Raw genomic sequence first — 72,089 nt, forward strand, 5'->3', positions numbered from 1 at the left:
ACGAAAGCTGATAAAGTATTTTATACATGTCTAAGCATACAGGTTGTTTTGAATGCAATGAAATCATACTATTATGTGTTCATAAAACACAGGCCGTTATGGGCTATTCACAGATTCTTTGCACTAACGAAAGTGGCAGATACGATCCAAAACATTTATCACAGGCAAGTTTTTATATAATTTGTGAGAAATGTGCTGCCATTCATCACATGAAATCTAAAGATGGCGTGTGAGAAACGTGATGCCATTTACATGCGAGTCTGCAAATGGTCATTTGTGAGAAATGTAATCATTCAGTGCCCATTCACTTTCCGTTTCTTAGCTACGCCATGTATGAAGGATTGAATGAGCATGGCGTTAGTCGGTCGGTGCATTTCAATAATACCGTACTATCAGTATTTTTCGGAAGATATTAATTTTCGTTTCTTTTGAGGGTTGACCGATCGATGAATTAAACACAGACACATTGGAATATGACCGACGCAAATTTCTATTTTTTCAAAAAAAAATCAGAAATCCACGAAAAGGTATTGTTTAGACGAAATTTCATGTCATTGAATATAAATGATTGTACAGTATCTGTTCAACACTTAATAAGCTTAGAGTGGGAGAGAAGAGATCTCCACGGACTTTGGCTTGGTGAATAATTAAAGCGGAGCACTTTCTGGTACTGCAGACATTCAGATGTTAGCATATGTGCACATGTAGACGCATAGGGAAGGTTATCAGGAATGAAAATATTGGTTCCTGTTACGGTGCTTGTAATTTCAGTTAGCCAGTGCAGTTGTGGAGAGAATTTTAAAAAACGCATGTGAGTATTTGTTATGTGCGTTTGAATGTGTATTTGTTGTTTTTTATTTTGTCTGTGCAAATTGAAGAGTCAACGAAATATAAAAATAAATTCGATTAGACTGTTAAGATACAATGGTTGTTTTGTCGCACTGAAATATCAATAAAAGAATATGAGAGATACATCACAAAATATTTTTAAAACCTTATGTTCATGCACTTTTTTCACTTAATTGATGATATAAAGTACTTATTTAGTTCTCATAGCAAATATTGCCTTTTGATGATATTGATTGGTTCCCCGATATGTGGCAAAGTCGAAGTTGCTATATTATATGTTTGGAATAATTCAAACGAACCATTTCAAACTCAGATTGTGTAATGCGTTCACGATTCAAAATACACGTTTAAAAAAAACAGTGAGTGTGTACATGTCATAGCATACACTGTAACTTGTATTTTCCGTGTTGTTTTTTTAAATGTTTTTTCAATCGCCGTCTATGAATATTTATTTCAATGTCTACAGTGTACAATTCTAAAAATCTATTTTAAGCATGATTATTCTCCCATAATTATTTTTAAAACAACGTTGCAGGATTCGTTTAATGGACATTTTGCCTACCAAAACTAACAAACAACGCCAAAATCGGTCAAAACAAACGAATTCACAATCATTTAATGTTCTATGTATATCTGCATCATAACATGTGATACCAATTGATTAAAGACAGTCACTATACAACAGTAGAATTGACGTAATTACTTTTTTCGCATCCTCTTTAAACGGGATTTTATGAAGAAACAAACAGAACAAATAGTGTCAGAGTTGCGATACTTTAAAGCATTTCTCACATAGAACGTCAATGGTATATACGTAGGGAGGATACACAAAATAGTTAACATCCGTTTTATGAGTAGTGTCACTGTGTTTGGACTAGTATATACTATACTGATGTTTTCAAGTGTAAACGTCTGTGTACACTAGAGCATAACAAGAGAAATACTGTGGTGATAGTTTATGTTTTAAAAGGTTACTTGTACAAACTTTAATAAATTAAAGACATTTGTAAATTATCAAGAAACTTCTAGTTTGTGTCGAATAAGTACTGCACGATTGTTCTGGCATATACCTGTTCCAGTAAGTTTTTCTAAGTTGTTTGTATTGAATCAATCTGTTTGTCGTTTATTTTCAACCGTTTTTATTTACGTAGATTTATTTTCGCTTATTCTGAAAAAAAAGATCGATTAATAAGTCTTTTTACTTCTAAAAATAATGGTCGCGAAGATGTGTCAACAATATAATTATATATTTATGGTTGCCACATAAACATCGAGCACCTACATTGTGTACTATTCCTTGTGATCAGTAAAAATTATTAATAAAAAAATATAAATCTTCAAAATTCAATTTTATTTTTACAATAATGTGTTATCAAGGCATCAATTAATGAAATAATATTTAATTAAAAGACTCATTGTGAATATGATTAACACATTTATGCCTAGCGTCTAGAACAAGTCCTTGGCAAACAGCGTAGACCCAGATGAGACGCTGTTTGCTTAAAGGAATTTCTGTAAGAAATATTCTAAATATAGAAATAAGTCTACTAGACATCCCTTATTTTGGAAACAAATTGATCCAATTAAGAAGGATGGGAGAGTCCACTAGGCATAAATGAGTTAATTATAAGACTTATTGATAATATAAACTATGATTAAGTCAACCTTTACTTTACGCGGTTATACGAATATCATCACCTTGGTCTCTATTGCAGGTGTGCGTGGCGTACATTTAACTCGTCAAGGCGTTTATATATCATGTAAAAGTGTATTAGTTTAACTATGCATCTTATTATTTTTAGTTTGCGTCCAATGAACAGTTTGATTTTACAAGTCGTGTTATTATCCACAAATGATCAACCATATTAACAGGTACTTCCAAGATCAGTAAAACGATTTCTGTTCGATAATGTTGTGTCACCAATCTGTTTAGGTGAAACGAAAATAACGCCAGCAAAAATGTCGACTGCCACTGAAGGTGCTGTCATGGTTTTAGCGCGCATGCGAGAAAACGAGTCCAAATTAATACGCGTGATGAAGAGACTGATAAAGGAGCGCCGTAGTTTCGCATCTCAGGTGCTCGCAACGGAAGTTGATGGATGGACACCACTTCACGCATGCGCATTACAAGGTTCTTTGAAGTTACTGAAGGTATTTCTTAGTGCTAATGTGGACATGAATATAACTATGGGGAAACCGGAAGGGCTCCCTGGAGGGTGCAGTCCGCTCCACATGGCGTGTCTTAGGGGCGATGTCGCCGTCATAGAATTGCTGTTGTCGAAAGGGTCGAACATGGAGGCAAAGGACGCTTCCGGCAGGACGCCGGTAACGTACGCCGCCCGTAGACGACACTTGAGGGCAGTTCATCTGCTTGAGTCACGTGGAGCAAACATGGCAGTAGTGGAGCTTCCGGTGAATTGGGCAGAGTGCATTACGCCTCAAGTAACTTCCAAAAAATTTTGCTTTTTATAATGTTTTTAACCATTCCTTCATATTGTTAAAGGGGCATTTTCACAGATTTTGGCATGCTTTGAAGTTTGTCATGAAATGCTTTATATTGATAAATTTAAACATTGGATTTAAAAAGCTCCAGTAAAAAATCAAGAATAAAATTTTAAAAAAAAATAGCCCGCATCAGGGCTCGAACCAGTGACCCCCGGAGTCCTGGAGTAAAACCAATTAGATCGCTCGGCCATCCTGCCAAGTATACATGAGAGATGTATTTTATTCTCTATATAAGCAATCTTCGTAGTTTTACAAAATTAAACGACAACAACAGAACTCTCCAAATTATTTAATCGTTTCGCGTTGCAACGCTTTATAATTTTCAGGTTTTTAAATCGTCAAAAGATGCATATAATGGCTATATTAGACCATGTTTAATGTGCAATATTACTGTTTCCTGACAAATATCATAACTAAAACGAAAATTTGCAAATCTGATACAACTTTTTTCAATTTTGTCAATTTACCAAAACGTGAAAAGATCCCTTTAATGTTTCATATTAAAATTACAGTGATTGTCATGTATAGCTAATATTCGAATAGCTGTTGCCATTTCTATTGTTGTTTTCCTATTGCTTCATATTGTTAATGTTTCATAATAAAATTACAGTGGTTGTCATGCATAGCTAATATTCGAATAGCTGTTGCCATTTCTAATGTTTTTAACTATTGCTTCATATTGTTATTGTTTCATATTAAAATTACAGTGATTGTCATGTATAGCTAATATTCGAATAGCTGTTGCCATTTCTAATGTTTTTACTATTGTTTTATAGCGTTAATGTTTCATATTAAAATTACAGTGATTGTCATGTATAGCTAATATTCGAATAGCTGTTGCTTAACTATTTTGTCATGATCCACTTTTGTGTTTTAACTTTGTTTCGTACTTTCGTATTATTATGCGAAAAAATATATAATTATCCTTAAACCTCATTATTATAAGCTACATAACTAGACATGTTGCATGTTGTGATACGACAAATACGTGGACAGAAGATTTTTGATAAAATTTGTGTCGCAAAATTACGGAAGCGTATATGGTACACCTCAATAATATGATCATGCCGGATCAATTTATATCGACTTCCTGTGAACAACGAAAAGACGGTATATTCTGTAATGGAAACCAAACATGTATTATTTACTGAGAAATCACGCAAACAGACGATATTTTTTTTAATAAAGTCCGATGTCAGCGTGTTTCAAATCCTGCGACACGTATTTGATCCCACGAGAATACGGAGTATTAGACATCATACCAGATGGGTTCCAACAAACCGAACTGTCACCCTACTTACAGAGGCGTTGCTTCCATTAGGCAGTATAGGCATGTTTACATTTCGTTTCTTCATAGATGACAATATCATGATACAAAATCAAAACAATCTTGCATCGTAGATAGACTGTTGGCGAGCAAAGAAATTAAGTAAAATGTGCGTGTATTTCTCAATAGTTCAATGAAATTAATCTTAAAATCGTTTACGACATCCCCATGATATGTTTTGTAATTTTATTCGCACGAAGCAATGTGTTCACGTTATTTAAAAAAGAATGCAGTTACATACACAAATGACAATTAGGTACTGATAACATAGACCGATTTACAGGAATTCGAATCGCTTGTTACTAATATATCTTGTAGGAGTTAAAAGACACTTCAATATACAAAGAGGAGTTAAATTAGTTTTTACTTTTGAAAAAAAGTAGATATATTAACAGCCTGATTATGAAGACATTTAAGTTCATTGCGTGTTATACTATAGGACATTTTTACCGATACTGAATATTTTAGCATCTGTGAATAACGTTATCTCGTGGTTGACATGTATTGAAGTCGAGCACGTAATATTCACATATCACAGGAAGGACAAGGGTTGTTTTAAACCAATAAATCAAAGTATTATGAATTCATCAAATGAAGTCCACTGTTGGCAATTACCTTTCTCTAAATTTACGAAAGTGGCACATGGGATCAAATCCATTTATCACACGTGAATCTAAACATGATTGTGTGTGAAATGCGTTTCCATTTATCACATGCGAATCTTAATGATTGTGTAAAACATGTGATCCAATGTATCACTTGTGAATATAAACATGATTGTGTGAGAAATGGGATCCCATTTATCGCATGTGAATCTTAGCATGAACAGAACAGAACAGAAAGTTTATTCATATAACATTTCCAATTCATCGTTACATATACATAACTGACAATATGTAAGCAATAATCACATGCATAGTAATGCGAAAGTGACCAAAATAGTACATAAAAAGGTGTTACAAATGCACTTCGGCCATCATATCACTCACCGTTTGCATTTAATTTATCAGTTCTCATTTTAAAAGCATTTTTACAATATATTGCGAGTTTATTTAGGACTTTGGTTTTAGTGTTTGTTAACAAAAGAATAAATTTATGCATACTAGGTCGGTTATAATAGAATTTGTCAATATACATGTTTCTTATATCGGTATAAAGAGGACATACAATTACAAAAACATGATTGTGTAGGAAATGGGATCTCGTTTACGTTTATCACATGTGAATCTACATATGATTGTGTGAGAACTGCACTCCCATTTATCACATGCGAATCGAAATATCATTGAACCAAACAGAACAGAACATACGAATCGAAATGTGATTGTGTGAGAAATGCGTTCCCATTATCCCTTGTTAATCTAAACAAAACAGTGTGAAAAATGTGATCTCATTTAACACTTTTGAATCACTTGTAAAATCAGTACTATTCGTAAGAGATTAACTGTCGTTGATCTCGTGGGATTTCGTTAAATTCTTTATCAATATACGAATTTAACACAAACACATCGACAAATGACCGACGCAAATTCCAAAATCAGTATTCCACATCCGAATGTACATGTCAACGAAAGTCATTTTACTAACCACGAAAATTCACTCTATTGAATAGATTTCAATTTTCGGCATCTGATTAATACTTTATGAGAGTGGAATCTCTACATACGTTTTATTTGTGAATGAGTTAAAAGAGTATAGGTTTGTACTACATGAGTTCATATGAGTCGTGTTCCGAGAAAACTGGGCATAATGCATGTGCGTAAAGTGTCGTCTCAGATTAGCCTGTGCTTCCACACAGGCTAATCAGGGACGACACTTTCCGCTTTTATGGTACTAGTATTTTGAGTTTCAAGGAAGTCCCTCCTTACCGAAAATCAAGTTTAGGCGGAAAGTGTCGTCCCTGATTAGCCTGCGCGGACTGCACAGACTAATCTGGGATGACACTTTACGCACATGCATTAAGCCCAGTTTTCTCAGAACGCTGCTAAATATGTAAGCATATGTGCACATGGGTACGTATAGAGAAATGTATCAGGAATGAGAGTATTGATTCTTCTTTTTTTCTTTTATACAAATGTTTTATTAAGGCACCAATTTTAAAATGATTTTCAATAAACTGAATTATCGTTAATATTTAATATGATTATGTTGGCCTTACGCGCTAATCAATATCACCACCTTTTTTCAACTAGCGGGCAAAGTAAATTGGTCAAAATATCATGTTATATTTTATTATTTCTTAGTGTTAAAATCTAATTTAAGTATGATCCCACTACAAACATACATGTAATTATAAAAGATATATATTAAATATTAAAAAATAATATAAAATGAATTAAATAATTGTTAATTTGAACTTTGATTATGTCAACCTTTACTCTCCGCGGATATAAAAACGCAAATACGAATATGAATACAAATGCCACTACTTTTCACCAACCAGTGGGCGAAGTTTTAACTTTATAGGTGCGCGTGACGACACTCGTTCATATCTTTTTAACGTTTCGTCTCGTTTATTTATAAAATATGCACATTTTATTCTCATGTAAGATTTTTTAATGTTAACCATTTATCATATTAGTAATTAACTTCTTGAATAACCAAGGATTTGAATACTTGTACATTTTAACCCTGATAGATAGAGAATAAGAGGTTGCTGCCCAATGGTTATGTAATATGTCTGGAGAGACTAAGAGTAAAAGCACTGCGAGGCTTGTCGAATCTTTGTTTTATTTATGTCGAGTCTTTTATATAAGACATCGAAAGGGTACGGAAGCGTATATGGTACACCCCAATAATATGGTCATGCCGGATTAGTTTATATCGACTTACTGTGAAATAACAAGGTATGTCGTCATAGTTTTGTAGGTTATTCGCCATAACGACATTAAGTTAAAGTCTCGAAGTAAATGTTTCCGGTTTTCTCCGAAAAAAATGTTGGTCGACATGATCTAAGTCGACAAATCAACATAATGTTTGGCGTCGTGATCTTGTGAAAATGACTTGCCTACGGAAGCGTATATGATACACCCCAATATTATGGTCATGTCGGATTAGTTTATATCGACTTACTGTGAAATAACATGGTTTGTCGTCATAGTTTTGTTGTTTTTCCCCCTTAATTTTACTCGCCGTAACGACATTAAGTTAACGTCTCGACGTTTACACAAATGTTTCCGGCTTTTCCCGAAACAACATTTGGTCGACATGATCTAAGTCGACAAATCAACATAATTGTTGGCGTCATACTCTTGTGAAAATGACTTGCCATCATAGTTTTAGTCGACACGATGAGTTATTTTTTTACGCCATGACACCTTTTCATATCATGCCGTCATAGAATGTTGACATCATCACAGCATCAGAGTGTACCATATACGATTCCATAAAATGGTTCTAACATGTTTAATTTCGGCATGGACACTTTGCACTTAATATTTGTACAATATTTGTGTTTGTTGTGTTGCTAATTGTGTCTAAAATAAATTAAATCTTAATTTCAAATTGTTTGGTTTGTTGAATTTGATTCTATTATCAAAACTAATGACATTATAGTTGATGCCGAGTGATATGACCTACCTCTAAACATTGACTGCTATAACAACTTCACATTAACGTGATATAAAAATAATTAGAAAGCGTTACATCAGGCAGATATCAATGTAGTGGTATGGTACAAACTGATACTTCCGATAATTGTTCAATAATATAATCAAAAACTGTTAAAGATTCATTACAGCACATAACGTTGTAACCAATTATTACCGGTGAAATTCAAATAACGCCAGCCAAAATGTCGACTGCCACTGAAGGTTCTGCCATGGTCTTAGCGCGCATGCATAAAAACAAGTCTTAATAAATACGCGTGATGAAGAGACTGATGAAGGAGCGTCGTAGTTTCGCATCGCAGTTTCAGAAAACGGAAGTCGACGGATGGACACCACTTCACGCATGCGCATTACAAGGTTCGTTGAAGTTACTGAAGGTATTTCTAAGTGCTAATGTGGACGGGCATTAAACTATAGGGCGACCGGAAGGTTTGCCTTGAGGGTGCAGTCCGCTCCACATTGCGTGCCTTAGGGGCGATGTCGCCGTTAAAGAACTGCTGTTGGCAAAAGGGTTCAACATGGAGAAAAAAGGCACCTCCGAGAGGACGCCGGTAGCGTACGCCGCCCGCAGACATTTCGCGGGAACAGTTCGTTCGATTGAGTCACGTGGTGCAAACATGGCGGTAGTTGAGCTTCCGATTAATTGGGCAGAGTACATTACGCCAAGTGACATCCCCGCAATTTTGCATTTTGCTTTTTCTTATTGTTTTCAAATATTTTGTAAGTTCTTCATGATTAAATTTCAGTGATAGTCATGTATCGCTATTATTTAAATACATGTTGTCAAATAATTTCATCACAATTCAATGGTGTTCTTAAACTTGAACTTTATTAGGTCTTTCGCATTATTATGCAAACTTGTGCAAAAATAAATAAATTAAATATCATAGAATATAATTATTTTGAGCTACATTACTAGATTAAAGGGCTGATCTTGTGCAGAGCCTCCACCTATACGTACAACTTCTCTTGCAAACTCAAATGTTCGGGTCATTAATTTTCACCCAGTGGTTGGTGGTCCCTACGTTCCTGGAGGATGTGTTAAGCCGTTTGGTCGGATTCTCACAGGGGCAATTTGGTTATGGCATGCGGTGGAATCCCTTGATTGAACAAATAATTTTACATGTACATGTAGCTGTCCTTCGGCCGTTTAGATCTTAACAGGCTATTGACGATAGTTTTCATTTCATCTAGACTGACTCTGTTCTTTTCTTTGTCCGCTTCTGCTACCATCTTGGCAATTGTCTTCCTCATCATTCCTACACTGAAAGTTGACCAACTGAGGTACAAATCTGAGTCTATGTGTGGCGGTGTTGACGGTAAGTAATGAGTACCCCAACACATTTTTAGTAATTTAATAACTTTTCGGTAGTTCAACTGTTGGCGAAATCGGCGCAAGTCCATCTTCGCCATACCCATATCAAATAAAGAATTATAACATCGTAATTTCTTTATTTATGGTAGCAGTACACGGTAGGAAGCAGAAATATGCGAATTGGCCCCGGTCAAAAAGTAAAATATTGGTAAAGGGTAGGTTTCAATTTCAAATTTGAGGTTAATAGGTCTAATTGTACCCCCAAATTGCATAAAATCCTACGAATATGACCATTTTCAAAGGCGAAACTGTGGGGTCAAGACCTCTTGTTGTTGTGTTCTTTGTTACTCAGAAGGACAACTGCAGTAGGCATATTGTATTTTGGGTTCTTTTTAAGCTGGAATCTCTAGTAGGGTCACGCTGTGAAGTATTGCGTGAAAACCACCTGGATACGTGGTATTTATTCATGGTTTGATGGGTTGTGCTATGTTTTGCGTGTAAAAAAATCATTCCAAAAGCAGGCTATCATTACCTTTTATTCGTCCCCAGCCACTTTCGTACTCTGTAAAAAGTTGATTGTAAAGCCCCTGTTTGCGGCCCTGCCATTCTTTCATTTTTGTCAATAGTATCACCTGTAAAGGTTCCATATGCTCTTTTTGTATCTTAAATATAAGTTTCAGACTACTTGTGTGCAGTGAATGTGTTTTTATGATTGCAGGTTCGTTGTTTTTTTTAATTGAGCGTGGTGGAGATCAAGAAGGCGTCCGCGGCTCCGAGAGAGTGTCTACCGTGGTCTGCTACCTGTACATATACTCTTTACTTTCTGTCCACACTCTGCCCTTAATATCGTATTGATATATACTTTCAACGGGACGTTATTATTTTGTTCATAATTCCCTCATTGTTAAGAAATCGAGACTGAAATGTAAACACATGGTTTCCGCGACTTTTAACCCAGTTTTGCATTTTGGTTATTATTCCGATATACTGCTTGTGTGGGAGTATTATGCTAATTGCTGTGTAAATACGCTATTTCTTTGCTATTTAGCATCTTACTGCATCATAAATTATGTGTTAAACCTGCAAATTAGGAATCATACATTTGCTTTATTCAGGCCATGCCCAAAGATATGGACCGGAAACACAAGTATGGACAGACGTACAGACCGACAGACGGTGCAAAGACTATATATCATCCTTCGGGAACATCATAACGCATTATTTAAATTTAATTGCAGTTTTTGGATTTCTCTCTCTATGCTACAAACACTTATGTTTCAGAGACCATGAGTTTGACATAAGGGCTCCGCACAAAGGAAAGAAGGGAACGATAAGCAACCTCGGTGGAATTCCGAAAGGCGTTCAGTCGATTCGGGAACACTTCAAAGTTAATGAATAAAAAATACTACCTTCTTTAAGACTTGGCATTTCATCTAATGATTTAAACGAACTCTAAATAAAACAAATAATTATCTTTTCATAATAGCTGATTTAAAGTGACTTTGACATTAAAAAGGGATTCATATTGGCAATGTTGTTTTTATCATAAATAAATGATTTTGTATAAGCAAAGAATAAGTAATGCAACGGATATCATTTCATGTTAGCAGTATTTGAACATGACATTATTTTAAAATACGAGTTGGTTACCCTTTTCTGAAATGTCAACATTTTACATAACCGTACTAAATTTATAAATAATTGTCTTGTAAAATAGTCAGATATATGTTTTTTAAGGTACTGTCGAATGTAATACAATAATATTTATGTTAAAAAATATTTTTGTAAGTTGCTTACCTACCCAGGGTTAACACAAATCTGCTTAGCAAGTGTTTGCAAAATAGAACAACTATACGTATTGCATTAAAAGGCAACATTTTTCAATATCGTTTTGTGCGGTTCAGATTGGGTATGATTAAACGTTAGGAACAATGCCGGTTGTAAACCCGTAGCATACAGATTTATATTTTATTCTTAATCTTAACTTGGCAAAATGCGTATCACGCTGAAACGAGTAAGAACATGTAATTGTTATACATAACAATTTCAGCCTCATTACAATTTTAGGTGATAAAATGCAAACATGTTGGTTATTTGCTTATTTAGAAAGTAAATGTACAACCCTGAAGATTTGAACAAGTAATAATGACTTAATATCATTATGGAATATGACCCCTCATTTTTTCTCCAAACAACTTATCTCCGCAAATATTATACCTCACATAAATTTGTTTCTTCTTTACGTATATAAACTTCACAGGTCCGTTATTTTGAATAGTGCCCTGTAAAGATGCGCGCGCATAGTCAGCGGGCGCTATTTTGAATAGTGCCCTGTAAAGATGCGCGCGCATGTAATAGTGCCCGCTTAAAGTGTTCCTTATTTGTAACATTTGTGTAAGTTTCGAAATGTGGAGATTTTCGCTTCATATATTTAGGGTAAACGCACGAGTAATTTGGCAGGTTACAAGAGTGTGTTTTTTTAAATTATTAATCACATCTTAAAAAATACAAAAATTAAATGCTATATTTGGCATAACATTTCGCAGCATGTTGTCTGTAATGAAAGCAGATATCTTTATATAAAATGTATCTCAATATGTGAATTTTTTTACAATAAAAATTTGTTTTGTATAAAGAAGCGAATTTTTCCGTGTCCAAATTTTGCAGGGAGACAACTCGCGTACAACAATAATAATGTACTTATTATTTATAGTCACGATTCGTTTGGAAGGTCACGAGTGTGTTTTTATTATTAATCACATGTTAAAAAATACAAAAATTAAATGCTATATTTGATATCAATGTTTTGCAACATTATTTCTGTGATATAAGTAGTTATCTCTATATAAAAATGTATCTCAATATATGAAATGCTTTACAATAAACAGAATTTTGTATAAAGAAGCGATTTTTTCCGTGTCAAACTTATGAAGGGAGACAACTCGCGCACAACAATAATACGGTACATATAATTAATAGATACTGAAAAGTATTGAAGGAATTTATATTGTGTTATTTATTTTTATTTCTATTGACATTTATCTGCACACACATGTTCGATATAATATAAGAATTAAAAAACATCACTTCAGGTCCAATGGCAGAATAGTGACCAGCCAGGCAGCCCCAAATAGTATATGGACCTCAGCCTTCGGCTTCGGTCCATATACTATTTGGGGCTGCCTGGCTGGTCACTTTTCTGCCATAGGGCCCTCAGTGAGGTTTTCTATTTCTTAAATAGTAAATGGAGAATAACCCACACTTGATATATGTGTTTATAGGTAACTTCACAATTGCCCTTGGTTAATTAACCGTGATGTTGACATCTGTTTTGTATTTATTTATAAAAGCATTTTCAGTGATTGTGTTGTTTAAATTTAACATTTACCATTTGGTATTGTGCTATGTTTGGTTAAGACTTGTCTAAGTAAAAAGAAGTATTTCTATATTTTATTCCTTACATTGTTATATCTATGAATACACGTTAGTTATCATAGTCCCTTTAAACCAATGTGGGAACAATATTTGTCTCTCGGAAATCATGGAAAAGCTTTGTCAGATAATGTGCATAAGAGACAAATAACAAGATTCAACGAGGCCGTGTTTTCTTATTTAAAGTGTTCTCGGAATGTTGATCAGTATGAGATTAACAGTAACTAATATTTGTGTGACACGGTAAAAGTTGTATTACCCGTAAATCCGCGAGACAAGTGCAGCAAACAATAAATATTAACGTTTTTTTCTTTATAAATTGCATTGTCGGTAAAAGTGTTCACGTTTGTGTTTTACATGAATGCATGAATCTGTATAATATAATACACATGAGCTGTTCCATACAAATAAGACATTATAAAATGTACTATAGTTATTGTAACGTGTATTAACATTTAAATAATGATTCAAAATAAATTCAAATAAATATAAATTGACTAGAAACACGGGAGCCGCGTTTTGAGAAAACTGGGCATTATGCTTGTGCGTTAAGTGTCGGCACAGATTAGCCTGTGCAGTCCGCACAAGCTAATCAGGGACAACACTTTCCGCTTTAGGACATTTTTCGTTTAGAAAATGTCTCTTTTTGGGAAAAATATAATTAAGGCGGAAAGTGGCGTCACTTTACGCACATGCATTATGCCCAGTTTTCTCAGAACACGACTCACGGTATTAACACATACTGTGTTACTTTTTATGAATGTAATAATAATGAAACATAAAATCACATTACTATTTGTAATGATAATCACAGCGGTTCGGAGGGGGGGGGGGGGGGGGGGGGATGATATTTATCACAATAAAATGTGAGCACACTCAGACTCAATGCCAACTTTAAACGACAAGAAAAGTATATTACGTTATTAATGTATGGTTTATGTCACTTATATGAAACTTAACTAGCACCAAAATCCATACTATATAATTTTGGGGCATTGTCTTGGGTCGAGTTAGCTTTGGGGCGAGTTGTCTGGCGACCGCTTTAATGATGTGGGGCTTGAATTTGATTTGTGTTTGAATTTATTTCAGTGTAAATTTTAATTACTTGGGCTGATTTACTTTTCAATATCACTATATGCTTGTGTTTTATGGCCTTATTTTCATAAAAATACTTTAACTATTTCAACGAAAGGATTTCTAATTGATGGTCGCCATACTTCAAGATGCACCATTATATGGCCTTATTCTCAAAATTGTCTAAGCCTCCGGCGGCAAAGGGTCGGAAAATAAATGGTTATATTCATAATTATATTCATTATTTATAACAATTGAATACTCAAGATAACATAATTAATTCAGTAATTAATTAATTACATTGGCATCTCAAGGCCGTATATCTTTGACGAGCATAACGAACTAGTTCGTCTTCTTATTAAGATAGTTAAAATTGTCGTACGATCGTTTATAAAACAGCCCCCTGACCCATTTGTGTAGGCCCTTATCGATGCTTCTAGGCGGCATCTTTCTTCAAGCACGGTCAGCGACAGGACTTTCTTGTTCGTACACGTGCACTCTATATACTAAACGATACATGGTAGCATTCGTGCGGGTACAGTACATGAACTAAACATATGTAGTGGGGTAGGTGTTCAAATAAATAGTAACGCCGCCCAAGGTTCGATATTTATGTGAATGTCCGAAAGTATATCGGAATACTTGTATATGCATAAACACATATAACAGAATACAGACACCTAACAAACACACATGAACTAACAATGGACGACAATATCGTCTTTGTAATTCATATATAAAAAACATTTCACAAAAGCACATGACTAAAATACTGTTTAATCAAACCAGCCATTCAACCGAATCCTCCTTGATATACATGCATTCAAGTACACGATTTGCGTTTTCTTAAATTGAAAGTAAATCTAAATTACGCGTAGATCAAAATGATGCATTTAAATGTAATGATTTGTTTGTCGAACCATTTCCGCCTATGACTTTGTCTTCGGGCTCAGTTATTTCTCTTTCCTTCTGTTTTGTCACGTGCGTTTTTTGGCGGAAACACGTGATATATGTGCGTCGATACTTGCTACATGATAATGTAAGGCGTGATTATTAAATGGCTATGTCACATGTGGTCATTAAATAGTCGTAAGACACGTGGTCAGAAAATAGTCGTGTGACACGTGGTAAGTAACTAGCTGTTGACACGTGGTCATTGAGTAGTCGTGTCGGCACACGTGCTAAGTGAAACGTTGTTCAACGTGGTCAGTAAATAGTTTTTTGTACGTGGTCAGTAAAAAATCATTTGCCACGTTGGTAGTTACTAGTCATTGACGCGTGGTCAGTAAATAGTTGTTGACACGTGGTCAGTAAATAGAATTGTGTTAAGATGTAAGCAAATAGTTGTTGACACGTGGTCGGAAAATAGTATTTTGTCACGTGGTCAATAAATAGTTGTTAACACGTGGTCAGTAAATAGTCATAGATTTGGCGAAGAGTTCGTGCATCTGTTCCTCGTTGACGTCACGTGGAGACAGCTTGATAAGGCGATGCTGCAATAAACGGAAGCCAAAAAAATTAATTATATTTACAGCATATCCGAACGAATTCTATTACACTCATATCCAAATGTTGTGAGCATTTAAGGACATTGTCAAATAAGTCATGTTCACATGACCTTCCTAGAAACAATAAGAATATCGGTCTCGCTGCGTCCACTGAAATTGCTTGTAGCACAGCATAGATAGAAGGTTTATGTTTTCCCCACTGCCCCATTTGAATGATTAACGTGCAGTTAACTTTCATGTGGATACCAATAAATAGGGAGGTGTATTTGGGGGTTATTGGTCCGCCAACATTCGTGGGCATTTTTGCGTAGATTTTGTATGGTTTATACCATAAGTTTCTGAAGGCAACAATTTGATTGGCTCCGGGAAAGGTCATGTGAACGTGAACTCTACTGTGCCGCCATCATGAGACATACCTTTTAGGATATCCACCTTAACTCCCGTTTAACGAATGTGATCGCGCTAACGTAGATGACGTGTTTTAGTAACAAAACTGGCGACGTTCGCTGCCATTTTGACCATGAGTATTCCAATATTATATATGTTATTCCAATATTATATGTTGGTCACTGCTGCATAAATGTGTTGAATCCAACTACCCTTATGGAACGGTAATGTGTTTCCCCAAATTAGGTATATGATAAATTTAGTAAACATAAACAATTCTAGAAGTTGCGCCCGGAGCAGTTTTACTTCTTAAAGATAACGTGATTGCAAAAAAGGTTTACCGCACATATAAATCCGTTCTAAAAGGACTATGGTTAAAAAAGGTGTTGAGTTATAATGAAATGCTGTGACACATATCATACAGCTAAACAATCGAAGTCACAAACCTACAAACAAATGTATACCTAAACTTTTTAACTGATTATTACCCGATGGTTATAATATTTACAGGCATTTGGTTCGTTGAAGATGTCTTACTCAAGTTTTACCTTTATCGATCTATATTACTGAGTAATATTTAATATCTTAATGACACGCAGCATCTTAATATACAAGCTTGTTTTCACCAATACTAGTCTTAGTTGGGCGTTTACATTCTCGGAGTTTGGCATTCGATACAATAGTAATATACGTTCGTCCTCATTTAAATATACGAGGATGTAAGAACAGTTGAGGTAGGCATACCACTTTGATGATGAATTTACGTTGTGTACACATATGGCTCCGTGCCGAAGAGGGGGTGAGGGGGGCGGGGGGGGGGGGGAATGAATACTATACTTTAATATATACGGTCAAAATGTCGGCGAAAGCCACTTTCGATTGGAAGATGTTCGTTATGTCAACGGTTTTAAAGAGATAATATTAAAATAATAATAATAATAATAATGAAACACAAATACAACCATCGTAATTTATAGAAAAGTCTTTACGAAAATATCGATGTTCTTGTTCATTTTCAGCACAAAGTATATATTATTTTATATATTCTTGCTTTTGCGGCAATCTTGGTGACAATCTTGCATTTCTAAAATGCTCGATGATGCCAGCGTGTCTTCGTTTACCTAATAACGTACAAAATATTCTTTTCAAAAACATTATGTTTTAGTCATATGTACTCTACACTATTCGTAGTATCACTTTTAAAGTTTCCAGATCACTAGGACAAACATGAGTTACTACAGGTGATCGACAATCGCTTTACACGGTTGTATGCAGCTTCCACAATAAACATTGCTCTATAGCATATTAATGGGACGGGTATTAAAATTGTGTTGATCATTTTAAATTACATATTTAGTTAATTTCAACAAACATTCTTATGATTGAGGTGAAGCACTGAACAATAAAATTGTGGTTTGAACATCTTAATGTCATGCGTTAGTCATATTTCAAGCATCGATTTGATCGCTCGAGAAATATACAAGAATTTCACACCGCAAAATTAACAAATTTCATGATTCTGCCTAACAAATGACTAAATAAATTTAAGGGCACATTACTCATGACTTAAAGGGGTATCTCGACGGGAATTACGATACAATAATTTCAAACATATGATTATCTTTCAAAGGGGATTCATTAAATGGTAGCTTAACTTATACAGCGATTTTGTTTGTCCAATTGGGAAAAGTACCCGTACCGGTCCAATTGGGAAAAATTGAGTCGTGAAAACCTGAAAATCGGGAAAAATCGAGTCGTGAAACCCTCAAATTGGGAAATTGGTGAATTTAATTTTATGATTCCAAATACTTTAAAATTGATAACTAAGTGTTTTCAAGCTGTCAATATTATATTTACCTAGGTTCAAACCATAGAGCTGCATAGGGAAACTAACAAAATGTTGCATTTTTCACAATTTTTTTTTTTTAACCTTAAATTGGGAATTTTTGGGACAGCAATTGGGAAATTTGTAGTTTTTTCGTACTTGGGAAAGTGCCGTTTACCGGTATTTTATAAAGAAGGAAAAAATCGCTGATTATATGTCTCGTTTCGCTTTTAAAAATGCTTGATAAAATTAGTCGTATTCTGAGAAAACTGGGCATAATGCATGTGCGTTAAGTGTCGTCCCAGATTAGCCTGTGTAACCGCACATGCTAATCAGGGACGACGCTTTCCGCTTTTATAACATTTTTCGTTTAAATGAAGTATCTTCTTAGCAAAAATCCAATTAAGCGGAAAGTGTCGTCCCTGATTAGCCTGTGCGGACTGCACAGGCTAGTATGGGACGACACTCTACGCACATGCATTATGCACAGTTTTCTCAGAACACGCCTTAAATATTCATTTGTTATAATAACAGCATGACACGTGTCCATTTGACACGAATGCCCAATCATTCCGATTTTATCTTAAAACGTGGCTTATGTCACAAACAAGCTATTAATGGAGAAAGTCGGCGTTTTACCTCTAAAAATGACCTTGACCTTTGAGGTAATTTGACGGATGATTAAAGGGGCACTCAATAAGCTCGTGGTAGTTATTTTTAGAATGATTAATGACAAGGTAAATAACCGGAAAATAAAGTTATTTTTATTTCAAAATTTGGCCTTAAACCTCAAAGTGTGACCTTGACATCTGAAGTATGCAGGAATGTTTTACACAATAAATGCCGTCTTCTCATGGTGGCCATAAGTGGTAAATTGTTTTAAAACAGCATAATGAATGACACAGTTACACCTCGGACAAGTTATTTTATGGCTGAATTTTGATCTTTAAAGGGAGACAAGTTTTACACCAATATGGATTGCATTTCCGTCAAGTAGAAATTTACCTTTGACCTCTAAGTGTAATCATGAATTTTGAGTAGGAAGACGGATATAACACGCGACAGGTCGTCTTATGTTGTTTTTCATTTTGTTAAGTTGAGAGGGGAATTGTCAAGCTCTTTTAAGGCCAAATCGGACTTACGACCTCACTGTGTGACCTTGACCTGTGAGGTTGACGGAGGTTTACCGCGACACGCTGTCTTATGGTGGAAATGTGTTGCACGTTATTTCAAAATCTATCAATATATGGCAAAGTTATGACTGAAGCACGAGACGTCACCAAGTCGGACGCGTGAAACATATAGGCAAACACAACCTTTAAATGCCGCTTCCTTCGAACTACTACTCTGTGCACTACCTATTACGGACTGTGGTGTAATGAAATTGTCATTGAAGTAGGTAATTTTTATTAAGGGGAGTACGATTTAATAAAGTATTGTTTGACATTGTATACCTTCTTTCTCGCTTCTTTTATCAATTTAACATAATTTACATAAAATAAATATCGGAGAAAAGACATTTGCAGTGTTTTGATAAATTTATAAATTAAGGGGGGAAAAGTAGATTCGCCCCTTTATTGGATCACAGCACGGGTTAAAATGTCTGTCACTTAATGGTTATTACATATTTCAAATTTTTATTTAATATCTTTAGGAGCACATTTTGTCACACCAGCTTAACGCTTCAGAAATGCCGCAGTAGTTCTCTCCAAAAACATTGTACAATTTATGCTTTTTTCATTAAAATGGCTTAATTAAACAACACATAACTCAGCACGTGTGAAACATTTTGCTTGGAAAGTCTTGCACATCGAAACTTCATGGTCGTGACATTTTCAAGATTCAAGAAGGACGCTTAAGAAATGTATTTTTTTTATAAAAACTGTTTACATTTCCTGCGGATAGACCGACCAACAGACCAAGACAGAGTTTCTCCAATATACCCCCCCCCCCCTCCAAAAAAATAAATAAATAAATTCTGAGCTTTTCAACATCTACATTATCCTAAAAAACAAGGGCTGTTTGTAAAACATGCATGCCCCCCATATGGGCTGTCCGTTGTACTGGCAGCCATTGTGTGAATACGACTTTTGTCACTGTGACCTTGACCTTTGACCTAGTGACCTAAAAATAAATAGGGGTCATCTGCAAGTCACGATCAATGTACCTATGAAGTGTCATGATCCAAGGCAAAAGCGTTCTTGAGTTATCATCAGAAAATCATTTTACTATTTCGGGTCACCGTGACCTTGACCTTTGACCTTGTGACCTCAAAATCAATAGGGGTCATCTGCGAGTCATGATCAATCTACCTATGAAGTTTCATATTCCTAGGCATATGCGTTCTTGAGTTATCATCCGAAAATCATTTTACTATTTCGGGTCACTGTGACCTTGACCTTTGACCTAGTGACCTGAACATCAATAGGGGTCATCTGCGAGTCATGATCAATCTACCTATAAAGTTTCATGATCCTAGGCATATGCGTTCTTGAATTATCATCCGAAAATCATTTTACTATTTCGGGTCACCGTGACCTTGACCTTTGAACTAGTGACCTCAAAATCAATAGGGGTCATCTGCGAGTCATGATCAATCTACCTATGAAGTTTCATGATCCTAGGAGTATGCGTTCTTGAGTTATCATCCGGAAACCATTTTACTATTTCGGGTCACCGTGACCTTGACCTTTGACCTAGTGACCTTAAAATCAATAAGGGTCATCTGCGAGTCATGATCAATCTACCCATCAAGTTTCATGATCCTAGGCGTATGCGTTCTTGAGTTATCATCCGGAAACCATTTTACTATTTCGGGTCACCGTGACCTTGACCTTTGACCTTGTGACCTCAAAATCAATAGGGGTCATCTGCAAGTCATGATCAATGTACCTATGAAGTTTCATGATTCTAGGCCCAAGCGTTCTTGAGTTATCGTCTGACAACCACCTGGTGGACGGACCGACCGACCGACCGACCTACCGACCGACCGACCGACATGAGCAAAGCAATATACCCCCTCTTCTTCGAAGGGGAGCATAAATATTCAATACAAACATTTATCGTTATTAAAGCATAAACTTGTGAAAGCCGAATTAAACGCGCACCTATGTTGGTGTTTTATGAGCGAAATCTCTAAGGGCGTCAGAAAAAGTATGACGTTCATAGTAGCTATTGCTGAAGATTATCAAAGACGTTTAATAAGTCTTACTTTGAGAAGAATAAGACAGAACACATATCTCCGAATCGTTTTCCCCTTGTTTGTGCTTTGTTGTTGTTATGCCCTAATGGATTCTTACAGCCCATATACACTTAACAAATGTCATTATGACTCACCTGCGGCATAGTTCCGCCCACCATCGTTGGAATGCAGTCCGTGTCGTACCCGAGCGCCTTCAATCCGTTGGGCACTTTCAGTTCGACTAGCAGACCGCGCAGCGTGTCAGTAAGCACCTTCCCGGCATCCTCTGCGCGCACCTTGCTGACGTCAGCTCCTAATGAAACCGTAAGGTAGAAGACGTGAGAAAAGATCAATGAAGTTTTCGACATGATTGGAACATTTCAAAGACCTCGGTTTACCATTAAACATTTATTATTAAATACAAAATCAAACACACATCTGCAAATCTTTAGATGGATTATTTATTATACATTTAACAAATCACGAACATCATATGAGTCGTGTTCTGAGAAAACTGGGCATAATGCATGTGCGTAAAGTGTCGTACCAGATTAGCCTAAACTTGATTTTCGGTAAGGGGGGGGGGGGGGAGGACTTCCTTGAAACTAAAAATACCATAACAGCGGAAAGTGTCGGTCCTAATTAGAATGTGCGGACTGTACAAGCTAATCTGAGACGATACTTTACGCACATGCATTATGCCCAGTTTTCTCAGAACGCGACTCATATGGTCGCTTTTTAGAGCAACATAAGATGCCATAAATAACCTTTGTTCTGCAAGACAGTACATGTGCGAAATAAATGACATTGAAAGTATACTAAAATATTTGTAAGTTTTGCAATTCAGCGATTAATTAAGCTGTAACAAATATAGGTTAACCGTTATTTTATAATCTATTGCACCCCTCATTAAAACAGACAGAGAGAGCTTTATTCATGCGAGTCAATTTAAATACTGCCGGTTTTCATCAAATTTAATGTACAAGATAAGTATTGATGCAAAGCATCAAAGGGCGTCGGGAATTTCAGTGTAAAAGGCTCTTAATGAAGTTACATGGAAGGATTTTTTTTTGTACTGTAAATATTAGTATATTGGCCGATTATTTTAAACAAAATAGAAAAAGATACTGGTATAACCATTATCTATGATTTTGTGTTATAACCCCCAAATAACCATTATTTATGATGTTGTGTTTTAACCACCAAATAACCATTACCTATGATTTTGTGTTGTAACCCCCAAATATTTCATAGTTCATTTTATTTACATTTGTTTCCTTTTTTTACTTACATCCGTGTGCAGTTTTCATTAATGGAACAGAACTGTGTAGGTTTTAACAAATCTGCTTCATCATGTAAGCGTTCTTTCATATGTTTTCTCAATTTCAAGGGGAGATGATTCTGAACTTATTCTTACATTGCTCATTTACGATAGGGTTTGAGTACTCATTGATATGAAAACACTGTAAAAGTTTGAGAAAAAAATTAAATGAAAACTGTAAATTGAATAAAGATGCTGCATTTCACAATACTTTGAAATTCAGTAAAAGATCATAATAGATATTCATCATTTTCAATAGGGTTCGAGTAATACTGATATAAAAAAACACTTAACAAGTTTGGAAAGATTCAGACGAAAGTTGTGAAATCTTTTTAAACAAGTGGAAATTGTTTATTTTGTCAAATTTAATAGAAAAAATCTGGACTTATTGTCCCGATGTTTCTCATTTTAAATGAGGTAAAAATGCTCATTGATATGAAGACACTGTAAGTTTGGAAAGAATCTGATGAAAAATGTTGACATAATCATCTAACCAAGCAGTTTTTCACTTTTATTTTTAAATTCAAAGATACATAATTCTGAACTTATGGTCCGATATTGCTCATACAGAGTTTTGGTTGGGTCCTCTGTGATAAAAAAAAAACTGTGCAAGTTTGGGAACAATCGGATGAAAATTTGCGACTTCGAACAAGGATTTCAAAATATCTCAAATTCTAAGGAAGATAACTATGGACGTAATGGTCGGATAATGCTAAAGGGCCCATACCATCTGGATAGTAATACGTGTCGCGCTCTATATGTGGTTCTTAAAAAAATTCCGAGGAGTGCTTGACTCTAGGGAAACGGATTGCTGGGGCACTGCTCCTCTTTGATAAGCGGCTGCTTCCTTTATCGGAACTAATTGTTACAATCAATAATACGTGTCGCGCTTCGTGCTCTATATGTGGTAGGGATAGTACTTAGGGCCAATGATAGACAACCATAAAAATACATGGATAATAGATGTGTTGTTTGCATTTATATGTTAATATAAAAACACGTGTATTTTTATAAGATATTTAAGTGATGAAAGAAATTTTAATTAACGTTGTCACCACGTTGCGTCCATTAATTTTAATAAAAATGTCCAATTGTAGTAAAATGGATTTTAAAACGTCTACATAAAATTAAGATTTATTATATTAATTAACCTGACTGAAAAAATTGGCAGCCGCCGAACTGTTTCGTTCGTGCCGGAACCCAGGATCGAACCGTGGGCCTTTAGATGACTGTTGCGTAAACAACTTCAGTCTAACGCTCTCCCAACTGAGCTATTCCGGCTGACATTCACTTATGTACTGCTATTTGGTGAAGTTGTGCATAGCGATCGTTATATTATGTCTATTAATAAACTAAAACATTGTACGTTTTCGTATCACCACGCCTTCTAATAAACTTGCTTGCGCGATAGGTCGTCAAATATCGTACTACATTGATTCTCCACTTAATAAGCAAATTAGAAAAACCACAAAATAAATATATTTTGATTATGTTTTGTTTTTATACAAAACATCATTTGTTTTTATGCAAAACCAGAAAGTTTCGCGTATTTTCCCCGTCCCTGTGATCTTTCCCCTGTGATCAGTTGTGGATCAGTTATTAATTAAAACAATTAGCTTTGCATTATTGGCAATAAATGTTGTAATAAATGTAATAGGCACAAATGCAGTACTTATTAACACAAATGTACACAAAAAATCACCACTATGCAAGATATTCTTAAAACAAAAATATATACATTGGTCCGTAAAATAACTTCTCCTCCCATGAGCGTAAACAAATGCATTACATACTAGTCGCCGCACTCCAGTGCGACGCCAATCATCACTTTCATGTGATCTAAGTGGCTAGTCCATGTATCTGACAAGAAGGGGTTAAATTAGGGTACTCCGATTTCCTACCACAGCACACTATACCACAACAAAATAAAGTATCTTCCCGTAAATGAGTATAGCTAAAAAATGCAGCTAAAATTCGAAATTTGTGCAAAATTTCTTGAGTCTAGAAAGTTAATCAGATAGGAGTAGGGGCACTCAAGTAATGCAATATCAGTAAACGAAGGAACTCACACGTTTTCATGAATTAGGAAATTGACGTCGAAGCACAATATTGTGTGTAACGTCAAAAATATGCGAGCTTAGTATATGGCAAATACGTTATAAGAGCTGGCAAATAAATGACGACATGCAGACAAAGAAGCAAACATAATCTTTCAGGCAAGTACATATTATAAATTGAAGCACATTACTTAATAATAATAATTAAAGCTTATTTACAGAAGGTTACACATTAAGACAATGACACATTATACATATTATGCAGACGAATCAATACTTTTTTTACAATGTGGCCTTCTTAAAATAACATACGCAAATAGGTCTATAACAAGTAAAACATTCAAACAATATTTACTTACACCTATACATAACACACATTATGTCTTTAAGACAGACACACATGAAATAACATTGATTAGAAAATAACATGACATATCATTGTTTAGAAAATAAATGTGCTTTATATTGCCTTTTAAAAGCAGCGATAGAGCATGCCATTCGTAATCCAATTAGTATACTGTTACAGATATTCATGCTATGGTATGAAAAGCTCGTTTCTTATAACATGTATTTGCTTTGGTATTAACAATATAGTTATGGGTGGCAGATCTTAAGTTAAAGTTGTGATTTTGAGAAAAAGTTATAATATCATTTAAATATTCCGGAGTCTGATTGTTGACACATTTACATATTAAGATTGCCGTGTGGTATTTACATCTATTATTAAATGAGAGCCAATTAAGCTGTAAAAACAAATCTTTGGATGGTGTTCTATTTGGCTTTTGTAGAATTACTTTTGCTGCGCGTTTTTGTAAAACATTCAATTTTGTTAAATTGGTTTTATTAGCGTTGCCCCAGATCGTACAACAATAATCGAAATTGGTTAGAATATATGAATTATGAAATAATTTCTTCATATCAAGTGAGATAATTTGATATCTTTTTTAGCAGAGATATTTTACTGCTTATTTTAGAGCATGTTTTATCAATGTGTACTTTCCATTGCAGATGTTTGTCGATATAAAGTCCTAAAATATTATGGCTAGTGACATTCTCAATATCATTATTATCTATTTTTAGATTAAGGTTGATATTCTTAATTTTTTGTTTTGAGCCAATAAGCATGCATTTTGATTTATTAGGGTTTATCATCATGTTATTGAGGGCGCACCATTTTTGTATGGAATAAATATCATTTTGTAAGTTAGTCTTAATTTCTTAAGGATTGGCCCCTGTAGCATATAGTGTCGAGGCATCAGCATACAAGTCTATGTCTGATGGTTTAGTAAAAACCCAATATCATTTATATAAATTAGAAACATGAGAGGGCCCAAAATAGAACCTTGAGGGACACCACTCTTAATAGTTAGAGGGGTAGAAAAACTAGTCCATAGTTTAACGCATTGTTGTCTTTGACTAAGATAAGAACGAAAAAGGGACAAGGTACCATCTGAAAAGTGATGAAATTTTAGTTTGTACAACAGAATTCCATGATCTACTAAATCAAAAGCTTTTTTCATCTAAAAAAACAGAACCAATACAATTACCATTATCTATATCTTTTAGCCACTCATAAATGAGTCGAAACAGTGCTGTTTGGCAAGAATGATTTTCTCTAAAGCCTGACTGATGTTTATTTAACACATTTGTTACACGAAAGAATTCTTTAAATTCATTTGATAGATATCTTTCGAATATCTTGAATATAGTTGGCAAAATTGAAATCGGACGATAGTTATTACAGTTCTCTCTGTCTGAGCCTTTATATATTGGTAGAACATACGCTTCTTTTAACAAATCGGGGACAATTCCTGTACGAATACTATTATTTATTATCGAGGTTATTGGTAAAACAATATGCTCTCCACAGTATTCTATAATATTTGCACCGATCCCGTCGATTCCCGTAGCCTTGTTAACATTTAAATTGCCAATTATTTTACTTACTTCGAGAGGGGTCATGTAATTCATAGAAAATCCATGCTGTTTTAAGGATTTGTCGAGATGTAGCTTTAAATAAGAAGTTTTCTTCGTGAAATTTCAGCTTATCAACAATGTTTGATATGTTTGTAAAATTCTCATTTAAGGCAATTAGGATCCTTCTTTTTCCCTCAACATACACACCGTTCACTAAAATTTTATTTGCTAAATTCACTCCGCTGTTTTGATCATTGTCATTATTAGATATAACTTTTAAATTTTTCCAAATATGTGCCGTATTAGTACCATTTTTAACAGAATTGTTGTAATATTCTTTCTTGCTTTTGCGAATTAATGCCGTAGTTTTATTTCGTAACAGTTTATAATTGTCCCAGCCTTTAATTTTGCGGAAATGGTCTCTATCGCGCATACTTTTAATAACTTCTTGGTTTATCCATTTTGGCATATGTGTGCTTTTTATTCTCTTTTGCTTGTAAGGGGCGTGCTTTTTTAAAACGCTATTCAAAATTCTATATTAAGATTGAAGGGACATATTTGGATCGTGAACAGTTTCAATTAAATTTAGTTGCGCAATCGATAGATCAAATTGGAAATCAGATATTACAAACTTTTTAAAGCATCTATATCTAATATTCAGTGAGTGTCTTGTTTTGAGATTTTATAGTTAATTTTCCTTGTCACGCATACCGGATAGTGGTCGCTTATAGATATTTGTGGGACATAAGTAGTACTTACTCTGTCTGTTCGATTAGTATATATATGATCAATTATTGAAGACGATTTATCTGTGACTCTGGTTGGTGTGTTTATCAGTTGCATGAGGCCATGCTTTAATACAGTTTTTGACCACATTTTGCATTCATATGACTTGCTGTTAGCAATGTATTTAAAATTGAAATCACCTAATATGTGATACACAATTTTTAAACCCTCAAACTTATCAAGTAATGCATCAAATTTTTATATCCATTTCTGCGTCTCATAAGGTGGACGAAAGATAAAATTTAATAGAAAAGATTTTGTGTTTTTAAAGCATATCTCATTACATACAGATTCAATCTCATCAGGCTCTAAGTCTGGTCTATGTTTAAATGGTACATGGTTACCTATATAAAGCAAGATTCCGCCCCCTTTTTGACTTCTGTCTTTACGAATGTATGTAAAATTCGGAATATTAAAATTTACATCAGACAAATTTTCGTTTAAAAATGTTTCACAAAAACCAATAACGTCCACATTACATTTTTCAGACAACAAAACGTACTTAATTTCATCAAGTTTTGGCAAAAAGTGTTGAACATTTAAACTTACGATATTAAGTCCCTCTTTAGAAAATTGTAAGGTAGACCCTGCTGAATCATCTTTATCCTCACAAAAATGTAATCTTTCATTTGCAATAGGGCTTGAGAACGAAACATCATTATTATTGCATGACATATTATTACATTGTTCTGAGTAATCAGAAACTTAAATACTGGCATCAAAGACACGGTCTATATCACCATATTTAAGCACTATTTTGGATTCATTACATATACAAATTTTAAAATTACAATGTTCACAAACCTTGTTAATTTCTTTAAATTTGTTGTGTATCAGTACATGTTTGTGTCTGTCTACGCGTTCCTACTGAGCCGAACTCAATCGTCTACATTCACTAGTGTAGTGATTATTGTAATGACAGTACTCACAATGTCTTAGTTGTTTTCCATATATACTACTATTCTTATATGGATGTAGATTATTCTTCTTGCAATCCCTACCGTCAGGTGAATCGCCATTCCTTGAGCCTTGATTCGATGCGTAATTTCGGAAACCGTTACTTCCTGTTTGTGTCGGATAGTCATTCCGCCCGTCACGTGAGTCGCCATTCCTCAAGCCATGACCTGGTGCATGATCTCCGTAGCCGTAACTGCCGGTTTGCGTCCGAACACTGCCTCTTCCGTCACGTGAATAACCATTTCTCGTGCCTCGTCCTGGTGCGTAATTTTTGAAGCTATAACTTCCGGTTTGCAACTGATAGTCACGTGAATTGCTGTTTCTTGAACTGCCTCGGCCAGGAGCATAACTTACGTAACCAGTACTTCCGGATTGAGTAGAGTGAAGGGTTACGCTATGATTAGCTTGTCGATCTTGTAGCCCGCTCGTCTTCTGTTGTATGATGTTTACGGCTTTGTTTATGTTAGCCACTAGGGTACTGCAGCCTCTAGCGTGCAGATGTATCCCATTGCTGCCATACAAATGTTGAGCCATTTTACCGTTTCCATAAATAAAGGATGTATACAGTTCAATAGATTGCGCATCTGTTTCTTCGCATATTTGTAATTCAGTGGAACTACATCTGCATCTCGTCTTGGGGCAACTGCGCACAAGTATACAGTGCAGTTATGTCCATTAAGTGCATGTAGCAGTTGCTTTATCTCATGGTATGCTTTTCTTGGGTCTCCTCCTTCCGTTATGTCATTCCCACCAATATATATTATCACAGTTTTGTATTTTGACATGTCCCATGAATCCAGTGTTAAACGAATGTCTTTAATTTTCCGCCCTGGTAGAGTTTTAATTTGTGTATTTTTATTCAATCCACACCTGTTAATTCTACTTAGGATTGAGTCACCTATTATTAGAGTTTTATCTGATATGTCTGTCGTGTCACAATATCAGTATTTTCATCGTGTTTTTGTTCCGTTGGAGACTTTCTTTCTCTTTTCTTTAATGTCCGCTTCCGTTATTATTACTTTTTTCTGATTGTGGTGTTTCCGTCGTAGCTCTTTTACTGCGTTCATTTTGTACCAACCGTTCCGCCATATTCGCTGTCGATGGGGTTATTTTCTTTATAGTATCATGCACTAATTGTAATTTTCTTTGAAGTGCGTCGTTTGCTTTCTTCATGTCTTTACTGAGTTTATCCTTACTCTGACTAAGTGTTTATACTTTATCTGTTGATTGCTGGTTAGCTAACGAGATTTTATTTTTAACACTTGCAATTTCATCTCTTAATTGCGAAAGTTGCAATCTAGTCTCCTGTTGAAAATTGTTCATTTGGAATTTTGTATCTAACAGTCGTTCATTCATCATCTTCATTTCCTTTAGAATGGCATTTCCTACCGAGTCTGTTTGGGTGGCACAATTAACATCAAAACTAGCCTCATTTTCTACTTCTAAATCAGTCTTTGTATCGTCAGTCAATTCATCTTCAGCTTCTATCTCTATCTCGAGATACCGTGACTGATTCATCCTCTACTGTTCGGGAGCCCTGCTCTTCTACTAGTGGGGCATTCTCTTCTACACGGGGGGCATTATGAACTACTTGGGTGTTATTCTCTTCTTTTCGGGAGTCCTGTTCACAACTACTGTCCAGAAGCGTGTCAGATTCATCAACTCCATACGTAATAGACATTTTCGGTGATGGGCGCTGGGGATTTTTTACGCTCCAAGTATGATAGTATTTGCTGTTTCATGTATTCATTTAGTTCACTTATTGATTTATTATTTGACTGAATGTCAGTTTTCATTATTTGGAGAATATTTGGAAGGTCTGTGTCAAAGAAGTGAGCCACGTTTCTACCATTTATCGAGCATGATGAAGTCGTGTGGTACATGTTAAACGTGCACAAGTGGTTCTTCTCATCCGCGACTTAATAACTAAGCTCCAATTTATTTGATTTTCTGTCATTTGCTGGTTTATATAAGTACATTTAATTAAGTGCATTGTCTGAAAAATACTTTTTGCTAGCAAATTTTAAAAGTTCATAAGTACCTGTGTTTAGTACTAGTTTTGTTCCTCCGTTTGTTTCGATAATTTCTAAGGTTCCTTTTCAGTAGATCTCAATTTCTTCTTCATATTTACATTTTCATTCAAAATGTAATTTCTCACTTCAACATCTTGTTCGCCCTCGCCGGATTTGATTTTCAATGGCGTAAGTTCATAATTATTAATTTTTCATTCCTTCTCTTCCATTTTTAGTTTTTTTTCTCAACAGGCGAGCTTCATTAATGTCAAATACTTTGATTTTTGCATGAACTTCCGGTTTATCTTGCGCGACCGCTGAATCTTCGTTGTCCATTTTTTGCCGACAACAATAACTTACGAAAATAGTTTAAACATGTAAATGTAGAGCAATTTTAAAGCTTTCCTCTGCACTATTTTCGTTTAATTTACATTATTTATGACCGAAATATTAAATATTTTCCATTTTTAACTTAACGTCCTTTTTAAACTTGTTTACCCGGACGTGACGTCATTATTTTCGAATGACCGACAAATAAACACATTGAACTGAAACAATGAGACACAAACACAGACAATACGGTCAACGCCATGATGTCTCACGCATCTGAATGTAGATACATAAAAGCCTCGTTCTTGGCAAACTGGGTCTGCGCAGGCTTATCAGGGCGACACTTTTTGCTTTTAAGGTATGTTTCTTATAAGTAAGTATCTCATAAGAGACAATCCAGATATTGCGGAAAGTGTCGTCGTTGATAAGCCTGTTACGCACATACATTAAACCCATTTATTTACTTCAGAAGGAGACTCAAATATTGTTGGCATTAACATCGATATTAACACCACAAGTGTTACCTAGAGCCTCTGCTGCCTCCAGATGACGCTGCGGACACGCAGGCGCAGTAAACTCGAACACCGCAGGGGCCGACACGATAACCGACAGGCCGTGGGGCTATCAAAACGACAACAACGACATTCATGCTAGTAAAACGAAACGCTGGGCATTCTATTGTTGACCATCGCAAATATTTTAATAAAATATTAGTGCAGTATGCACGGGCTCACGAAGGACAGCACTTTCCGCATTTATTTATGGTTTCGTTTAAAAGAAGTCGCTTCTTCTGAGCAAAAATCAAGTTATGACGGAAATTGCCGTCCCTGATTAGGTTGTGCAAACTGCGCAGGCTTTTATGGGACGATATTTTACGCAGAAGCATTAAGCTCAATTTTTCCCGAGTGAGACTCAATTTTTCTGCAAAAGGATGACAAGTGTTATTTTAGAAATACTTATTTGCCTATCTTTTACAAAAGATGACCAAGAATGTTTAAGTTTGTGCAATTGCTGAATGAAACTAAAAAAACGGTATTAATTCGTCTAACTAATTTTTGCATCAAAGCTTTTAAACTTAGGGCTGCCGATATATAAAAATGTTATATTATTTTTCGATGTGAAATGATCTTTTCAAAAGTTTATTTATTCAATTATTTAAATGTGAATTGTTCAAGTATAACATTTTAATACTCGTTGCAAATTTAGTCATCTCATATTGTTCTGGAGTTCTCACATTAAACCATGTTAGTATATAACTGATTTACTGTATACAATTACATGTATTGTTGACGCATGTGAATTTGTTGTTTTTTTGCTCATATTGTTGTGACGATGAGCTGTAAATGCTTAAGTCGTAAATAAACGTTCTGTTCTTTTCTAAAACATTCTGGTCTGTTAAGGGAACAGACGGACTAAAATTTAACTTTTCAACATCACAGACGCGGAAACAGGTGCTAATTTTATAACGTTTCTTCCTGGGTTAAATATACTACTTGTTCAGCGAATTCGTCCTATGATTAATTGAAGCATTATTTATTAATGTTTCTCTTACTTGCTTTTTAATTCATGCAAATCGCAGAGAGTCGCAGTTTTATAGTCGGTCGAAAAAAATCCGTCTTCAAAACGAGTTATTCTTTATCTGAATTTATTTATGCTAAAAAGTGAAATATTTATTTTTAAAATATCACAGGGAAAAATCCGGTCACTGCGATGGATTAAAGTTTTTCCTTAATGTAAAACGTACTTGTTTTAATGAAATAAACTGGATATGAGAATCTTTTGTGTGTGATAACTCTAAATGCCATCGATGGAAAAGGATACCATTCAAATATGTTTATTCATGCGAGATCTAATAAAAATATTAAGTATCTGCAGTTAAAATTCTAATATGATGCGTTATCTTCTCACAAACACATATCCACCATAATGGCGCTTCGCTTTGGAGAAACGGGGTTTAGTGCATTTTGTTAAGTGTCGTCCAAATTAGCGTATGCATTCCGCACAGGCTTATCAGGGACGATACATTCCGCCTAGACATGATATTTGCTAAGAGGAGACTTCCTTAAAACCAAAAATCTTATAAAAGGAAAATGATTAGTCTGTGTGAATTGCACAGGCTAAACATCGACGTTTTCTTGACGCACATGAATAAAACCCGGTTTTCTCAAAACGAAGCTCATATGTGAAGAAACGCAGTAGACTCACGATGAGTGGTAGATCCGGTTCGTAACCTTCTTCTATGTAGTTGCCGACGTTACCGGAAATCGGATACGACATGCCGTGACTGAAATAGACGCGGGTAACGGTGTACATAAGCGGGCATGTACGAGAATGATAATACAATATAACGCAAGTATTCGGGTGTTTCACTACCTCAGATATAATACAAAGTAAACGGGGCTTCACGCATTTGTGTAAAGTATCGTCCCAGATTAGCCTTTGTAGCCCGCACAGGTTAATCTGGGACGATGCTTTCCGCTTTCATCTTTTTCTCGCTTAAGGCACCTTCTTTCCAGTTAAGGCAAAAACATTGCACCTGAATAGCCTGTGCATTAAGCCCGGTTAAAACCTTAACCCATTTATGCCTAGTGGACTCTCCCATCCTTCTAAATTGGATCAATTTTTTTCCAAAATTAGGGATGTCTAGCATATTTATTTCTTTATTTAGACTATTTCTTACATAAATTCCATTAAGCAAACAGCGCAGACCCTGATGAGACGCCGCATTATGCGGCGTCGCATCTGGGTCTTCGCTGTTTGCCTTTTTTTTTTAGACGCTATGCATAAATGAGTTAATGAATTCAGGCGCTGATCAAAATCAGCAGCACAAAACATATATTGCGCCCGTATTCTGTCAACCTTCGCAAAAAATAAAAGCAGAACTTGAAATCGCATTCATTTGAACGCTGCTGCGCATTTTGTTTCATTCAACTGTTTTTTGTGGAAAATTTGAATCTAAATACGCCTATATTTTCCAGAACGCAACTGGGACACTGTCCTTCGCACGACCTCGTATGAGTGAACTTTCCATACAGCATAATGGAAGTACCATAAGAAAAAGTGCGTCAGACAATTCAACGCAGCCAGTGGCCGAAAAACAATAATAAAACGCGCTAGGTGAAGTGATATCCGGTGGATCTAATTAGGTTGACGAGAAAAGGGAAACTTAAGTCAAGCACGCGATTGTTAAGCCTTGACCAATGAACCGGACGATGCTCCTCTTGCGTTATTATGGCAGCCGGACGTTTTATATGGCCCAATCCAATAGACTGAACATGACAACAATACAACCTATATAACGCAAAAAATAGTATAATGGATCTCATTACTTGCGTGTTCATATTGTAATTATAACGCTACGATAGCTGTTCGATTATAAAAGCTTAGGTCCTTGAAACTGTGGGATTATTTACCAATATATCTCGGATTCGGACTAGATTGATAGTTCATAACATTAAATCTTTCAAGTGAGACGGATACAGGCTTCCGATGGCACTGACTTTGATTACTCTTTACGGCTTCGGCGTAGTATTGTGCGTTTGGTTCGTCGACGGTAAATACAAGATAATAAATTCCAATCACTCAGATGACGTCATAAACGTGCTACCGTGTTTGGGCAAAAACGCCTATGAGCTTACAGTATTTCTAGCTGAGGAATTAACATGGCCAGAGGCACAGTTCTCGTGCTTGACTAGGGGCAATAACAAAGGTATATTTTCCCAGCCAGTGGATTATATGAAGTGGACGACCGTCGGACATGAATTACTAAGCAGTAACGTAAACGGAAACGATGCAAACATGACGTTCTGGCACGGAACGTTCCGCCCATTTCCGAACACGGACGCCTGGTACTTTTACGATGCTACTTCCGGCACCTGCACTCAAACAGACGGACCGGGGATTTTCTCGCAATCCAGTCAATGTGCAGTGGCATCTTGGCCGAATCTGGCGGCGTCTCTGCAACCGGAAGTTCTTGCGGAGGACTGCAACACGAGACTCCCGTACATTTGCCACAACTATGAAAGTCTTGTTCATTTAAATATCTTTGTGGACTACCGGTACATCCCGTCTGCCGACTTGATTGGACTCTCGCAGCAGACAAATTTTACCGCGCAAACCTTAGAGAACTGCTTAGAACAGTGTTCTGAGATTAGCAAATGCGTGTCGGTAGAGTTTAACGAAACTGGCGCAATATGTACCCACAACGTGATCGAGAGGACGGATGGATCGGTATCGTACAATATAACTCGTATGCCAGTTAGTTCCGGTATCATTCACGGTATAAAGTCCGGTTGCAGCGTGACGGTGGTCACCGCTCCCCCTAACGTCAACGTCCTGTCCAATACGAGAGACGTTCCGACCTGCGGTCTCTCATCCATACCTGATGACTGCTGCACTTGCGACGCTGACGTTGTTCCGACAGAAGGAACAATACCATACGATCCAACCGACGATATGGCAGCGGTTATAGAAGCAATCGTGCGTAACTTGACAGTTCCCGCAAAATCTACCACAAAGTATCAACAGCGTCTGGTAAGCAGGCCCGACGGCCGACGGTCGTCGGCAATCTACGGAGTCACCGCCGGTGTCGTCATAGCGGTCAGTGTCGCGCTTTTTGTTGTGTCCGACGTGGTGAACGTATTCTGGGGCCAAGGTCAATCTTTTCCTCGGAAAAGAAAGCGCAGAAGTTCCCGCGGAAATTCCATTACAACGGCGGCGTGTGGGACGCAAAGACCGCCGTCACAGCGAAGGGATACGGAAACAACACTGCGTCTAGAAAATCTCGAATTGCGCGAGATTGAATGAAGCGGTTTCTTTCACAGATAGGACAAAAAAATGAAGAAATATATTATAATTACTCTAGGAAAAAATATATGATAAAAGTAATTGTAAGTGTCTACACCATTTCTATTGTTTTTTAAAGAACAAGTCACTTGATTTAAAAAAAAATGCTATCGAACATAGCAAAATACGCGTTAAGCAATTTAGACATTTAAATAGATTTATTCGAAGATGGATTGACATAAAATTAAACCGCATTACATCCATTAGCAAATTGATAATGTAATCGGATTAAAAAGGGAACGTCAAGATTGAATGGGTTTACCGTAATTGTCTCCAACTATTAGATGCAGCGATCGAAGTCTTACTTCAGCGCTGTTCATGCAGCAATATGTGAATGTTTAAAAAGCCTTACCATGTGAAAGAAAACAAGACTAATTATTTTGTTCAACATGCCTATTTCTGTTATACCTAATGATACAATATGACCTTTCTGCAGTGAAATAACAGCAGTGAAAATAAACACATTGTTATTTTAACCGGTGAAAATAACACATTTTCACCGGTGAAAATAACACATTTTCGGAACTACGTTTTCTATTTTTAGATTATCATATCAAGATTTAATTCAACATTAATATATTTTTTATGATCACGAGTGAATTAAAAACGATATTCCATTGAATCCAACAAATTTCTTTTTTAGTTTTATGCTTTTTTCACCGTTTATTTATATTGTAACAAAGTTTAACTGGAGAATTTCGCTGGTATAATGACGTCATTTTGTGTATTGAAATGTATTCAGGCGGGTAACTTTTCAGCGAAAGGGAAACAGCTGTTAATTATTTTCTTGAAAAAGGGGCATAAAAAGAACAGAAAATGTGTTCATGTCAGTGTAAGATTGTTTATTATTTCACGAGTGATCAAAGAAAATATATTTTCACGAGTGGCGCATTTACCTTACACTGACATGAACAAATATCCTCTAAATAAAGCTAAATAACACGACACTATTACATTTGTTTTACATGTCTCGCGTATACAATATAGCCTCGCTCTGGGAAAATGGGGCTTAATGAATCTGCGAAGTGTCGTCCCAGCTTAATATGTGCAGTCCGCATATGCTCATCAGGGACGACACTCCCCCTTAACTGGATTCTCGCTACGAGACTTCCTCTATACAAAAAACCCACCAATAAAAGCAAATATTGATGCGACTTTACTTAACGAACATTCCTTAGCCCCGTTTTTTCCACAGCGAGGTTCTAATTAAAGTATACAATCACACCACTCTTAGAATCCGACGTTGTGTATACAATCATACCACTCTTAGAATCCGATGTTGTGTATACAATCACACCACTCATAGAATCCGATGTTGTGTATACAATCACACCACTCATAGAATCCGATGTTGTGTATACAATCACACCACTCATAGAATCCGATGTTGTGTATACAATCATACCACTCTTAGAATCCGACGTTGTGTATACAATCACACCACTCATAGAATCCGATGTTGTGTATACAATCACACCACTCATAGAATCCGATGTTATAATATTATACAATCACACCATTCGTAGGATCCGATGTTGTGTATTGTAATTGCGCAGTGGGTCGGTGCCATGTAAATTCGTTGATAGGCGTCGCAACGATGTGCATTACAAATAAACATGAATGCACACAAAAATATTCGCGCGTTATCGAAATATAGTGTTTTTCATCATTTTTTTGCATGGAACCGGGCATTTCTACGGTGGCTTAAAGATGTCATTCTTTCCTCTCTCTTTTTAAATTGCATTTCTCTCTTTTTCTATATCGTCCCCACGACAAACTAACTCGAGGGAACGACTTACTTACTCGTGGGAACGACTTCCTAATTCGTGGGAACGAGTTAGCTATGTCGTGGGAACGACTTACTAAGTCGAGGGAACGAGATAGAAAAAAAGATTAGTAAATTTTCCCACGAGGAAGTAAGTTGTTCCATCGAAATAGTAAGTCTTGGGCACGAGAAATAAACAAAGAGAAGTTCATTTAAAAAAGGAGTGTATGTCACCTTGCCACCGTATCTTTCAGTTGGAAAAATACCGCGTCGTTTTCACTAAAATTGCGAAAATTGTGTTGTGTAAGCTAACAAATACAAAAAAAAAGGTTTGAATGCACTTGTACTATAATTACTTTATTATTTAAGATCAAATTTGAAGAGCTGAATAAGGAAATGAAATAAATTAAATTAAATGCTGCAATGTATTAAAAAAAAAAACTTCTTTTTCGGGGGCGGGGGCAACAATTGGGGATTTCAGGCAGTCATTTTGGAAAAACATACATGTACATGTATACTTTTCGAGATTGGGAATTTCGGCACCAAATTTGATCCACTCCCCCGCCTCCCCATCCCCAAAAAAACCCAACAAAAAACAACTAACAACAACACCACGATATACGTACCAGAGATGGCAGCCCGCGTTTCCGAACCCAATACCGGCGTACGCGCTGGCGAGGTGCATGGCTGAGCGAGCCTCGAAGTCGTCTGCGTTGTACGTGGCTCTGAAAGAAGGTCACAATATACTAAATATTTTTCATATATATAATTCAAAAGGTCACAATATACTAAATATTTTCCATATATTATTCAATGTAAAAGCGACAACTTTAATTGAAAACAAATGCAAAATTATGCATATAGACACTCCCATATTCATACGTTTTTTCTAACCTGAACGATTTAAGCAATAACAAATTATGTTATGTACAAACCAATAAAGAACTCGACGCAAATAAAAATCGACTGTTTTTTAACCTTCGTATTTTCGGCTGTTTTCTTACTGAATGCAGCCCTTTTAAGCCTAAATTTCAACAATGGTTTCTAACTTTTATCATCATTATCATCATTTTCATTTCAGCGATTAAGTAGTGAGCACATATGCTTAACCCGACAATATCACCAAAATGTAAAACCAGAACAAAAGCCTCAAGCGAAAAACATGCATTCGACTAAAAGATGATTTTTGTTAGAGAGTGCAACCCTACACGACTCCATTATTTAGCATCCTACATGATTACCTTATTAAGCGTATTGTTACAAGAATATAAGAGTTTGAGGACTTATTAAACAAGAGCACCGCCTTGCGGGTGCAGACCGCTCATCTATTTTCTTTTTAAAGGTGAAGGGACTCTCATTTTCAATCACAAAGGAGGGAGGGGCGGAGTGAAGAGGGGTGTATAGTGTGGGGGTGTGGAATTTATTACATTATCTTCCAAAAATGCGAAAAAAAACGCAAAAAAAATAATTCGGGGGGGTGTGTGGGGGGAGCGGGGGGGGGGGATTTTTGGGTGCGATGGTTGGACGGTATTTCAAACATAAAATAATAAAAATAAATATTTGTGTTTTTTAACCGTTTCAAACAAAAATAAAATTTGGGGGGGGGGTGGGGTGGGGGGGGGGTAAAGTGTGAGGGTGGGGGGGGGGGGGTAAAGTGTGAGGGTGTGGTGGTAATCTGTGAGATGATCTTAAAAAAAAAATAGGGGGGGGGTTCTTGTGAGCGATGGTTGGACGGTATTTCAAACATAAAATAATAAAATTAATATTTGTGTATTTTAACGGTTAAAAAAAAAATTGGGGGGGGGGTGGGGGGGGGGGGTATAGTGTGAGGGTGTGGTGGTCATTTGTGAGATGATCTTAAAAAAAAAAAAAAAAAAAAGGTGGGGAAGGGGGGGGGTGAGGGCACAGGGGATGGTTTTGGGTGGAGTCTATTGTGGTATGTCAGGTAAGAGTAGTTTTGTCAAAGTATCAATCAAATGTAATCATAAATAAAGAAGTTATGGCAATTTTAGCAAAATTTAATAATTTGACCTTGAGAGTCAAGGTCATTCAAAGGTCAAGGTAAAATTCAACTTGCCAGGTACAATAACCTCATGATAGCATGAAAGTATTTGAAGTTTGAAAGCAATAGCCTTGATACTTAAGAAGTAAAGTGGATCGAAACACAAAATTTAACCATATATTCAAAGTTACTAAGTCAAAAAAGGGCCATAATCCCGTAAAAATGACAACCAGAGTTATGCAACTTGTCCTTTTACTGTACCCTTATGATAGTTTGCGAGTGTTCCAAGTATGAAAGCAATATCTATGATACTTTATGGGTAAAATGGACCAAAACACAAAAAGTTACCAAATTTTCAATTTTCTAAGTATAAAAAGGGCACATAATTCTGTCAAAATGCCAGTCAGAGTTACATTACTTTGCCTGCAGAGTCCCCTTATGATAGTTAATAAGTGTTGCAAGTATGAAAGCAATAGCTTTGATACTGTAGGAATAAAGTGGACCTAAACACAAAACTTAACCAAATTTTCAATTTTCTAAGTATAAAAAGGGCACATAATTCTGTCAAAATGCACGCCAGAGTTATCTAACTTTGCCTGCCCAGTCCCCTCATGATAGTAAGTAGGTGTACCAAGTTTGAATGTCATAGCATTGATACTTTATGAGAAAAGTGGACCTAAACGCAAAACTTAACCAAAATTTTCAATTTTCTAAGTATAATAAGGGCACATAATTCTGTCAAAATGCACGTCAGAGTTATCTAACTTTGCCTGCCCAGTCCCCTCATGATAGTTAGTAAGTGTACCAAGTTTGAATGCAATAGCATTGATACTTTCTGAGAAAAGTGGACCTAAACGCAAAACTTAACCGGACGCCGACGCCAACGCCGACGCCGACGCCAAGGTGATGACAATAGCTCATAATTTTTTTTCAAAAAATAGATGAGCTAAAAATATTAACCCTTTACCACTCAATACGCATTTTGACATATTTGTAGCCCCATAGAAAAGCAAATAAAATTAAAAACATTTTTTAAAGGGGCCTTTTCACAGATTTTGGCATGTATTGAAATTTTCCATTAAATATTGATAAATGTAAACATTGTATCTAAAATGCATTGTATCTAAAACACTCAAGTAAAAATCCAAGAATAAAATTAAAGAAAGAAAAAAGTAACCCTCAACGGGGCTCGAACCACCACTGACCCCTGTGGCCCTGGGGTAAAAGTCTACCGCTTAGACCACTCGGCCACCTGTGCTCACACGATTGTTCATGTATTTCATACTCAATATAAGCAATCCTCGTAGTATCACAAAATATAGCGACAACAGAATTCTCAAAATTATTCAATCGTTTCGCGTTATAACGCTTTATAATTTTCAGGTTTTTAAATTGTCAAAAGATGCACATAATGAATATTTTAGATCATGGTAAATGATCAGTATTACTGTTTCCTCACAAATATCATAACTACAACGAAAATTTGCGAATCTGAAACATTTAATTTTTATTTTGTCAATTTACCAAACGTGAAAAGGCCCCTTTAAATAGATTCAGCAAACAGCATTCAACCTGAACAACCTCGTTTCCCTCTTGTTCTTCTGGACTGGTCAAAACCAATATTCAATGGCTCATTCAAACCTTAATTACACCTGTTAGACGTCATTTGATTAAGCAAATTTGATATACTTTTCCGCGAGTCTGAACATATCCATGCCACGTGTCGCTGATTGGATTATAACCGGATATTTACTTATCAAAACTTCATTTGTAAGGTCCCATATTCACCAACACATTCTTAGATTCAAGAAACAGCATTTTGAACTAATACATGTTAAAATGGTGCTTATGTAATTAACATATCAATGATGAATCAAGTAATTAGAAGAGTTACTTTCCATCATAAACTTGGCTTTTAAGTAGTTATATACAATTAAATCTCAAGAATATTCTTTATTTTTCTTAAATTCTAATAATTAGTTGCTGGATATGGGCGCAAGAATCAGGAGAATGATGGCAAATGATCGGTACTTTATTAAATGTATGGAAATGCAGTTAACCGATGTATGCCTAGCGTCTTGAAAAAAAGGCCTTGGCAAAAAGCGCAGACCCAGATGAGACGCCACATGATGCGGCGTCTCATCAATACCGCGCTGTTTCTTAAAGGAGTTTCCGTAAGAAATATTCTAAATATAGAAATAAATATACTAGACATTCCTAATTTTGGAAATAAATTGATCCAATTTAGAAGGATGAGAGAGTCCACTAGGCATAAAAGGGTTAACATGACACCCGCTTTACTCACCTCTTGATGTATTTTGCGGTGAGTCTGAGCGCGTAAAGGGACCACATGTCGCTGATAGGGTTACTGCCCTGATACGAGGGGCGGAGTTTGGGATTCGCGGGTCGGGGACGTCGCTCGTTGTAGGGCTTGGCTGTGTAAGACTCGATAGCGTGACTGCAAGGTAGAACAAAGACTATGCCTCAATAGCGTGACTGCGGAGTAGAAAAATTACTGAGTATGCCGCAATAGCGCGCATGTTGAATAGAAAAAATCACCGCTGTGTTTAAGCACTGGGCCTAGATGTTCTGAACCTTTAAGGCCCATTAAGCTATCAGCCGTTAATGTTTGGATCAAGTTATGTATGTGACTTAATTGTAAACACTTTTCTATCTGTGTTAATTGTAAACATATTTGTTTGCTCGAATAATTTGAAAAATGTTTAATAACATAATTGCTTTAAAAATTAACTTTTTTGGTTGGGTCTGAAGTTTGCAGACTGTTACATTAACTGGTAGTGAACGTTTTGAGCAACGGGGTCATGGTGTTTTAAATCATTGATTTTATGAAGCAATATCTTCATACGGCAAAATCACCGACTTTATATTCAAAATGTTACTAGGCCTCTGCATTTATGCTTTTAAAAAACGTAAGTGACATTGCGTTACTACGAAAACGAAATTGATTATCAGTGATATTAATTAAATGCAACCGTGATTTCATAAATATTTATGTTACGATATTAATAAGAAAGTTTTCATTAAGAATCTTATATCACGTGTGTTCTTAGCTCTACGCTCCAAGACACATGAGCCATTACCACAACACGTCTATGCCGCCATAGCACGCGACCCGCTCAGGTAGGTAATTATGCCATACAACATTACATCTATTCCGCTATAACACGCGATCCGTTCATGGACGGTTATTAGGTGAGGTAACATAAACCCTTACCAGAGCACGTCTATGCCGCTATAGCACGCGACCCGTTCGGGGACGGTTATTAGATGTTCAGGGTCCACAATCCCCAGGTCCGGCCGCAATGCACGACTTGCTATGCCTGAGAAAGTAACCCAGTAAGCCCCATATGAGCCTCGCTCTGGGGAAACGGGGCTAAATGCATGTGTGTTAAGTGTCGTAGCCGATGATCCTGCGCAGGCCAATCAGCAACGACACTATCCGCCTTGACTGGATGTTTGCTTAAACGAGCATTCCTTACAAAAACAACAACAATTAAAGCGAAGTGTCGTCTCTGATAAGCCTGACAGTACTGCCCAGGCTAATCTTTGACGGCACTTTACGCGCATGCATTAAGCCCGGTTTTTCCATAGCGAGGCTCGTGTGTATAAAGACGGTAATTCAATATCGTTAAAATAAGCATTTGCAAAAAAAGAAATACGTAAAGACAGACCAGAAAAAAACATCAATACGTAAGCAACTGCATGTACATTCGAATCATAAAACCGTAAAAGCGACACATCGGCGGTATTTTGCACGTGCACGGCACATTAAAGACTTCTTTTGGGCAAAAATAACATTCCTTTTTACTCTATTGTATTTTCTTGTCCAGCTATGCATGTTGCAATTGTTACACAACTAAATTTGAAATAAACATATACAAAACATGTATAAGAAAGTTCCAGACAAACAGCAACCTGTTTTCGCCTTCATGGGCAGATAATCGAACACCGCCGTCCCCGTCGTCTCACTTCCGGTCCCAGCCGTCGTCGGCACTGAAAACATCAGAAAGAAACACCGTTGGTAATTATTTAACTGTTCATTTTTAAGTCAAAAAAATAATCATATACTCGTCTCGATCTTCTTTCAGTACATTTAAGTGTAAAATTCAGTGGATCTTAAAGCAAATATTTAGTGTGTCATAATTTGTTTTTATTGTTCAAAGATCGCCCACGATGTTGCATGAAACACAACACTCTGATTACATTATAAAGACGATTAACGTGAAAAGAAAAAAAAACACAATTACGCATGCAGACTACAGACAATACTGTTTGTTCATGAGCCGCGTTCTGAGAAAACTGGGCTTAATGCATGTGCGTTAAGTGTTGTCACATATTATCATGTGCAGTCCATACGGGCTAATAAAAGGTAACACTCCCGCTTTTATATTATTTTGAGTATAAACGAAGTCTCTTCTTAGGAAAAATCCAGTTGAGGCGGAAAGTGTCTCCTTGATTAGTCTTAACGTTCTGCAGAGGCTAATCTGGGACGACACTTTAGCACATGAATTAAGCCCAATTTTCCCAGAACAAGGCTCATAGTAATTTTAATTATTCAAGTGTTCCATCAGTAAATTGAACAACTCGATAAATTATCTTATGTAAAAAAAATCGGTAGATCATATTTAGGTTTTATATGCACGATTATTATTGCAAACAAAAAATCAAACAACCCAACTTTTCTTTTCCGAATACGCAGATGTTTTAACCTGTAAAGAGTGCCAGTGCATCGTACCGTGCAAAGTAAATAAGTCACGTTATTACATTCGTCTCAGATTTGAACGCCATGAACTGATGGATTCAGCATCAGTATCAAAAGCTAATCGTGTCCTAAGATGAAAACATGCGGTCAATTATGTCCCTCAGTGCCGATGGTGCATTGTGCAAGGATCTAAGTGTGGGCACATGCCCCCATGGCCTATTTTGCTTTTATTCGCACGGAAGTCTATGTAGCGCAGTTTACGTGCGCTTCTCAACTCGATGACCCGAGTCCGATTCCCAGTGCGGGTGCAAGTGAAATTGGTAGTTGGTCAACAATGCGGACACCTAGGGTCTGCACCGGATGCTCTGGTTTCCATCGAAAGCACAATACCACATCAAATTGAGTTTATTTCAGTAAAACTGAATAACTGGAAGTTATATGCATGATCCATATGTAAAGTTCATTAGTTCATGTAGGAAAAAGGGGCACCCTTAGGGCCCTAATATTATGCAGTCTCAGGCGCGGATCGACCTAATTAACGTTGAAACACACGCACTTACACGTGCACCTGCACCCTCCCCGCCCTCCACCCCCCTACACACACAATACACAATACAATGTGGGACAAAACCTGCGATGAGTGGTTTCAGCTTGTGTTCAATAGATAGTCCTCGACCGATCGGTGCGTTCACAAAGTCTAGTAACTCAGCGTCGGGCTTTGTCGAGTACAGGTTAGCGGCCTTGCACGTATCGATAACGCTTCCACCGCCAACCGCTAGAAACAGATCGAAGTTGTCGCCCTTTGCGAAATCGATGCATTCCTTGAAACTGGAAAACATCGGTACAAGTTATTACAAGGACAGGTATGTATAGCACTGGGTTAAAAAGTAGATCTAGGGAAAAAGACAGTTTTGGATTGAAAGCAGTTTTTGTAAATAAACGACATTTTAAAACCGACATTTTTAGACAATTATATATCCAAAGAGTTTCATATTATGTTGTTTAGATGTTCTGGTTGTAGTTGTGACACATACTCAGAGACAGTCATCATGTTATTTTCCATGTTAAGCTATGTGGGTCATACAACCTAATTGCAAGTGGACTTAAAGACACACTAAGGTAAAACACGTTTTGATACCCAATATTGGTCCGTTAAATAGGTAGCAACATTTTCTAACAAGAGTAAACAAGAGCACCGCATAACGGCAGCCAACGCTCGGCTGCGGGTGCAGTTTTGAATAAATGAAAGCTTGTCCGAAGATTATTTTTTTGAGGTCACATTGACCTTGACCTTTGACCTAGTGACCCAAAAATTGGGTGTGGCGTGTAAAACTCATCAAGGTGCAGCTACAGTTTCAAAGTTGTAGGTGGAAGCACTATGATTTTAGTGCCAATGTTAAGGTTTTAGCACGACACGGACGGCGGACGGCGGAAAGACACAACGAGCAGGCTATGACAATACCTCGGGTTTTCTCCGAAAACAGCCGAGCTAAAAATTGAACCTTGTACAAGAAATGTGTGATACTTAAATATTTACAATAACAACACATGCGTTTAAGACAATTATATCGCACCGATAAAAAAACACGCAAACGTTTAAACGTACAGCATTTTAGAAACTGGAAGTAACAATGACTTCAGAATACTACATCCTTTATCATGTCAGTATAAACTCTGTTTTTGGCAACAGAAACAACAACGTATCGACACTGACGTCTGCAAAATTTGATACTGATATATAACAGAACACTCAAAGCTTAACATTTCTTTATGATATACATACAGTATTATTATTTCGGGGTTTTCGCCAAGGATAGTGTCACCTTACCAGCTTGATTATTTATTTTCATTTATCAAAGTCGTCACAAACATTACCTGTTGCTCATTTGAAAATCACCATCATCACTTTGTCCTCTTAAATTTAGATACTTGATTAACAGGTGCCATGATTGATTAATATTGAAACAAGATTTAAATAAAATTGATATTAGGTAAAGGCTGTATATTTTCAACCTCAGTCCTCACTATGTTTAACTATGTCTAACCTAACCTGACGTCAGTCGGCTCCACCCACTCAGTTTTCACTTTGTTTTACTTTGGCTAACCTGACCTGACGTCAGTCGGCTCCACCCACTCAATTTTCACCATGTTAAACTATGGCTAACCTAACCTGACGTCAGCCGGCTCCATCACTCAGTCTTCACTATGTTAAACTATGGCTACCCTTACCTGACGTCAGTCGGCTCCACCCACTCAGTCTTCACTATGTTTAAATATGGCTAATCTAACCTGACGTCAGTCGGCTCCACCCTTTCAGACTTCACTATGTTTAACTATGACTAACATAACCTGACGTCAGTCGACTCCACCCACTCAGTCTTCACTTTGTTTTACTATGGCTAACCTTACATATCGTCAGTCGGCTCCACCGTCGTCAGTCCCCACTATGTTAAACTATGGCTGACCTTACCTGACGTCAGTCGGCTCCACCCTAACGCGGTCGTACACCTTGTAGGGGATCTTCTGACTGTCCAGGGCTTCCAGCACGGTCTGCACGGGCTTCATCCGGGCAAGTCGAGCGTCTGTCACTACCAGAACGTGCTTCGCGCACAAATTGGCGCAGTCCTAAAATGTCAACAGAAGCAGTTTTAACGATGGGTTGTTTGTGTATGTGTTTCTTGTCGCCGACATTGCATAATCTTTTGAGGTGTTAACTGGCAGATGAATATATATTATGTCGCCAGGGTGTAGTGGATATTGTGTCCGCCTAGCGACCAAGAGGTCACAGGTTCAATCCCAACTGTGAAAGCTTTCTTTAGATATCCGACATACACACCAAGTAGTGGCTGTACCAAAGAAACGGACTAAACTAAAATAAAAAATGTACATAATGCGGATAAAAACCCTAACGCCGCGAAACCCCGCAATTGTTTATTCATTGTGGTCATGTTCTTACGAATACAACATACATAGAAATTAAATTATTGTAAAATAATATAATCCATAAAACACCAGGAACAAGTCGCATTATGCACATTTTCCCCTGATGAAACATAGCATTATATAAAATATAGAAAAGAAATAAATGAAAATATGATAAAACTGTTGTCAATGTCGCGGTACCTACCATGCCGACCTCGCGCGTGACCCCGACGCCATACCGGATGTTAGAGCAGGCCATCTCCAGGGCGTAGTCCTTGTCGTCTGTGGCTGTCCCGTAGCCTAGCAACAGAGCGGGGATTTTTATCAACTTTGAAAAAAATGCCATTAATCTATACATTTTCGGCTCTGAGTTTAATTGCTTAAATACAAAATTTGATAGACGTAGCTTATTCAATTTTTGCAAAAAGTTAAACGATAAATAAGCATATATTCTTGACACGCTTTTGTTTAAAAAAAGTAGCTGTAGATATGTACCATTTGATTGTAAGTATATTATATAAATGAATAGTTGATAAAGCGGTATAAGATTTTGTTACAAATCCTATCAAAAATAATTTTAAGCGATAAATTGCGATAGCAAGACGACAAGACTGAAAACTCGAAAAAAATCCATCATTAAATTATGAAGAGTGGAATAATTTAGAGTTCGAGAAAGTAATATATAAATCAAGAATTGGCTAAAACAAAAACTTAAAAATATTGGCGACTCTGTTCATTTGTCAGTTTATGTATAACAATTGTACACAAAACATATAAATAATATAAACATATGAATATTTGTGTTTAGTTCTGATATGACCACACTAACATTACATCATTACATGGATTTATTTAGGAAGATCGATAATGAAATTTGTTAATAAAAACATTGGCACAAAACATATGCTAACGAACACTTTGCGTTTATTGGTCTAAAATGGAAATATGGTCTTTATTCTAAGGCCTTAAAATGTGTTCGTAAATTTTGTTACTTGGGTACAACTAGTTCCTTCAGCTATTGATAGCTTAAATTGAAAATAGGTCAAAATTCAAATTTATGACGTAATGTAAATTCTAAAGTTAAGATCAAGACATTTTTTTAAATCACAAAACTGCTATTTACATGCATTATAATCAGTTTAATGTTATCCTTTAATCCATAGAATTAAATAATTTTCTCGAAAAAACTGTGCTCTTTTATTCTTCGACAAGCAAACTGTCAGCCGTTAGGCAAATGCTCAGCTAATCGCACTTGCTCCGAAATGGTTCAGAGCATATAGCTCGTCTTATCCCTGTCGTCATTTCACAACACACGATCGAGTAGATTTTTTTTTGTAAAAAGTTTGAAATGGTTTTTTTTTTTCGATGTTAATTGTTAATTGTCGACTGCCATTGATATAGTTGTATACTATGGCCATGCATGGAAAAGTCCAATGAAATTAAGCAACGTAAAAAAACGTTACAAACTGATAAGCCCTCCCAATCTCAATACACACTTACGTTTTACAGCTGATGCAGACTGGACCGGGATACATCTAAAAGAAAATGATTTGAGTCTAGCTATGGCAAAACCTGTCTAATTTCATGTGCATAACGTGTCGTCAGAGGTTAATCAGTGACGACGATTTCGGCGTTTATGGAATTCTTCTTTTGAAAAAAGCCTCTTCTGAACGAAATCCTGTCTATGCGGAAAGGGTCGTCCCAGATTGGCCTATGCGGACAGCGCATGCTAATTTAAGCCGATACTTTACGCACACGTAGCAGCCCGGTTTTCCCACAGCGCGGCCACAGGAGGGAAGCCCATGTTTTTTATTATTGTATATATATATAATTTAGATACGGCTTCCCTCCTGTGAACGCGGCTGATATTTATGTTATTCATTCTATGAAAAACAAAGGTTTACCATTTAATAGGGATTTTTAAAAATGTTGCGGATGCACTGCCTTTGATTGTATGTTTTTATAAGGAAACTACGAATATGTGAGAATGGATTGGCAAATAGGTCAAATGAAGATGACATTGCTTTACCCTAAGTTAAAACCACGAAGGTATGGATCGCATAAGAATCGTCTATCAAAACATCTATGTCGCTTTCACACAACTATGCGGAGGCAAAACCGGTTAAAATCGTCAAGTGTTTTGTTACTTAATTGGGCCGTTTAACAGATTCTGGCATGTATTGAAGCATGTCATTAAATGCTCTATATTGATACATTTAAACATTTGACCTAAATATCGCCAGTAAAAAAACAAAAACCATTACAATTTAAAAAAAAGGAACAAAAGTAACCCTCAACAGGGCTCGAACCATGATCCCTGGAGTTCTGGAATAAAAATTATCCCGCCTAGACCACTCGACCATCCATGCTCATGCTTAGAGCGGATGTATTTTTAGTTGGTCGCGTCAGCGGCCAGCTAAATTTACAGAGCATATTTTGCAAATCAGTATGTGCTTAGAAGCCTTAAGTACGGTAAGAACCACAACTCACTCTGCTAGGGAGGATTACCGCTGTCTGTCTGCAGCAGACGACAAATCATTCTGCTCTAGCAGTGAGTGTATATACCCTCTAGCAGTGAGTGTATATACCGGCTTGTAAGAGGACATTGGCCAGTCTAGTGTTTATCATTGAAATCTGTACATATTGGCTGCTTTCAGGGAAAACGGGGCTTAATGCACGTAATACGATTAGCCTGTGCACACTGATATACCTGTGCAATGCGCACAAGCTAATCAAGGACGACAACAGAGAACAACTTCAGTGCCTTCAGCACTTTGATTTACCTATATAAGCAATCCTCGTAGTTTCCCAAAATATAACTATAACAACAGAACTTTCCTAATTATAAAATCGTTTCGCGTCGCACGACGCTTTATAATTTTCAGGTTTTCAAATCGTCAAAAGATGCATATAATGGATATTTAAGAGCATGGTAAATGGTCAGTATTATTATTTCCTCAAAAATATCATAACATAAATGAAAATTTGCGATTCTGAAACAACTTTTCTTAATTTTGTCAATTTACCAAATCGCTCAACTGCCCCTTTAACACTAAAACTAAGTAACGCAAGATTGCGTGATCTTGTTAGGGTTAGCTAGGGTAGCTCCACACCAGCCTGTGCAAATGCGCACGCTGGTCTGGAGCAATGGTGTCCGCATATGCCAAATTACCCATTTTTGCATGACGCGGCTCAAAATTCCGTATTCATTGGGTTTGGTCTCCTTAATCATACAATAAGCCTGGGTCACTATCTGCCATCAACTGACTGCATGAACTAAATATCAAAACCCGTAGCAATACATTCGACAGTTGTATATTTTTACGCATTAATGCATTGCATTAAAACTATTAAACAGATTTTGGCATTTTTGTTAAGTTTGTTATTAAATTACAAAAACTTGATAGAATTAAAAAGCTTTACCAACCCCATGTGACCACTTTAGTTAAGCTACGTACTGAATGTAAAGTGTTATCTCAAAGACACCGATACAAGTATGCGATCCAAATACCGGGAGGGTCACAGATTTCAAGAGCATATCGGGTCATCCTGCAGGAAATGGTTCACGGAATAGCAGAGTCATTACATGCATATCTGACATCTACAGAATGAGGCTATGTTAAACTTTACAATGTTGAACTTGTTAAGATTAACACTCACACACTGTCATTGTATGTATACATACGGTATGTTTGCAATGATATATATGCATTCTTTTTAATTCATAATTATGCATAATACATAAGAAATAAGCTGTCAAAACGTGCAAAACCCCTTAAAATAATAATAATTTCTGTTACCGTCACCTGCGTATATCTTTAACACAATGTATTATTTACATTTGTAAACTTGTTCTAATATATTAATTATATTTTCAAAACAGGGTAACCATCGTGTGTTAACTTCAATGTTATCAAACAAAAACCATGCAACAAGAAAACATAGGTGTTTTGTACTAAATATTAATAAACAAAATATCCGAACGTACCTGTGTCCCAAGAATTGATTTCGAAAAGTAAACCGAGTGGAAAATACTCTTCCGATAGCTGCCATTTTTGTTTTAAATCACAATCAGCTGGAAAAGCTCGGGTCATAATCTAGTTTTTACATGTTAACCCAGTTTCCGATTTAGACTTGTACATAGAGCATGGCGTAGCCAGCGACCAGCCCGGGTTTATGACGGCAACCTCGACAGCAATCGGGACTATTTGGAATATAAAAAAAACACAAAAATGTGTTATCCATACGCAAATTCACAATGGTTATTAAACTAGGAATAGTTCTTCATACTAGGACGGAAGCATTAAACTTGGACTGGGTGTATCATACTCGGAGCTGGGGCATAATACTCGCACTTTATTAATAACATTGTATACTCGCATTAGGTTCATTATACTCAGACTGGATGCATGTTACATGGACAGGATGTACCATACTAGGAGAAGGTGTAGTATAGGTGTAGTATACTCATGCAGGATGTGTGATACACGGACTGGGCTCATTATACTCATGGTGGATGCATTATACTCGACCTGGGTGCATTACACTCGGAATGGGTGCATGATAGAAAGTCTGGGTGTTTTATAATTGGCCTGGGTGCATTATTCTCGAACTGGATGTTTTATTCTCGGCCTGGGTGCATTAAACTAGGCCTGGGTGCATTATACTCGGATTGGGTTTGTTATATTCGAACTGGGTGATTATACTAAGCCCGGGAGCACTATAATCGGACTTGGAACAATATAGTCGGTCTGGGCGCATTATGCTCGGTTTTGGTGCATTATACTAGGACTAAGTGCATTATACTCGGCCTGGGTGTGCTATACTCGGCCTAGGTGCATTATACTCGGACGGGTTGCCATATGACGTCCTATAACGGGTCAAAACAGCGTCATTCGACGGGTCTCGGTGAGCGCTACAAACGTGCCAAATTTTGCGACTATATTCAAAGGCGTTTGCGAGCGGCGCCCGTTAAACGCTTACGTGCACACCTCCATAGTGACGTCATCGGCTGGCATTCCTTATAATGGGAACCCTTCTGCCGTTGCTGGAGGCAAAGTAGTTGACTGATAGTCTTGAAACATGGCACACTTGTAGGGCTCAATGAGTCGAGCATGTCGGAAGTGTCGCCGACCCTCCCAGTGACGTCATTGACGTTTAAACGGACGGCAAAGTGGCAACTTATGACGTCAGTGGCACTTCCATATGACATCCTATAACGACGGGACCAACGTCATTCGGCGGGTCTCGGTGAGCTGTACAAACGTGCCATGTTGCCGGTCTTCCCAGTGACGACATTGACGTTACAAATGACGTCAAAGTTGCAGCTTCTGACGTCAGCGGCACGGTCATATGACGTCCTATAACGGTCAAAACAGCGTCATTCGACGGGCCTCGGTGAGCGCTACAAACGTGCCGAATTTCGCGACTATATTCAAAGGCGTTTGCGAGTGGCGCCCGTTAAACGCTTACGTGTAAACCTCCATAGTGACGTCATCGGCTGGCATTCATTATAATGGGAGTCGTTCTGCCGTTGCTGGAGGCAAAGTAGATGACTGATAGTCATGAAACTTGGCACACTTGTAGGGCTCAATGAGTCGAGCATGTCGGAAGTGTCGCCGACCCTCACAGTGACGTCATTGACGTTAAAACAGACGGCAAAGTGGCAACTTATGACGTCAGTAGCACGTCCATATGACGTCCTATAACGACGGGACCAACGTCATTCGGTGGGTCTAGGTGAGCTGTACAAACGTGCCCTGTCGCCGGTCTTCCAAGTGACGAAATTGACGTAATTGATGACGTCAAAGTTGCAGCTTCTGACGTCAGCGGCACGGTCATATGACGTCCTATAACGGTCAAAACAGCGTCATTCAACGGGCCTCGGTGAGCGCTACAAACGTGCCGAATTTCGCGACTATATTCAAAGGCGTTTGCGAGCGGCGCCCGTTAAACGCTTACGTGTAAACCTCCATAGTGACGTCATCGGCTGGCATTCCTTATAATGGGAGCCGTTCTGCCGTTGCTGGAGGCAAAATAGTTGACCGATAGTCATGAAACTTGGCACACTTGTAGGGCTCATTGAGTCGAGCATGTCGAAAGTGTCGTAAACCCTCCCAGTGACGTCATTGACGTTTAAACGGACGTCAAAGTGGCAACTTATGACGTCAGTGGCACGTCGATATGACGTCGTATAACGACGGGACCAATGTCATTCGGCGGGTCTCGGTGAGCTCTACAAATGTGCCATGTCGCCGGTCTTCCCAGTGACGACATTGACGTAACAGATGACGTCAAAGTTGCAGCTTCTGACGCAGCGGCAGGCCATATGACGTCCTATAACGGTAAAAACTTCGACTCTTATTATGGGGGTAACGGGGCAAATACGGGCCAGTTAGCGTACCTTCGGCGACACTTTCACCGGAAGCGATGGCACTGAGACGCCATATTGAACTTGGCGCATGCGTGACCCATAGGGGCACACAAGTCTGTCAAGTTTCGTCGCTGTGGCAAACCTACTCCGAGAGATACTCGGGACTTCAGGCTCCTATTAGGGGGTAACGGGGCCAATACGGGCAAGTTAGCGTATCTTCGGCGACACTTTCACCGGAAGCGATGGCACTGAGACGCCATATTGAAATTGGCGCATGCGTGACACATCGAGGCACACAAGTCTGCCAAGTTTCGTCGCTCTGGGTCACCTACTCCGAGAGATAATCGCGACTTCAGGCTCCTATTATGTGGTAACGGGGCCAATACGGGTCAGTTAGCGTTCCTCCGGCGACACTTTCACCGGAAACGATGGCACTGAGACGCCATATAGAACTTTGCTCATGCGTGATCCATAGGGGCACACAAGTCTGCCAAGTTTCGTCGCTGTGGCACACCTACTCCGAGAGAGACTCGCTACTTCAGATAAATTAAGTTCTGCATCAGCACAATGCATTTGAAAGAGAAAAAAACGAGCTTCGCTCTGTGAAAACAAGGCTAAGCATATGCATGTCCTTTAAGCGCAGTTATTGGTACACGCGCTTCTCACCAAGGCGATCAGGGTTCAATCACTGACGCATTTTTGCATGACGCGGGTATTTATGTTTCTTAACTATATTTTATACGTGTCTTGATAATGCAGAACTGTTTCAATAGCATTCATTACAAAATCAAACAGCGATAGTCCGTACCATTAAAAGTATAACCTTGTTTGAAAATAAATCAACAACTATTACCAAATACTAATTGAAGTGTGGTTAGTCATAATAAAGCGGTTTTCAGTCATTATAAGGCGTGGTCAGTCGCTATCAGACGTGGTCAATTATTATCAGGCGTTGTCAGTAATTATGAAGCGTCGACAGTCGTTATGACACTATAACACGCGGTCAGCCATTATTAGTTAGCTTAGTGGTTACTATACGCGCTCACCACCAAGGCGGGTCCAATCCCAGCTTCCGGCGTACGTACGTATACGTACGTATGCTAGCTTTGTAGGTGGTCACCACAGCGCACAAGTAAGGTTTCCCACGGGTTTTGCCCACACCGCACAAGACCGCGCAAAAATTTACTATCTTTCAGTTATAACTTTCAGATAATACCTCAAAATTCGTTCCAACTTTCGTCACTCTAAACAGTGAATTTCGAATGAATGCTGGGACACGCTCCGGGGCCTTACATAACGCAGCCTCGGGCGCGGAAGGACCTCATAAATTATAAAATGCAGTTATTAGCGTTGACAGTCGTCATGAAGCGTTGCCATTCATTGTGAGACGTTGTCAGCCATTATAAGGCGTTTTCGGTCGCTCTTACACGTTGTAAATCGTTATCGTCAGTCGCTTTGACACGTTGTCAGCCAATTTTAAGCGTTGTCAATCGCTATAATACGTGGTCAGCCATTATTAGGCGTTGTCAGTCGCTTTAATACGTGTTCAGCCATTATTAAGCGTTGTCAATTGCTATGACACGATGTCAGCCATTATTATGCGTTGTCATTCGCTTTAAAACGTGGTCAGTCATTATAAGGCATTGTCAGTCGCTATAATACGTGGTAAGCCATTATTAGACATTGTCAGTCGCTATAAAATGTTGTCAGTCATTATTCGGCGCTGTCAGTCTTTGTAACACGTTGTCAACCAGTATTAGGCGTTGTCAGTCGCTATAACACGTTGTCAGTCATTATTGGGCGCTGTCAGTCGCTATAGTACGTGGTCAGTCGTTATGAGGCGTTGTCATTTATTATGAGGCATGATCAGTCATTATGCGGCGTTTTCAGTCATAATAAGGCGTGATCAGTTGCTATGAGAGATAATCAGTCGTTTTGAGCCGTTGTCATCAATTACGAGGCGTGGTCAGTCATTATATCCATTTATTTATTTATTTTGTAGTGCACCGATTGTAAAAATGCATGCATATAGGGTCAGTGTACTTATTTACCTTACTTTACAGTGACTGTCTGGTTAGCGCAGTGGTTAGTATACGCGCTCATCACCAAGGCGGGTTCAATCCGAGCTTCCGGCGTACGTACGTATGTGAGCTCGGTTATTGGCGCTATAACGGACAAGTGAGGTTCGCCCCGGTTTTTTTTCCCCACCGCACAAGACCGCGCTGAAATTGACTATCTTCCAGTTTTAACCAACCAGCAAATTTGCGATAATACTTCGTTCCATCTTTCGTCAGTCTGAAACAGTGTATTACACAAGAATGCCGGAACACACTCCGGATCCTTACCTAACGCAGCCTCGGGCGCGGAAGAACGTATTTCTCTTTTGCTTTGGTCACATTTTACTGCCAAACATTTTCTGCAGAAAACGTTCACACAATACTCGACATTTCGTTACGTGATTTTCTTGTGAACGAACTCGATACGCGATAGGAGTGCCTACCCGCTATAACGGTCGGTCACACGAGCGAATCAACAGTGCGTGTTTGTCTCGTCGGCTGCCCGCAAGCGGATTACCACGTGTCCGGAGGAAACCGCTGTTCCTGCCTGACTCAACGCTCGGCGCGCTGCCTGTAACGTTCAGTGGTTTATTATTGGTTTTGGTTAAGTGGGCCGATCCCGGAGATACTGCAGTCCGCTTTTATGGTATGTTTCGTTACAAAAAAGTCTCTTCTCAGCGACAATTCTTTTCTGGTGGAAAGCGTCGTCCCTGACTCGGCTATGCGGACTGCACATGCTAACCTGGGACAATTTACGCACATTGATTATGCCCCGTTTTTTGCAGAGCTTAAAGCCCAAGGTAGAATCTGAGTCAGCCCGACCGGAAGCCGATTGAATACATTTTTCAACAATTGATTTTGTTGGGTTTTCTATGAGTTGGATCATGTTAGACATTTCACATGGTTATATGTAGTTTTTTATATAATCATAATGCAAGCATAGTATTACACATATAAATAAGATTATTGCATGATCTTTCCATTATGTATGCAATTGAAATGAACTGCGTCATACATATTTCCGCAGACACAGAAGGCTAAGATCGAGGTATTAATAGTTCATAAAGCATACATTAGTTTTAAGAGGACTAAAAATGTTTTATCAATAGTCATTTTCAAGTTTATCTTTTGATAAATATGTGTTTATTTGCAAAGCCAGGCTATTGTTTTGTAGATTCAACATCTTAAATATGTTAGGCCAGATTCCCCTTGAAGTTTATTTTATGTACCTACACATTTTATTATACAAAATTAAGCCAAGATTGGTCATAGATTTCTGAGGAGAATTATGGGGTTCAATTTGGGGAACAATCTATATTTTGTCTAAGGGTTATTGGCATGCTTCTCACTGAGGCAACCAAAGTTCAATCCACATTCCCGGAGGCATGCAAGTTTGGTTGGTGGTCACCGTAACGGACAAGAGGGGTTTCTTCCGGGTACTCCAGCTTCCCCTCACAATAAAAGACCACACCAAAATTGAAAATTGTTTCAGCTGAAATTTGCATATTGAATTCAAAATTCAACCTAATTTTTGGGAGTCCAGAAAGCAAGTTAGGGATGAGTGCACTCAGGTCCTCACATAAGACTTACAGCTTCAGAAGCGGAAAGACCTCATAAACTTTGATATCCCGGCCACCCCCCCAACACACATAAGGGTAATGGGACCGAAATTCAGCCCCAAATTTAAGCCTGCAGGAATATATTAACACGAAGACAAGCTGCGTTTCATGTTTTTTTTGTTTCGAAATTACAATGCCAAGATACACCAGCACATGAATTCTTGTAACAACAATATCTTAAAATAATAATAATTATAGTTCATTAAGTAATTTAAATACTGAAATAGCATGCAAATCTTAACATAAATAGTATATTGACATTCTGTATATAATAATAGTTGTTATTTATAATTCGAATACATTGTATATGAATTACAATGCAAAAATCTCCTTTTTAAATGTCTTAACCATGTGAAATTTGTCGAGTTAGCTTCTTAAAAATAATTTTATTGATAAGAAATGAAATTGTAATTTGGCAGCGATTCTTGTTAAAACAAATGTTTAATACATGGAATTTAACAAATGCGTTTCATTGCGATACAACCTAATAATCTTGTACAATCAATGACGGAAAACTTTGGGTTTAGGTCTTCATGACTTCAAAGGGACATGTCCACTTTTTTATCATGTTTTTCAGAAATGTTGTATTTTAAACAGCAAACAACCAGCAGATCGAAGACAATCAATGTTATAAACAAGGCCATGACATGTGTCCTACTTAATTGCATGCAATTAACAAGGCTACTTACTATCATCTTATCACAATTGACTACTTAATTGGCATGTAGTAAACAGGGCCCACCTCTGGAAAGATACTGCCTCTCCTCACATATCTAATCACATCATATAATTATCTACGCAAATTTCTTGTTTTCTTGCCAGAATCAGAAATCAATAAATTGACATGATAATGTCAAATTAAAAAACCAAACATGAACTTTCCTGCTGGCAAATATGAATTATTTTACAGTTTGTTGTTGACTAAAGCCATACCAGGAACATTGTGTTCGATCTGCTGGTTGTTTGCTGTTTAAAATACAACATTTCTGAAAAACATGATACACACACTGGAAATAAAGGTTCTGAACACTTAGCACTAATTCTTACTATTTTAATAAAGTTAATAGTATCGATACAGCTTTACTGCTTTAGTGTTTTTCCGGTGGCAGCTGTAAATGGTCTTCATTTGTGTTGCTGATTGGATAAATTAACCCTTGCCCACTCAGAAGCAAAGTGAAAATGGCTATGTGCAAACAGCAATTAACTAGAACAGCCTGCAAGTAACTCGCAGACTGTTCAGGTTTTATACTGTTCGCTGCTCATCAGTATCTAAGGGTTATTAATGATGCCTTTAAAACTTGAATATGGTAAGAAAGGTTTTTAATCAAATATAACTTTCTAACGGACTACAAATACATAAAAATACGTATCTAAGGGGTAAAGGGTTGACTACAATTTTCTTTCATCTGTCAATGTGCAATTAGTAGATGAACTGTCTGCTTAAATTTCTTTCAGGAAGAAGGGCGTTGCCATGTTTAGCACATTCCTGTGGACAACATAGACCTTCGTGTTTGGTTTTCCATCACTTATAGCTCTTAAGGCATACAAAGGCTCAATTATTTTAAAGACACAGTAATGTGAGACTTACTCTGGGAAAGCTGGACTTAATGTATATGGGCAGTGTCATCCCAGATTAGCTGGGCTTAATGTATATGGACAGTGTCATCCCAGATTAGCTGGGCTTAATGTATATGGGCAGTGTCATCCCAGATTAGCTGGGCTTAATGTATATGGGCAGTGTCATCCCAGATTAGCTGGGCTTAATGTATATGGACAGTGTCATCCCAGATTAGCTGGGCTTAATGTATATGGACAGTGTCATCCCAGATTAGCTGGGCTTAATGTATATGGGCAGTGTCATCCCAGATTAGCTGGGCTTAATGTATATGGGCAGTGTCATCCCAGATTAGCTGGGCTTAATGTATATGGGCATTGTTATCCCAGATTAGCTGGGCTTAATGTATATGGCCAGTGTCATCCCAGATTAGCGGGGGGCTACATCCCAGATATGGGCAATGTATCCAGTGTAACTGGGCTTATGTATATGGGCAGTTCATCCCAGACTGGGCTTTCATGTATATGGGCAGTGTCATCCAGATTAGTGTCCCTTTATATACAAGTTATTGGCATTGTGGACTGCACAGGCTGATGGCATGTGTAGACTGCACAGGCTGATTGGCATGTGTGGACTGCACAGGCTGATTGGCATGTGTGGACTGCACAGGCTGATTGGCATGTGTGGACTGCACAGACTGATTGGCATGTGTGGACTGCACAGGCTGATTGGCATGTGTAGACTGCAAAGGCTGATTGGCATGTGTGGACTGCACAGGCTGATATTGGATTTTTTATGCACATGTCTAAGCCCCATTTTACAGAGCAGGATGAACTGTTTTAAATATTGCAGACTCTATGGCCTAAATGGTTTCCAATGGTTTGTGGCTACCCAAAACATGATTTTCGGAATTCCATCGTTAACTCGACTATTGAACAACCGCATAACTGTGATATTTTTATTTCGTTAGACTTTTTCATCAATTTGTTTATAATTAACATTTTTGTGTGAAATTGTATGTTTTGTGTAAGTTGTATTATTTTTGCGACTGCAATTACTAACATTTTGCAATTAGCATTTTGATTTAAGGTTATAAAGCTTTAATCATTATCTTAATTTTTCCCTTCTGTACTGGAGGAAATTCATTGGAAAAAATATACCTTTATGCTTATAACATTTGTTTGACTTTTTGACAGTATTCTTAGGAACTGTGAATTATCTGAAAATGAAGAACAAAAAAGTAAATATTTACTAGTTTCAAGTAATGACTAATAAATCATGTATGCATGGTATACTATGTAGAATGCTCACTGCATGCCATATTCTGGTTTCACTGTTATGTTTTATGATTTTTGTAGTTCCAAATTGTGAATTAAAAAAATATAAAGCAGAGCACAAAGTTGTACCGTTTGATATACAAGTTATAAAAGTTGTACCGTTTTATATACAAGTTATAAAAGTGCAATTGTAAACACAAGTTTCAAGTCCCAGTCTTTAGAATCCATATAATGTGATTTTTGTTGGCAAATGCATCCCGAGTACCCACTGATATATTGATTCACAATATCTGATTATCAAAAATATCTGAATTTTTAGCATCTTCTAAATACTGTTGAATGATAATATAATATATTTGTATGATCTTTTTGTTTCATTGCAAGATTAAATGTGAATAACTTACAATTCCTGTTAATTGCTATGTTAACCCTTTCCCACTCAGAAGCAAAGTGAAAATGGCCATGTGCAAACAGCAAAAACCCAGAACAGCTTGCTCACCAGTATCTAGGGGTTGGAAATGAAGCCTTAAAACGTGAATCTAGTAAGAAAAGGTTCATAAATTAAATTGAAACTTTCTAAGAGACTACAAATGCGTCAAAATACGTATCTAAGTGGTAAAGGGGTTAATGGCTGATGTAGAATACACCCGGCACCACTTTGTTATGTTGAGCTGTTAGCTTCATTCTTCCACCCTGGGCTACATTATGAGGTCATTATTTCCAGTGTAAATATAATATAAAGATAAGTGTGAAAAGCATTACTATAAATATACAATCGTTCTTGAGTTATCATCCGAAAACCATTTTACTATTTTGGGTCACCGTGACCTTGACCTTTGACCTAGTGACCTCAAAATCAATAGGGGTCATTTGCGAGTCATGATCAATCTACCTATGAAGTTTCATGATCCTAGGCGTATGCGTTCTTGAGTTATCATCCGGAAACAATTTTACTATTTCGGGTCACCGTGACCTTGACCTTTGACCTAGTGACCTCAAAATCAATAAGGGTCATCTGTGAGTCATGATCAATGTACCTATGACGTTTCATGATCCTAGGCCCAAGCGTTCTTGAGTTATCATCGAGAAACCACCTGGTGGACGGACCGACAGACTGACCGACCGACATGTGCAAAGCAATATACCCACTCTTCTTCGAAGGGGGGCATAAAAAGCCTTGGCAAACAGCGTAGACCCAGATGAGATGCTGCATAATGCGGCGTCTCATCAGGGTCTGCGCTGTTTGCTTAAAGGAATTTCTGTAAGAAATATTCTAAATATAGAAATAAATGTACTAATTTGGAAATAAATTGATCCAATTTAGAAGGATGGGATAGTCCACTAGGCATAAATGGGTTCATGAAGAGAATGGCACGTAAATTACAACACAAACTGTGTACCAGCACGGTGATGAAAGTAAGCTGACCACATACATCAATAATAACACACTGCATGTGTTCTATTCTTACTGGAACTCACACGTGCAAACTTGCAAATAATGAAAAAATGCAAGCACAGCATGTATGCAGCAAAGGGCTAAGCCTTTTTAATATAAAAAAATTAAGTCAAATTTAAAAAAGCCTGCAATTGAATCCATCTATTGCAAAGAAGCATCACAATGTGTAGCAGTTTAAAGTAAAGTATTTTCTACAAAATGCAGTTTGTTAGTGATGTTCCTAGGAAGGCATGCAATTTTAGATGAAATGACATCATTCTTCAACAATAGCTTGAATTCATCCCGATACTTTTTCTGGGCCCCAAAGGCAAAAAAGTCCAATTATTCACAAATTGTTGATATTACGCAGGAATGAACAAACAGAAAAAAGAGATCACTCCAAGATATCATGATGTGGCCAAGGGAGGTAATAAGGTGATTAAGGCGCTTTAAAAAGAACTAAACTCACATGCACATTAATGGAGTTAGCCCGTTGTATACTAAAGATACGGTATAAAAAAGAATACATTTTGAAATGTAATTCTTCCCAATTTGCACAACAACAAGAAATACAAAATATACCACAATAATTACAACACTTGATATAAAACATAATTGCAGCCCTTTAAGTGAGATAATTGAGGAGTAAATGGCAGAAAATCAACATACCTCCCACTGTATTAATACTGTGGATGCTGTTATATTTATGTGGATGCTGTTATATTTATGTGGAGGATGTTATATTTATCTTTTTTTTAAGTAAACATATCATGCTGACATGCAGACATAGTAATATAAAATAAGTAAATCAAATATTTTCCTGCAATCATTTAAATGTTCTTTAACCTTTTTTAGTATTGTCAGATACCACTATGAGTATATAAAATAAATAAATATGTTCTGTTTACCGAATAAACAGACTCTGGTTACAGCTTTATCGTGTAAGAAAAATCAGCAGCAGCACTCATAGCTGTACACATAATTTGTATACATTGACTGGATTTCATGATCAGAAGGAAATGTATAAACCAACGTGTTAATGTGTCCATGTAACAACCATATGGCGTAGTATGATTCTGTTAAGGACACTGAACAAAAAGAAGTCAATTGGGAATGACGTATTCAATAAAGTGTACACTGTTTAGTAATGAGTGAGAATATCAACAAGCAAGCATAAAATTACAAGCAACATGCAAAAATGGATCTTATGCCATATGCTGCCAACATAGCACAAAACCAGCCTGCGCATATGCCCAGTCTGATTAGAATCCACCCTGTCTGCTATAAAGTCAGGCAAGATTTGGTGGTTTCATTAGCAGACAGGGTAGCTCCTGACCTGACTGAGTGAATGGTCAGACTGGTCTGGAGCTGTGTAATAAGACCCATTTTCGCATGAAGCAGCTCCAAACATTGTGAAGGTCTATACATGAAAACTTTTTCAGAACAATTATGGGTATACATAAAATAAACAACAACAATACAAAAACGGCACTAACAACTTGTAACAAATAATTACATGATAGCAATTTGATTCTTTACACTGATACACAAATGTAAAACAATGTTATAAAGAATACAAAGAATGATAAAGTTATCATAAGACATTGCTGGATATGAACATTAAACAAGCTATCAGATGTTAAAGTATTCTGAGCATAATGTATCACACAAATACTATTCTGACATAAACATGGAACACATTGCACTTTTATCAACTTGACCATCTTGTAACACCTGCATGTACTAATGTTACAAATGCAGTCTGCCTATATACAACTGTAATCTATTAATACGTATAATATCTGCATGTTATTCTTTTTTTTTAATACATATTTTTATACACTGTATTCAGATTTATACCGGCAATGGACAGCATGGACCTTTAATAAATAGATGCGTTTATTCTAACTTTTATTAACAGAAGTATTTGTTGATTTTATTTCAAACACTGAAGTGTTTTTCAAAACATTTAAAAATATAAACAGGACATATAATAATATAATGGTTAGCACTTCAGAAAGATATCATTTACTCTAGTTGTAGACTGAGACGTTTTTTAATCAATAGCACAATGGCACACTAACAGAAATGATGAAGACTTCAGGCTTTCTTTTAATAATAGGTTAAAACACCAGGACCAAGCCATGTGCTCTTATGTTACTATCACTTGGATCTCCTTAGTTTTAACCTTTGACATTATTGTTTACAAAGAAAGAGCACTATGTGAAATGAGTGCTTTTCTCACAACACTAAATTTTGCTTCCAATTATTGGCAGAGAATTGATCGAGTCAACAGCTTGGCTGTCACAATTGAATTTCTGTATATGTTATCCATAGCTAACACACTGGAACTTTTAATTGGTTCAACTTTTCATCCTTTGGATTGTATCCCATGTTCTTTCGTAACAAGAACATGTGAATGTCTTTGAATGTGGGTCGCTCACAGTCGGAGCAGTTCCAACATTCGACCATCATGTCATAAATCTCAAAGGAGCACACGATGGGCTGTGGTAGAAGCATCTGCTGTCCGTCACTTCTGTAGAAATGTTCCGCATTGGCAATCACTTGATCATCACTTAGATTATGATATGGCTGATCACGGGCAAAAGTCAATATTTCCCAAAGCCTCACTCCAAATGACCAGACATCTGACTTTGTCGTAAACTTGCCCTTAAATATATACCAAAGAAGGTAAGCTATCTTGTAAATGTTTATGTATTTTTCCCTAAATACTTAATTCCCGCGAGTTGTCATTTTTCAGTGTGGAAAAAAATTAAGCTGTACAACCATTCAGTGTAATAGAAGAAATATGTACTTTAAATGAATGTGCTTGAAAGATGTTTAATATTAAAAGATTTTAATTAATTTCATACTGTAAGTTTCTAGAACACAATTTTAGTATTTTTGGAGGGCCCTACACAGTTTATTTCCCAGTTGAGTTTACCTGTCTTAATCAAAAAGTTAAACACAATCTGAAGAATTATTTTCTGATTTCAATTTAGAATTTGAATGAACAATTTTATTTGCGCATTACTTTCAAATCCCTTTTTTGTAACATTTTATTCATGTTCCTCTGTTATTTACCAGTGACATGTACACATTGAATTCACTCAAATTTGAAACTATATGAAACATTTGTATTTCAAAACTCAATAAATTTATCAATAAGTTCTCCCACAAAACTTGGGTAAATCATGTGAGTCTCTTCTAAGATTTGACGCCACTTTACCAGTAGTATAGACTCCTAGGCCATCCATCTTATCGGAAGCACAGCTCGTCCCTCTATCTTGTAATAGTCAGCACTGTACAAAATCCGACTCATCTTAAAGTGTGAAATCTTGATCAAGAAGTTCATGCCAACAAGGCAGTTGGTCACGATGCACCATGTTCAGAGACTCGAGGTACTACATGCCAGAGGCAATTTGGGACGCCACGTAAATCAGGCACCCGTAACTAAAATGTGCAATATATGGTTTGAACTAACAATATTGTGTGATATATTTTATGGTATGTAATAACAATACATGTATTGGAAATTAAATTCTGAACAAAAGCATCTTTGTAACAAACAAGAGGGCAATAATTGCCCTGAAGTGCAAAGTTCAACTAGGACCAATTGTTGAAGACTTGTAATGGTGACCTGGTTTTAGAACCCCTCTTGACTTAAATTCAATCATGGCGTAAATATTGTCAAGATAAACATTTTGATTATGCTAAGTCAAGATTAAGCCTGAAATGTGGCTTCTTGAGTGGTAGTATGAGTTTTCAATGATTACACCAAGTGGCCAAATTGTTTTATACATGTGACCCAGACTCATACTTTGATAAGTTTCAGTGAGGTTGCTTCTAAAGGGTTATAAAGTTTTTCTAAGATTTCACATGGTTACTAAGTTTTTGGATGCACATGACCCAGATTTGAATTTGTTCTAGATGTTATCAAGATAGATTTTATGACCGAGTTTTATCAAGATATAAAATGCAACCACTAAAGTGCCAACAACATTCAGGACATACGATGAACAATGCTAGAAATAGACTGACCACAAGTGTGATCTGGCGAGTTCAAATACTCAGAAAGTGCATAAAAAGATGTTAAATGTGTAATAATTGTTTAATAATATGATGTCATTGATCTGAAGACTCTGTAGAAACAAAGTGTCATACAACAGCAAAACAACTTAACCCTTTACCCCTCATAAAGCAGTTTTTACGCATTTAAAGTCCTTTAGAAAATCAACTTCAAAGTTAAGTCCTTTCTTAATATATTAAAGTTTAAATTGGCTTCACCATAAGATACTGATGAAAGCAAACAGAATAAACCTGAACAGACTGCGAATTACTCGCAGGCTGTTCTGGTTTTATGTTGGGTTTGCAGAAGCCATTGTTTACTTTGCTTCTGAGTGGAAAACGGTTAATTACTCTCAGTGGTTTGACTATGGTGGATTGGTTTGATAACAAGTGTATTGATTTCAATAGTAGTTGATTATAGTGAATGGTGTAAGACATAGTGGATTGACTTGATATAAGTGCGTTGATTGAATATAGAGAATTATAAGAGTATTGCTTTTAATATAAATGGATTGATTTAGTTCTATGTGGGTTGACGTGATTATAAGGGTAGTCTATTAAACAACTCCAGTCCGTGACTCACAGGAGTATTTTAGTGTTGATAGCTTGCGCGAAGAGCGTCTCAATGACTCACCTGAATATTTTAGCATTGATAGCCTGCATGGAGGGCGTCTCAATGACTCACCTGAGTATTTAAGCATTGACAGCTGCGCTGAGGGCGTCTCCAGCACATGGTCCAGCAGGAACTGGTTGACGGTCTCCATACTTAATGTACTCTACTATCATACACAGTGGCTCCTCCCCCGTACACACGCCCAGAACACGCATGATGTTGGGGTCCCTTAGTTGGGACCATTATCTTGATCTCCTTCAGAAAGTCTGCCCTGTAAATCACAGAAGAACATATGGGCCGAATAACATATGAGCCAAATAAATATGGGAAGAATAAACATATGAGCTGAATAACATATGAGCGAATAAACAAGTGAGCCAAATAAACATGTGAACCAAATTAACATATGAGCCAAATAAAATATAAGCCGAATAAACAAGTGAGCCAAATAAACATTTGAACCAAATTAACATATGAGCCAAATAAACATATAAAGGAAGTCTCTTATATACCAATATCCAGGTTAGTGGGAAAGTGTTGTCCCTGATTAGCTTGTATGGACTGCAAGGCTAACCTGGGATGACCACTTTATGCACGTGCAATTAGACCAATAGGTAGCCGCTAGGAGTTTTTTAACAGCCAGATATAAAGTAAAACTGTCATTAATTTTTATGCTCCCCCCAAAAAATTATAGTCGCCACTTCGTCTGTCCGTTGCGTTGTGTCCATCCGTCCGTGCACAATTTTTGTCCGGGCTATTTGTCAGCAATTAATGCCGGAATTCAATTAAACTTTATGGAAAGCTTCACTACCAAAAGGAGATGTGCATATTATCAGCCAGTTCTGGACGGATGAGTTTTCACAGAGTTATGGCCCTTTGAAACTTTCCATTAACTGTACATATAGTGCAATATTTGTCCGGGCTATTTCTCAGCAACTAATGAGCCGGAATTCAATGAAAAATTTATGGGAAGCTTCACTACTAAGAGGACATGGTGCATATTATCAGCGGGTTCTAGTCGGATGATTTTTCACAGAGTTATGACCTTTTGAAATTTTCCATAACTGTACATATAGTGCAATTCTTGTCCAGGCTATTTCTCAGCAACTAATGACTGGAATTCATTGAAACTTTATGGGAAGCTTCACTACCAAAAGGAGATGTGCATAATACAGCCAGTTATGGTCCGATGAGTTTTCACAGACTAATGGCCCTTTGAAATTTTCCATTTACTGTACATATTGTGCAATTCTTGTCAGGGCGATTTCTAGCAACTAATGACTGGAATTCAATGAAACTTTATGGGAAGCTTCACTACTAAGAGGAGATGTGCATATTATCAGCCAGTTATGGTCCAATGATTTTTCACAGAATTATGGCCCTTTGAAATTTTCCATAACTTTACATATAGTGCAATTCTTGTCCGGGCAATTTCTCAGACAACTAATGACTGGAATTCAATTAAGCTTTATGGGAAGCTTAACCTACCTTGAGGAGATGGGCATGTTATTTGTGGGTTCTGGTTAGATGATTTATTTAGAGTGTTATGGCCCTTTGAAATTTTTAAGTTGCTAAATCATCTATCGTATTATTTTGTCCAAAGTTATGCCCCTCAAGACGTTTCCTTTATTTGAACATATAGAGCAATATTGCGACAAAAAAAAACTTTGGGGAGCATCACCCGTCTCCGACGGTTTCTTGTTGGTTTGTTTTTGCAAATACTTTAATTATTTGTTTTTATGGCAAAATAAAATACATCAGCTAAAATATTTTGCAAGGATTCTATATCATGTTCCTTTTTATATTTAAGTAAGTCGGCTTGTTAATGTTTTGATCAACTCAGTTGTTTCTAAATAAAAAATAATGAACATTTTAAGGTGGGCCAACCAACATGGCTCTGTCCCCTCCCCACCCCAAGATGACTGTGTGCCTACCAACCTGGCTCTGTCCTCTTCGTTGGTTCTGAGTATTTTCACAGCCAACAGGCACGGTCTGGACAGTGTGCGGTTCATTATGAAGTCCTCCTCAACAAAGTGACTCATGTTCACTGCATCACATAGGTGAACATAAATGTGAATGGATTGATAAGTTATCACACAGGTGAACCTACATGGGAATGAAGTGATAAGTTATCACACAGGTGAACCTACATAGGAATGGATTGATAAGTTATCACACAGGTGAACCTACATGGGAATGGATTGATAAGTTATCAAACATGTGAACCTACCAGGGAATTAAGTGATAAGTTATCACACAGGTGAACCTACATGGGAATGGATTGATAAGTTATCACACAGGTGAACCTACATGGGAATGAGTGATAAGTTATCACACAGGTGAACCTACATGGGAATGAGTGATAAGTTATCGCACAGGTGAACCTACATGGGAATGGATTGATAAGTTATCACACAGGTGAACCTACATGGGAATGGATTGATAAGTTATCAAACAGGTGAACCTACATGGGAATGGATTGATAAGTTATCACACAGGTGAACCTACCAGGGAATGGATTGATAAGTTATCACACAGGTGAACCTACATGGGAATGGATTTATAAGTTATCACACAGGGAACCTACCAGGAAATGTATTGATAAGTTATCACACAGGTCACACCTACATGGGAATGGATTTATAAGTTATCACACAGGGAACCTACCAGGAAATGTATTGATAAGTTATCACACAGGTGAACCTACATGGGAATGGATTGATAAGTTATCACACAGGTGAACCTACCAGGATATGTATTGATAAGTTATCACACAGGTGAACCTACATGGGAATGGATTTATAAGTTATCACACAGGGAACCTACATGGGAATGGAGTGATAAGTTTTCACACAGGTGAACCTACATGGGAATAGATTGATAATTACATGTAACACACAGGTGATCCTACATGGGTATGGATAGATACGTTTTACAGGGTTGTAGATGAATATTGAAATGTTTTTTTTGTAAAGGAAACTACATAACCCAAGTATTGTACATTTTATACATTTACGGAGACATTGAATTAAAATTTATTAGCAGTAATTAGTTTGTGTCTGTTTTTGCAAAATTATTTGCCCATCTAAGGTATTTAACTGGCATGTAGCTAATATTTAATAATGCCAATACTAAATCAATAATATTACGCAATGATTGTCTCTTTTATATCTGTTTTTGTTTAAATTTATATGATAGTCAATTGCGAATATACAAGAAGAGCGCATCACATATTGTTAGGATTTTGAAGTCCGGTTATAAAGATATGACAGTTCTTTACTCATAATCTCTCTCTCCTAACACACACATTAAGATTGCTCTCCCTTAACAAACACAGGGTGTTACCCCCTGCCTACCTCTCCAAACTGGCCCTGTCCCAACACCTCAATAAAGCGCAGATTCCCGTGTGGGAATTCGCTGACGGAAACTTCAATGCTGAGAAGCAGCTCCGCATTGGGAACAGCATATACATTGTTGCCACTCACACCCCTGTCAAATTAAAGGAAATACATGCAGGTTAGAGTTAAAGAGGCGTGTTATTCTGTAGAAAGGTATACTTTGTATATTTGTATAATATGTGAAGAAAAATACGATCCCACATGGATGTTATATTAAAGAACAATAAATCATACTAATATACTAAATATTTATAAGACTTGTCTCACATAATACTAAAGCTGAATTAATGATTAGAGAGGTAATGAGGTTTTCTTTGATTTGACCTAGTGACCTAGATTTTAAAAGCAAATGACGCAGACTCCAACCCAGCAAATATACTGGCAAGATAAGACATTCTATGGCCTCTAGTGTGGTAGCAAGATTTTCATAAGATTTGACCAGATGACATAGTATTTAGACCAACAAGCAATCTCGGCAAAGATATTATAAAAAAATAAATTGTAACAAGTTTCATCAAGATTGAGTCATCAATGTGGCCTCTAGAGTGGCAGCAAGGTTTTCTAAGATTTGACTTATTTACCTTGTTTAACCCATTTATGCCTAGTGGACTTTCCTATCCTTCTAAATTGGATCAATTTATTTCCAAAATTAGGGATGTCTGGTACATTTATTTCTATTTTTAGAATATTTCTTACAGAAATTCCTCTAAGCAAACAGCGCAGACCCTGATGAGATGCCGCATAATGCGGCATCTCATCTGAGTCTAGGCTGTTTGCTGTTTGCCAAGGCCTTTTTTCTAGACGCTAGGCATTAATGGGTTAAATGCACAAGACCTAGATACACATTTGACCTAATAATTGTCCAAATTAACATTCTGACAGAGTTTCAGGAAAATTGAGTCATTTATATGGCCTCTAAAGTGGTTGCAAGATTTGACCTATTGACCTAGTTTTAGGACAATTGTGATCAAGATTTTAACTTGTGATATATATTGTCCATATATGTCAAGTTATAAATCTGAGAAACTTCTGATGCATTAACTTGCCTGTAGGGAGGGTATATTGAGGACCTGGTTGCTGATAATGTCTGCTGCAGCGTAGAGGGCGTCATACTGTGGGGGTGGCTTGTCTAGGTTGTTCTGCTTGCGTGCCTGCGGAAAGTCATCAGGGCTGACTTGGTGACATTGCGGGTGCAGACTGCTCATCTATTTTCTTTTTAAAGGTGTAGGGACATATCTCAATTTCAATCACAAAGGAGGGAGGGGAGGAGTGGAGAGGGGTTCATAGTGTGGGGGTGTGGGGGGATTCTTGGGTGGGATAGTTGGACGGTATTTCAAAAATAAAACAAGGGACAAAATTGTCACAAAACCAGGTTTTCATTGTGAAAAAAAATCTGATTAAGGGAGACAACTCAAACTGAACTTTTGAAATGAACAAACAAAATTAACCCCCTTTGTAAGTTTATTTCAAAATAAATCTATTTTAAGTTGTGGTGACCTTGACATTGGAGATATTGACGTGATTCTTTCGTGCGACACACCGTCCCATGATGGTGAACAAATGTGCCAAATAATTGTAAAATCTCACAATGAATGACATAGTTATGGCCCAGACAAGGTCATTTATTGCCAATTTTGACCTTTTAACTCAAAGTGTGACCTTGACCTTGGAGATATCGACGTAATTATTTCGCGCGACACACCATCCAATGATGGTGAACAAATGTGCCAAATGATTTTAAAATATGACAATGAACGACATAGTTATGGCCCGGACAAGCTTGTTCCGCCCGCCCGCCAGCCAGCCCGCCAGCCAGCCAGCCAGCCCGCCCGCCTTCGCCAATCTAATAACCAGTTTTTTCCTTCGGAAAACCTGGTTAATAATAATAATAAATATTTGTGTTTTTTAACCATGTTTAAAACAAGAGATGTGTTTGTCAGAAACATAATGCCCCTATTGCGCCGCTTTGATTTTTTTTTATATATTTTGTTTACTTTTGACCTTGAAGGATGACCTAGACCTTGAACTTCCACCACTCAAAATGAACATCTTTATGAGAAGGCCGCTTTGAAATATATATTTTTGGCCTTTGACCTTGAAGGATGACCTTGACCTTAAACTTCCACCACTCAAAATGTGCAGCTTCATGATAACGCCGCTTTGAAATTATTATTTTTTTGACCTTTGACCTTGAAGGATGACCTTGACCTTGAAGAAAGACTTTGACCTTGAACTTCCACCACTCAAAATGTGCAGCTTCATGAGAACACCGCTTCGATTTTTTTCTTGACCTTGACCTTGAAAGATGACCTTGACCTTGAACTTCCACCACTCAAAATGTGCAGTTTCATGAGAACGCAGCTTTGCAATTTTTTAATTTTTGTTTGACCATGAAGGATGACCTTGACCTTGAACTTCCACCACTCAAAATGTGCAGCTTCATGATAACGCTGCTTTGAATTTTTTTTAAATTTTGTTTAACCTTTGACCTTCCAGGATGACCTTGACCTTGTAGGATGACCTTGACCTTGAACCTACACCACTCAAAATGAGTAGCATCATGATAATGCTGCTTTGATTTTTTTTACCTTTGACCTTGATGGATGACCTTGACCTTGAAGAATGACCTTGAACTTGAACTTCCACCACTAAAATGTGCAGCTTCATGATAACGCCGCTTTGAATTTTTTTATTTGTTGTTGACCTTTGACCTAGGATGACTTTGACCTTGAAGGATGACCTTGAACTTCCACCACTCAAAATGTGTAGCTTCATGAGAACGCTGCTTTGAATTTATTTTTATTTTTTTTTACCTTGAAGGATGACCTTGAACTTCCACCACTCAAAATGTGCAGCATCATGAGATACACTTGCATGCCAAATATCAAGTTGCTATCTTCAATATTAAAAAAAGTTATGGCCAATGTTAAAGTTTTCGGACGGACAGACGCCATATATTTGACATCTGACCTTGAAGGATGACCTTCACCTTCACTTTTCACCACTCAAATTGTTCAGTTCCATGAGATATACATGCATGCCAAAT

General features: G+C 37.1%; 3 protein-coding genes and 1 pseudogene across 3 annotated transcripts; 2 read left to right on the top strand and 2 right to left on the bottom strand.

Moving 5' to 3' along the window:
- Positions 1-2,808: 2,808 nt before the first annotated feature.
- Positions 2,809-11,003, top strand: LOC127857422 (uncharacterized). Its single transcript, XM_052393818.1, has 3 exons — positions 2,809-3,291; positions 10,720-10,751; positions 10,886-11,003. The coding sequence occupies exons 1-3, from the start codon at positions 2,809-2,811 to the stop codon at positions 11,001-11,003; spliced, it is 633 nt and encodes a 210-aa protein (XP_052249778.1).
- A 3,704-nt stretch (positions 11,004-14,707) lies between these two features.
- On the bottom strand, positions 14,708-50,788 carry LOC127856834 (hydroxyacid-oxoacid transhydrogenase, mitochondrial-like). Its single transcript, XM_052392980.1, has 13 exons — positions 50,637-50,788; positions 48,149-48,183; positions 46,854-46,948; positions 46,197-46,351; positions 44,358-44,554; positions 42,940-43,017; positions 42,239-42,344; positions 41,309-41,461; positions 37,628-37,726; positions 32,597-32,675; positions 30,916-31,012; positions 21,167-21,324; positions 14,708-15,603 (listed from the first exon to the last, which is right to left on the bottom strand). The coding sequence occupies exons 1-13, from the start codon at positions 50,699-50,701 to the stop codon at positions 15,520-15,522; spliced, it is 1,401 nt and encodes a 466-aa protein (XP_052248940.1). The 5' UTR covers positions 50,702-50,788; the 3' UTR covers positions 14,708-15,519.
- Positions 33,677-35,942, top strand: LOC127856835 (uncharacterized). Its single transcript, XM_052392981.1, has one exon. The coding sequence runs from the start codon at positions 33,881-33,883 to the stop codon at positions 35,195-35,197; it is 1,317 nt and encodes a 438-aa protein (XP_052248941.1). The 5' UTR covers positions 33,677-33,880; the 3' UTR covers positions 35,198-35,942.
- A 9,316-nt stretch (positions 50,789-60,104) lies between the features above and the next one.
- On the bottom strand, positions 60,105-70,248 carry LOC127857423 (discoidin domain-containing receptor 2-like; annotated as a pseudogene).
- Between the last annotated feature and the right edge of the window lie 1,841 nt (positions 70,249-72,089).

This window comes from Dreissena polymorpha, chromosome 14 (assembly GCF_020536995.1).
Source record: "Dreissena polymorpha isolate Duluth1 chromosome 14, UMN_Dpol_1.0, whole genome shotgun sequence".
Classification (NCBI taxonomy): domain Eukaryota; kingdom Metazoa; phylum Mollusca; class Bivalvia; order Myida; family Dreissenidae; genus Dreissena; species Dreissena polymorpha.

What these genes read in the sequence shown, in the direction of transcription:
- LOC127857422 (XM_052393818.1), top strand. Translation starts at nt 2,809, where the DNA reads ATGTCGACTGCCACTGAAGGTGCTGTCATGGTTTTAGCGCGCATGCGA. An exon ending in CAGAGTGCATTACGCCTCAA is followed by an intron (nt 3,292 to 10,719) that starts GTAACTTCCAAA and finishes TGCTTTATTCAG; the next exon opens with GCCATGCCCAAAGATATGGA. An exon ending in GATATGGACCGGAAACACAA is followed by an intron (nt 10,752 to 10,885) that starts GTATGGACAGAC and finishes CTTATGTTTCAG; the next exon opens with AGACCATGAGTTTGACATAA.
- LOC127856835 (XM_052392981.1), top strand. Translation starts at nt 33,881, where the DNA reads ATGGCACTGACTTTGATTACTCTTTACGGCTTCGGCGTAGTATTGTGC.
- LOC127856834 (XM_052392980.1), bottom strand. Translation starts at nt 50,701, where the DNA reads ATGGCAGCTATCGGAAGAGTATTTTCCACTCGGTTTACTTTTCGAAAT. An exon ending in AGCGGCATAGACGTGCTCTG is followed by an intron (nt 41,462 to 42,238) that starts GTAAGGGTTTAT and finishes TCTACCTTGCAG; the next exon opens with TCACGCTATCGAGTCTTACA. An exon ending in ACCGCAAAATACATCAAGAG is followed by an intron (nt 37,727 to 41,308) that starts GTGAGTAAAGCG and finishes ACCTTCTTTCAG; the next exon opens with AGCCACGTACAACGCAGACG.